Raw genomic sequence first — 72,089 nt, 5'->3', positions numbered from 1 at the left:
TAACTTTGTTGGTCATCTTGTCTAGTTAATGACTTTCGTATGGTACAGGTTTCTCCCGTGTAACCGGGAAGACACTCAAAGTTTCCAGTTTTTTTGTTGCACTGACCTTCATTCTCACAGGGTCCACAGGAGAACGGACGATCTGGTCCCCAGAGGCCGTTAGGGCAGGCTTATAAAATGAGAGAGAAAGAAAGGAGCTAAGACTTGTAATAAATCTCAAGGTGGTCCCAGATTTCTGCTGTTGCCTAAGTGAGTTGGAAAAGTGTGTGTGTGTGTGTGTGCGGGTGAGTGTGTATGAGTTGCAAAGAAAGAAACAGAGTAGCCTCTAAGGATTTATAGCACTTTCAAAACTATTCCCTGAAGAAATCAGCACGATGCCATATCTTGTCACTTTGGAAACACAGATACAGAGGTTGGCTTTTTGCTGAAAATGTGGTTTTGCAGATGTAACAATGGAAGCAATTTCGATACATATCTTTGGAGGCAGTTGCACACACAAAATCTGAAATGAGATGTAATTTGTAAAGGAAGCTTGGGAGGTGTGGTGCTTGGGAAGCTGTCCCCAAATGTTTACCTGAATCCTGTTCTCCCAGTCTTTGCTTATTTCATAAGCCAGAATAATCACCCAAGAGGTTTGTAATTTGTGTGTTTTATAAGAGCGGGCAATGTATAAGGTGGAGAAACAGGAACTGTGCTGCTTCACTGGATGCCCTTTGAACTAGAAAAGGATGGCTGATGCTACAGGGACCACTGAGGTTTCAGCCTCCATTGAAATCACTGGAATTAGAAACCTGGAGGAAAGCATGCTTTCAACACAGGGAAAACAGTGAAACTTTCCTAAACATGTGACAATTACAGAAAGTTACATCAAACCACATTGGGCTGTTAAGTATCTTCTTGTCCTAAGCAGAATCTTTGAATAACAGAATTATTAAATTTTCTGGGATGTTCATACAATTCCTGGCTACTGTCTGTTGATCACTTCCTCTGTGACAAGCACTTTACATAAATTAGCTCACATATCCATAAAAGTCACTATACGACATAAGCAACTTTATCTCCATTTATATAAGAAACTGAGGCTTGGAGGAGCTAAGTGACTTATTCTGGGTCACACAGCTAATAAGTAGCAAAGTCAGTATTCGAATCCAGATCCGACTTGTGAAACTGTTGCTCTCAGCCCCTACACCCAGCTTATGTTGCAGTACTAAGTACTCAGCACTTTTCAAGTCAATTAACCCACTCTTAGAGACCCACTGGTGTTCAAAATTTCAAGGCCATCAGTGTGGAACTACTGTAACAAAAATCTGTCCTTTTTATGGTGACACAAAGGTTGAACAAGCCTCCTTAGATGGACTCAAGAGGCTTGCTGGGCCAGAGTCCTCTACATTCAGGTCTGCCTGCCGCTGGGGTCCAAAATACCCCAGGCAACAAATTAATCAAAACAAGGCAAAGACACCTTTTTTTTTTTTTTTCTCTCTCTCTCTCTCTCCCTTTTTTGCTATTTCACAGATTAGTATAGAAACCAGCTCTTCTGCTCTTAAAAGTCATCCCCGATGGGCTAAACAAGGCCTGGTGCTGATTGTGGAGAGCACTGTTCATTAGTGCCATTGAAACAATTTGCAGTCTTTAATTAACTATTCATCTGCAATCTAGACACAGGTCTGGAGTCAAGATTTTTAAAGATACGTCTGGCTCTAGGAGCACTTGGGCTAGTTCACTCTTTTAAAAAACAGAAAGAAGAACAACAGGCCTGATTTTCATCATGCAACGACACTTAGAAAGCATTTTTAGCCTTGATTTCAGCTGCCAATCATGGCGATCCCGTTCACCCGCTCCAGTCTGAGTCATAATTTCATTTTGTGGTTACACAAAAATATCAGAATTGGACAAAGTTATCTGACTGAAAAATAATATGTTTTCCTGAGATGATGGTGACCTCTAGTTTGCTGATTTACATATACTTTCAACTCATTTTCCTTCACAGTGGGAATCTCAGAAGCATTTTCCAATATAGTATATTCAGCAGTTGCTTGGAGAAAATGTTATCAGAGTAAATTAAATTTACCCAGGTGTGTGTATATGGTATTGTCTCCCATGTGTTGACTTCTAGGGCACGACTTCTCTAGGGGGCGAATGAATAAGGGGCTGACTCTAGGTTTAAAAACCAGTTGAAGCACAAGGAGGCTTAGATATTGGAATGGGACCCACACTCATACCCTACTAAAGGCATTCGTGTAATGTCAGCCTTCTGTTTCCCCAACTTCTCTTCCCCATTGCCTAGAAAGTCACAATCCAGCTACATGTATAGCCCTAATCTCTACAAAATCTTGATGAACATTGCTGTTCACATACTCTAGTTCCATAGCCAGTTCCACAGCCACAGGCAATCTGGAAGACCCTTACTCCCTTTCAGTCAGCTTGAACAAGCCATGCAGACCCTTTGAAGATGACAATGCATGGAGGAACATGTAATACACGAGAGCCAAGGACAACCTCCCACCCCAGTCCCTGCCTTTGTAAGTGGACCCAACAGTATGACAGCTTCCTTACAACCCTATTATCTCCCCCTGATTTAATTTACCTATTTATTTATTGACATGTGGGATCTTAGTTCCCCAACTTGGGATTGAACCTGCACCCCCTGCAGTGGAAGCGTGGAGTCCTAACCACTATACTGCCAGGGAAGTCCCTCTCTCCTGATTTTAAACAAGATCGCTTTGGATCACTTCAAAGGCAAAAAGTTCACTTGCCATTGGTTATGATAATTGTATTTGTTATATGTTCAGTTCTGCTGTGTATTGAAGAGAAAAAAAAATGCTGTGATAATTTCCCCTAAATAATACAGTAACATGTACTCAATTCAGAATGTATGAGAAAAATGAATAAAGAATAAAAATTGACGATTCACATTTATATATTCATTTAATAAAATACTTATTGAGTAACTTCTATATGTCCTGATTGTTTTGGGAGTTTGGGGATACTTTGGTGAAAAAAATGAATAGCTATCCTCCCCTTGTTGGAGCTTAGCTTCTAGGAGGAAGGGCAGGCAATAAATATTAGGCATAATAATAATAATGAGAGTATATGGTAAGCACTTTGGAAAAATGCAAAAGTTCAAGGAGACTTGGCAAGTTGCAATTTTAAGTAGGTTTGTACTGACAAGATTCAGTGAAAAGGTAAAATACAAGTTTTTGAGAAAACGAGAGAGCCATGTAGATGCATTGGGAGAAGTATTCCGTGAGTCCGTGAACCAGAGAGAGCCATTACTAACATCTTGGAATACCTTTTTCCAAATTTTATATGCACCTACACACACATATATATCTATACATGTTACTTATCATTGGAATTATGCTGCACATAAACTTTTACAGATTTATAAAGAAATTGTTTAGAAATTTGAGAAAGGACCACACTGATAGCCATATTTAAATTTTCCAAAAATTTTCTGTGGTTTCTCTTGTATTTATTTGAATAGTCTATCTTTAGATATAAAGAAAATGATTCTTTAACTCTGGAAGCTAGCAGCCCTTACTTGATTAGCTAAGCTCAAAGAAGTGATTGGCCAGCTCTCATCTCCTTAGGATAAGATTCTCTGCAATGTGATCTTTCTTCCCTTGCTCAAGTCAGTAAGGGGACAGCTAACATCAGAGGCTAAGAAAACAAGGTTAAATGACTTTATTGCCCCATGTCTCAGTTTCCTCACCTGCAAATAGGGGATTAATAAAGTTTACTGCTCTCCTGAGGACTCTGGTGGATTAACGAATTAACGATCGTATGGTGCTAAACAAAAGCTGAGCATTGTTATTAGAGAAGAAAGAAAATTTATAGTCAGATAGTACCTTTCTGTCATCTGTTGCCTTGGTAACCAGATTTGCAGGTGCAACTGCCATTTTTGGCACTGCATTCCAGGGTGTTCTCCTCCACACACTGACATTCTGAAGAACAGCCAGCTCCACAGGCTCCCTTGGGACCGTCTGCAAGCAGATTGAGGCAACCCGGTCACCTGAAAACCATGCTTTGTTTCTTTCACATTGTTAGTACACAGTCATGTAGTTCTGTGGGGCCTGATTATGGGTAAAACAAGGGGATCATCCTGACTGCCAAAAAATTAGGGAAACAAATGTCTTTCAAATCAGGCAATTCATTTGCTTTTTGGCAACTGGATGTGAACAGTGAAGCCTGAACTACTTAAAAGGCTTTAGGGCTTCCGGGAGAGAAATTGCTTCTCAATGCGCTCCATTGGTGCCTGTATTTAATATTCTCCAAGGACTGCTAAGGCCTGCCAGGCCCTGTATTCATCCTGCCGCAGCACGGCGATGATGGACAAGCATTGATGGGAAAGCTTGCCATTGTTTTCATTCCCTTTCATTATACGGTAATCCGAAATAATTTTACATCGTGTAGATGACACGAAACTTTCATCCTGACGGCAGCATTATCTTGGCCACATCTTTGGCAAATGGTGCTCGCCTTTCCTTCACTATTTTCCCCATGACTTTGAGTTTTAGGGATGCTAGTCAGCACAGGAATTCTAATTTGAGAAAGTCTCACCTTTGCATTCAGGAAAACATACCGTATCTTAGTTCTCTCTTTGAGGAGTTATAGTAATTCAATTCCCTTTCCAAAACATAACTCTGACAATTTTTGCTCCCCCATTACAAGTGTCTACAGGACTCAAATAAAAGATCCTTCAAGTGCCCTCCAGGATCAAAATAATTATATTATATACCTATATAGGCTTTGGTGTGGACAGCTGCTTGGAGAGAACAAAAATAAACCACTTGACTCTCTGATGGATGGAAATTATTAGCATCTGCTAATATTTGCTATTATTAGCAGAGCTAATTTGAAGTGGTGGTTACCATGCCGCCATGGAGGGTGGTCTTTGTCTCAGTTGCCAGGGACAGAGTTACCCCTTAAAGCAGAACAGAATTATTAACAGGGCTCCTTTTCACTGTTAATAGTATCCTATTTGGATGATAAATTATATGATACCTCCATCATCCTTCCTGCATCTTCTTAGTGTTGAGACCTTTCCCAGACCCACCAAGCCCCCAGGGTCTCTCAGAGCTATTGTCTTCCTTGATGTGGACCTCGTGCTCATTCTAGAGCACTCACCTCCTTAGACTGGCTTCCATGCCCTTCTTACTCTTTCTGGTTCAGCTTGTAGAACAGTGGTTCAGGGGACAACTTGGACACCATGGAATACTTAAATGTGACAGTTGGGTACATTAAGAACATAGAACTGGAGAAATATACTTACAAAAAAAAGAAAAAGTGGAAGAAGTAACTTTTTTTAGCAATCCAGTGTCTTCTCAGGATTTGCTATGCATTGAAATGTATCCTCCAAAATGCATATGTCGAAGTACTTACCTCCAGTACCTCAGAATGTGACCTCATTTGGAAATCGTGTCTTTGCTGATGTAATCACTTAAGATGTGGTCATACTGAAGTGGGATGGGCTTATAATCCAATATGACTGGTATCCTTATAAATAGGAGAGGTTCGGACACAGAGGCACTCACACAGGGAGAATGCCATGAGAATGTTGGAGTTCTGCTGTCACAAGCCAAAGAACTATAGGAAGCTAGGGAAGAGGCTGGAACAGATCCTTCCCTAGCACCTGCAGAGGGAGCAGGATCTGCCAACACCTTGATCCCAGACTACCAGCCTCCATAACTGTGAGGCAATGCGTTTCTGTTGTTTAAGGCACTCAATTTGTGGTACTTCATTGCGACAGCTCTAGAAAACTAATATAGGGTTGCAAATTCAAGCTTCTTAGGGCCAGGCAAGTGGCATTAATAAATGAAGCCTCAAGTCTGAGCAATAAGAGTCCTGAAGAACTGGAATATGTATGATTTTCTAAAGAGGGTCACATTCCAAATGCTAACCGCCACTGCCACCACCACCATCTGCTTTTTAAATTTTTGAGCAGATAAATTATGACTTAAATGTTTTTGCCAAAACATCTGGTATTAGCTTACAAAATATTCAAAAGTTATTACTAAAAAATGGGGAGTGTCTTGTTACCCTAGAGGAACAATAACAGAAGTCATGCTATCTTTGTTTCTAGGTGAGTTTTCTTCCCTTGGCATGTTCCAGGAAGTATCTGATGCTCTGGAACATACCATTGGCATCTCCATTTTCTCATTTACCCATGTCTTCTCCCCTTCTCTTCCCTTTGCTTGTCCAAGCCTTTCCTCATGACTCAGGCTCAGTTTTCTGTGATGCCTTCACTGGCTCTGTTATTGGAGAATTCACAATTTACTCTCTGTTTTTAAGGAGCATGCCTTTTCTTAAGTAGGTAAGGTCCATGGACATTCAACTAAAAATACAATATGAGACTCTAGAAGGTCTCTTATTAAAAAAGGGTCATAGTATTACTGAGGTTCACTCAGGAAGGATTTTCAGAGGCAGGCATATGGAATAGGTGGGGGAGCGAGGTACAGACTGTTTGAGGCTCACTGGTACTTGCCCACAGCTTCAAGATGGGATGGTCGGTAGGTGTCCAGAGCTGTCCCATTGGGAGACAACTTAAAAGTTACCAGTGAGCTGAAACATTTATTAGTGATTGTGTTTTCTCACATCTTTGCAGAATGTGATTGCTGGCCAAAATGCAAAATGAATAATACGTTTTAGACATTTTAGGGAATGATATTGTTTTGCACTAGAACCCAGAAATAAAAGACACCTGTACTGGGCCTTCGATATTCAACTTTCACAAAGTGTGGAATGTCCAATATTAACAACCCTCTCTCAATAATCAAGGTAAACCTAACTAGGAAATAAAAAGGAAAGACTCCAGAAATATTTTTCTTTTATTCATCAAAATATAGATTCTATAATGTAAGGAGGCTAAATAAAGATTAGAGCATAAACTGTCATTTATATATATATATATATATATATATATATATATATATGATATGACCATATAAAATATGTTATATGTTTTACTCTTTTCTTTTGTCTAATATGAGCAAAGAAGAACAGAGATGTGCTGCTTACCACCCAGTTCTACAAGGGTTAAGTCCTAACCCACTGCACGAATAGTGTACCCTGAGGGGAATCCAGGATGAAAAACAGGATGAGGCACTCTGTGCTTTGGATAAACAGGCCCTTAGATGGTTAGGTGCATATTTCTGCAAAAATTTCAATGAACCCAGATTCTTTTACCAACATGTGTGTATATATATATATATATATATATATATATATATTAGTAGAAAGAGTGTTTATTTTTTTTAATTACCTTAAAATGTCATTTACAGAGATGCAGATTTACATAACTTGGCAAAAACATTTTAAAAATGTATGGGCTATTTCATATTACTGCACTTTCTCTTTAATAATATATAAGGCATTTTATTTTACGTAAGTAAAGGATAATGTATAATATCATATAACAGGTGTGGTGTCAGTTAAGTCAACCCTAAAATTAAATGAGATGTGTATGGGAGGATAGAAATATATATAAATAGACTGGCTTCTCCCCTACCTCTTTGGAGCAGTTTCCTCAGAGCAAACTGAGGTGCTGTCTCCTAGGCTCTAGTCTTCAGCAAGACTCTGAATAAAACTTAAGCTCACAGCTCTTATGTTGGGTGTCTTCCTTTAAGTTGACACTAAAGTATTTTCAGTATTTTTCTGAGCTTCCTTGCTTACACACAGAGAGGAAATTTCGTGCCTGTGACTTACTCAGGTGACAAAACCTCCCATAGCGCCCTGGCTCACACATACAGGCACCATACACCCTGTGGCAATGGCCATTGTTGGCACAGTTACATTTCCTTTTGCAACTCTTCCCAAAGAATCCTTTTGGGCATCCTAAAGGGTAGAAAGACAAAGGAAGTGAATATTAACCCACATGCAAACCTCACTAGAGCGGTTGTTACATAAGATAAGGAGCTTGCAAAAGGTAAGACATTTCCAATCTGATTGGACCAAGGCTAGAGAGCTCTTTTAAAAACCAACCCTGTGATTTTATATCCATGCCAAAAAATTCTGCAATGACTTGCCATTGCTGTTGGGTTAAAAACTCCAAACGTAACAAGACTGATGAGTCCCTGCACTGGCTGACCTCATGTTGCACTAATATCTCATTGACTTTTGCTCCACCAGCTGGCCTTCCTTAGGTGCCTCTAATGTACCTCACTCTTTCCCACTTCAGAGCTGGGCAACACATGGCTCACTCTCTCTTCCCCTGTCTCATGTCTCCTCCTTTTGTAGGCTTCTGCTTAAGGGTCACTTCTCTAGAAGTTGTTCCCTGGCTCACACAGTCTGTATGGTTCTCATGGTCTGACTTCCAAGCACACATTAATATTTAATTTGAAATACCTACTAACATTTGTAACCGATGTCTGCTTTGAACAGGACTGTAAGTTCCACGAAGAAGGACCAGGAGCTTTTTTATTTTTGTTTTGTTACCATATCATAAAACCTGGCACAGTGCCTTGCAAGCACTTAATATATATTTTTTGAATAAATGAATGAATATCGTTCGGGGGATAAACAACTAGAGGTGTCTTCCTGCACCACTTTGAGAGCAAACTAAACTTGGTTTCCATCTCCCCAGTTTCACGACCTGTGAGAACCTAATAAACTCCCCATGATTTCTGGCAATCCCTGAAGACTTATATCTTCATCGACTCTCTGCCTTCAACTCCTGGGACAGTACAAGCAGTTTCTTTTTTGTGTTTTATCCACCCATGTAGAAAATGTGGTCTCCTGACTGATTTCCATGAAAAATCCACAGGCAGCACTCATTGGATTGGTATTTTGTGAGTTTCTCAACCATCATTTATCCTCTCTTTTCCTCTTTCTCTCCTCTCCTTTTCTTCTCTGATTTTTATCTCACTTCCTCCATGATTTGCCCAAAGAGATTCATTTTCTTCATTCTTTTATTATGCAGAGCAAATCAATTCACTCAGGCCCTATGTGTAAACCTCTGCACACGAACTCCACATTTGCTCAGCAAATGAGAAAGGCTTTCTCTGTATCGGATTCATCCTGCTTAGATCACAGTTGGTGATTTAAGTATCAGTTATTTTTTTCTGTTACACATTCATCAGTCAAAGCAATTGTGCTCTTGTATATATAGACACAGCCCTTTACTTATTTAGAAAAACCACCTTGAAGAAGAACTACAATCCTGCAGCCTGTGGAACAAAAACTACATTCACAGAAAGATAGACAAGATGAAAAGGCAGAAGGCTATGTACCAGATGAAGGAACAAGATAAAACCCCAGAAAAACAACTAAATAAAGTGGAGATAGGCAACCTTCCAGAAAAAGAATTCAGAATAATGATAGTGAAGATGATCCAGGATCTCGGAAAAAGAATGGAGGCAAAGATCGAGAAAATGCAAGAAATGTTTACCAAAGACCTAGAAGAATTAAAGAACAAACACCTAGATGAATTAAAGAACAAACAAACAGAGATGAACAATACAATAACTGAAATGAAAAATACACTAGAAGGAATCAATAGCAGAATAACTGAGGCAGAAGAATGGATAAGTGACCTGGAAGACAGAATGGTGGAATTCACTGCTGCAGAACAGAATAAAGAAAAAAGAATGAAAAGAAATGAAGACAGCCTAAGAGACCTCTGGGACAACATTAAATGCAACAACATTTGTATTGTAGGGGTTCCAGAAGGAGAAGAGAGAGAGAAAGTACCCGAGAAAATATTTGAAGAACTTATAGTCAAAAACTTCCCTAACATGGGAAAGAAAATAGCCACCCAAGTCTAGGAAGCGTAGCGAGTCTCATACAGGATAAACCCAAGGAGAAACATGCCGAGACACATAGTAATCAAACTGGCAAAAATTAAAGACAAAGAAAAATTATGGAAAGCAGCAAGGGAAAAACAACAAATAACATTCAAGGGAACTCCCATAAGGTTAACAGCTGATTTCTCAGCAGAAACGCTACAAGCCAGAAGAGAGTGGCATGATATGCTTAAAGTGATGAAAGGAAAGAACCTGCAACCAAGATTACTCTATCCAGCAAGGATCTCATTCAGATTCAATGGAGAAATCAAAACTTTACAGACAAGCAAAAGCTAAGAGAATTCAGCACCACCAAACCAGCTCTACAACAAATGATAAAGGAACTTCTCTAGGTGGGAAACACAAGAGAAGAAAAGGACCTACAAAAACAAACCCCCGAAAATTAAGAAAATGGTTATAGGCACATACATATCGATAATTACCTTCAACGTGATGGATTAAATGCTCCAACCAAAAGACACAGGCTTGCTGAATGGATACAAAAACAAGACTCTTATATATGCTGTCTACAGGAGACCCACTTCAGACCTAGGGACACATACAGACTGAAAGTGAGGGGATGGAAAAAGATATTCCATGCAAATGGAAATCAAAAGAAAGCTGGAGTAGCAATACTCATATCCGATAAAATAGACTTTAAAATAAAGAATGTTACAAGAGACAAGGAAGGACACTACCTAATGACCAAGGGATTGATCCAAGAAGATATAACAATTATAAATATATATGCACCCAACATAGGAGCACCTCAATATATAAGGCAACTGTTAACAGCTATAAAAGAGGAAATCGACAGTGACACAATAATAGTGGGGGACTTTAACACCTCACTTACACCAATGGACAGATCATCCAGACAGAAAATTAATAAGGAAACACAAGCTTTAAATGACACAATAGACCAGGTAGATTTAATTGATATTTATAGGACATTACATCCAAAAACAGCAGATTACACTTTCTTCTCAAGTGCACACAGAACATTCTCCAGGATAGATCACATCTCGGGTCACAAATCAAGCCTCAGTAAATTTAAGAAAATTGAAATCATATCAAGTATCTTTTCCGACCACAACACTATGAGATTAAAAATCAATTACAGGGAAAAAAACATTAAAAACACAAACACATGGAGGCTAAACAATATGTTACTAAATAACCAAGAGATCACTGAAGAAATCAAAGAGGAAATCAAAAAATACCTAGAAACAAATGACAATGAAAACACGATGACCGAAAACGTATGGGATGCAGCAAAAGCAGTTCTAAGAGGGAAGTTTATAGCAATACAAGCCTACCTCAAGAGACAAGAAAAATCTCAAATAAACAATCTAACCTTACACCTAAAGGAACTAGAGAAAGAAGAACAAACAAAACCCAAAGTTAGCAGAAGGAAAGAAATCATAAAGATCAGAGGAGAAATAAATGAAATAGAAACAAAGAAAACAATAGCAAAGATCAATACAACTAAAAGCTGGTTCTTTGAGAGGATAAACAAAATTGATAACCCATTAGCCAGACTTATCAAGAAAAAGAGGGAGAGGACTCAAATCAATAAAATTAGAGATGTAAAAGGAGAAGTTACAACAGACACCGCAGAAATACAAAGCATCTTAAGAGACTACTACAAGCAACTCTATGCCAATAAAATGGACAACCTGGAAGAAATGGACAAATTTTTAGAAAGGTATAACCTTCCAAGACTGAAACAGGAAGAAATAGAAAATATGAACAGACCAATCACAAGTAACGAAATTGAAACTGTGATTAAAAGTCTTCCAACAAACGTCCAGGACCAGATGGCTTCACAGGTAAATTCTATCAAACATTTAGAGAAGAGATAACACCTACCCTTCTCAAACTCTTCCAAATAATTGCAGAGGAAGGAACACTCCCGAACTCATTCTATGAGGCCACCATCACCCTGATACCAAAACCAGACAAAGATACTCCAAAAAAGTAAATTACAGACCAATATCACTGATGAATATAGATGCAAAAATCCTCAACCAAATACTAGCAAACAGAATCCAACAACACATTAAAAGGATCATACACCATGATCAAGTGGGATTTATCCCAGGGATGCAAGGATTCTTCAATATACGCAAATCAATCAATGTGATACACCATATTAACAAATTGAAGAATAAAAACCATATTAAAAAAAAAAGAAAAGACCACCTTGAAAAGTAGAGATGCAGCTTTCATTTTGTTTATTTCCTATTAGAAACATCAAGAACTTAAAGAGCTGTCTCATATGACCAGCCATTCCTACCGTCTTCACAGGTTTTCCCATGAACCCATGAGGGGCACTCGCACTGCCAGCTCAGAGGATCACACGTGCCTACGTTCTGACAATCACAGATGCCGTCATACTCTTTCCCACTGGTCTCTGGGGAACGAGCTATGAAGAAAATGGAGAAGGTGGATATACAGTGTAATATACTCATTGTGATACAAATGGTTAGAGAATAAAAGCTTGTCTTTCTATTAGAATGTATTCTCAGTAATTAAAATCTCTGTAACTTGCAGACTCAGGAAGAGTCTCTGGCCTGTTCCTAGTTTGGATGGCATCATCATTGCTGGGGGAATTACTGATACAGCTAGTTAAAATGATGCTGACTGAAGAACTGCTAACAAGTTTTACATGCAAAATTTACCTTGTTCCTTAAACTCTAGCCTTCACATTTTCAGAACTACTTAAACATTTTTGCTCTATATATGTTACTAACCTTAGTGAGAAACAAACTGCATCTTCTATTTTGAAAAATGGGAAGAAAATGTAGGAAAAAAAGCCATGGATTTTTAACTGGAAATGAAGGCAACTAAGACTGTCTTGAGGGTTCCAAGGTATTCTGCACAAAGATTGACAAAGTCAAGAAAAGAACTGTTTTCTTTGGTTTGTTGTTTTGGGGGGAAGTGCTTAGTATTCCATTAAAAATAAATAAAGTGGGGGAAATGTCTATGACTTTAAGCTTAACTTGAGTAAATAGAGCTGTTGAGATAAGGTTAGTAACCATTTAAATTGACATTTTATCATAATTGGCTAAATATTGTAAAACTACATTTATATCACCTCTGCCATCTACCCACCCACACCTTTCCAGATGCTGCTAATATGGAAACTTGGCTTCTTTTCTTTGCTTTCAAGCTCGAGGTTACCATGGAAAGGAAAGACAAAAACAAAAGGAGTAAGAGAGAAAGAAACCGGCAACAAATACTGGTTGAGACCTGCATTGTTAATTTACACGTAGTAAGTCTGAATTCTTACAGCAACTATAGATGGCACATTTTAAAAAATATATAAATATATATTTTAAAATATATAAAATATATATATATAAATATACCTGGAAAATGAAGCTAGGCAAGTTTAAATAGCTTGCACAGTATCTGGGTTATAGCAAGGCATCAATATTGGCATACCAACACTATCATCTGGTAGTCCCCCACTAAAAGAATATGATATCACGGTGCACAGGGATTTGCTAAATACTTCATTAACATCAAACAGAGCAATTATCCTGGAGAAGAAAAGTTTAAAACAAACATGTGCTAAAACATAGCTGGATGATTTGGAAGAAGTCATGAATCTTCCCTTCCATATAATATATAGTCCATTCATTTATCATATGAAAATACTCCTATCTTCTCTTTCCATTGGATAGAGTCTCACAATAACAAATGAGACAGTCAATATGAAATCTCTTCAAAAGAAATGGAGTTCTAAAATGTGCTGTTAAGATTAATATGTGGTAATTTTTTAATTGTTTCATTGTAACTACTTGGAGAAATTCCTAAAACATCCAAGTAGATGTTTTCGTTATAGACCAATAAGGACATTGGGCTAGAAGATCTACTCCGTGGGAAAACCAACTTTCCAGATCCCTGCAGATTTTTTTTTTTAAATGTCTCTTGCTGCATTTGAAGAGCTGGTACTCTTAGAAATACTAGTGATGAATGATTGGTCACTTCCATTTATTACAGTTTATAGGGATTTTTTTTATAAATTTATTTATTTACTTATTTATTTTTGGCTGCTTTGGGTCTTTGTTGCTGTGCGCACGCTTTCTCTAGTTGCAGCCAGCTGGGGCTACTGTTCTTTGCAGTGCGCGGGCTTCTCATTGCAGTGGCTTCTCTTGTTGCGGAGCACGGGCTCTAGGTGCGCGGGCTTCAGTAGTTGTGGTGCCAGGCCTGCCAGGCCTGAGTAGTTGTGGCGCACGGGCTTAGTTGCTCCGTGGCATGTGGGATCTTCCCGGACCAGGGCTCGAACCCATGTCCCCTGCATTGGCAGGCAGATTCTTAACCACTGCGCCACCAGGGAAGCCCCTATAGGGATTTTTAAGAAAGTGTTCTTGCTCTCCCTTTTTGTTAAAGAATTACTGAGCACTTTTTTTTTTTCCAATTTGGATTGTTCTGTTTTAATTTTTGTAGAAGAAGAATGAAAGAAAGACAGGAAATGCAAAGAAGACATAAGCTTCTGTTTTCAGGGACAGACTGCCCTTTTCTGGACCATGTGAACACGTAGAGAATCTCAAGGTTTTCCAAAGCCAAAGAAGGGGTCATGTTATCTTCATTTTATCAGGAAGTTCATTTTCAACACTTCTATATTAATTTTGCATCAGACGTTTTACTCTGATGCATTTGCAATAGATTTTTAGTTTCATCTCTCATGCTGACATGTTAGGGATCAAGGGTTTGGAAGATGCATACTTACCAAAAAATTTTATAATATAGGGAAAACATTTATTTCCTAATAGTCATGCAATAAGATTTATTTGATCCCGGTTTTATACAGTTGACTATGTCAAGCAGCAGGTCCATATAGCTGGAAGTCTCAATACAAAGTTTTATCCATTCATGTACAGGTGCCTCCAATTTGGAGAAATGTGAATAGGACCTGGCCAATAAGCTTCCAGACTAGTAAGGAAATGGAACAGAAGCATAGCTAACTCTAATTCAATGGAGAGAGGGAGAGAGAGAGAGAGAGAGAAAAGTAGAGAGAGAGGCTTTAAATCCACAGAAAATATAAATAGCTGTGATTGGACTGGGACCATCAAATAAAGCTTCAGGCAATAAATGGCAATAGACAAAGATGTCAGTTTAGCAAAAGGCACAAAGCTGAAAAGTGCAAAGCATTAAGTAGTGACTGGTGTAGCTTGCTGGAAATGATAAGCTGGTCAAAGAGTTGTGGATAAAAAGAGAAAAGGATTTATGAGGGCCTGATATTAGATGGTTGCCGGTAACTAGATTAGAAGCATAAAGCTTTATGTATCAGGAAATGGGACACTCCTGAAGCTTTCTGAGCAGCAGGGAGACATGATCAGAGGGATGCTTCAGGAAGAGCCTCCACACTCTAACTAGTAATTCTGGGGGAACCACTTCACTATGTTATAATTCAAGTTTTGCATCCATCTCATAATAGAAACAATATTTGTGCTCTTTCTTCCCACATGCAGGGGCTTCAAAAGAAATTCTGCTCATATCATCTTCCAAGCCATTCACAAAGACCAAGAGAACTCTTTTATTAAAAAATTTATAAGGGAAATTTAAAGAGAGAAAAAGGAAATAAAAAGAGTCAATATATTCTGTTTTTATTACTTGTCAGTTTTAGTATCTGCAAATATACCTCCATTTAAAATATAAAGGAAAAAATTTATTAGAGGTATTATTTTTCAAATCATTGACATTTTCTCATGAGAGACATATAAAAAACTTACAAGTGTCATTGGCTGTACTTACATATTGTTTAAAAGAAAAAGAGAACACAAACAAAAAAGAGGCAGCGAACAGTCGAGCAGTTCCATTAACTGCACTTCGTAACGCAAATCCTTTCATTTTTCTTTCTTCCTTGGGAGTAGCTTGCCAGGGCCTAATGATTTATTTAAATGGAGGGATTTTTATAGGCCTAGAATATTAGGATCCTTTATAAACTTTTACGTTCCATGGATGAACAAGAGACAGCACATCAAGTTTCCCAGGGAACACAAAATCTCCCATTTTAATCACATGTTCAGTTTGAAACCTCAGTGCTTCACAGACATTCTTTGTGCACAACAAATAAATTGGTTTCTCACCCATATCAATTGTTAACCTTGTTAAAACATTTTGGGGAGAACATATGTAAAGAGCTCATGACCAACAGTTTACCAGCAGTAAAGGAAAATTCATCACTCTCTTACCAATGCTCCAAGGAATCACTTACTTTCATTACAAAGAATGTCTCCCCAGCCAGCTGGGAAGCAGCATCCACTCTTTCCTTCCTGGCACCAGCCTCCATTCATGCAGTCCTCACAGCTCAACGTGCAATCGTGTCCGAAGGTATGAATCTAAACAGACCGGAATGCAATGTCATCTTAGTGGACCCATACTGTCTACATCACTGAAAATAAAGATGAAACCCTTCATGTCCCAAAAAACAAATAAACATGATCCTTGAGCACATTTCCTAAAGAGTCCCAGTAAAAGACAATAGCAAAGAGATACCTTTTAAAATAGAGCTTGGAAGTAGTCCCTAAAGAATATTTAGGATATTGAAGAAAGTAAAAAATGAAAAGAAATTACCATTAATTTCTGAACACAAAAATAATCAATGATCCTGGCACTTCAGTGTTTTTCCTTCCATGCTGTTTTATGCAAAGTTTTTTTTTTTTTTTTTTTACCAAGTAAGCCTTCTTACTGAGATTTAATATACATGCAGAGAAGTGCACAGAACTCAAGTGTACACTTCATACTTTTTTTTCCCACAGTGTAAATAACCCCATGTAAATGCCTCCCAGATGAAGATATAGAATATTACCAGCACCCCAAAAACTGAAAGGTGACTTGATGATTCTTAATCATTAGCCTTACAAATTAAGCTCTATTCTGATTTATATCACCATGGATTATTTCCCCTTATTTTTGAACTTTATATAAATGGAATTGTAAAGTATGTACTCTTTGGTATCAAGCTTCCTTCATTCTATATAATGTTTATGAGACTCACACATATTGTGTGTTCACTAGTTTATTTTTTATGGCTATATAGTATTCTATTGTATAAATGTACCATAATGTGTTTATCTGTTCCATTCTTGAGGGAAATTACCTTAATCTGAATAAGGATGGATAGACTTTATCTCAGTTGTTTTTTTAAGGCTCATTCCATTTTAAGATTTGCCCCTGTTTCTAGATGGGGTCTTTCAGATGTCCCAGTTGAAAGCCTGTCATGTTTAGCAAGGCTTCTCCACCTTGGCAGATCCTCAACTCCAACTTCTACCTCTCTGGCACCATGCATGATACTGCTGATAACTGTGCTTAGCTCCTTACTCTCTTTGCAGCTGTCGGTAGACTTCCTGGCTTCTCTGTCTGCATAGCCCATACATTAGCAAATGGCTCAAAGAGAAAAGGAGCACAGATTGTCCATCTCACTTGTGTGAGCTTCTCTTCTCTCTAGATCTTGGCCACTCAAGTTCTGACGGTCTTGGTAGTCCTGAACTATTCCTATTCTGACTTTGAGTAGCCAGAGTATCAGGAGTCTAATGCAGTAACATTAAAGCATTTCTATCATTATGCAGATGCATTTATTGATATTATTATCATTGACCATAGCATATAAACAAATCTGCTACTTTACTGAATGTCTTCTAAAGAAATCATTAAGCTTTGATGCTCTTAAAATACAAGGAATAGAGGGAGAACAAAAAGAGCAGCTCTGTCTTACAAAGAAAAGAAAAAGAAGCAGCAGACTGGCTGCAAACTGTTACTTCTGAAAGAGGTTATGCTAATTTATTCTGATCAGAAGCGATTTGATGCTTGAGTTCCGTTGCATGGATATATAAGAAAAACTGCTCACATTTGTAAAGATATTTTTTCTTGGTCCACTTGAGCATATTGAACCATTGGTTCTCTGCATTTTAAAATTTAGAAAGGGTCTAGATTTTAAGGCTATTTAAGGTAAATTTGAACTATACCAAAATGACTTCTAGTAGAGTTTAAACTGTTAGAACTAAAAGGTCCCAATCCTTCTCTCCATTATGCTAATTCAAAGCTATTTTTCAGCTCCATTTCACTGTATCACATTTTCAATAGCGCCCACCCCCCTGCACCCCTTGGTCCACACATACCTACATAGCAACCTCTTTTTGTGCTAAAGGGAAGAAAGACAAAAGATGATGAATTTCATAGGGAGCTTTGAAGAAGTAATTTTGGTCCCATTTTTCTTGCTAATATCATGTTAAAACGCTTGATGGCATTAAACATTGATAATGAAATTGTCTATGAAAGATTTATGTGAACTATCTAAAAATGGAGAAGAGAGGTGACTTTAATGAGATACATGCTTTTATGCACCAACTCTGTGCAAAGCAGTCAGTTCTCCTCGAATATCTTTCCCCTCTTGCAGCTCATCTTCTTCACCTTCGTGGGTGAGAGGCAGAGAGGTGGCCACATAATGAAGCAGTTGAGGTGGGCTCTTGAATAGAAGACGTGGAAACTTCACAATATCTAATTCCTCTTCTTCTTCCTTTAGCTCATCATCATCTAAAGCTCAGACCGCACAGGGAAAGACCTGGATTCCACATGCTGGTTAAAAGAAGGAAAAACTGAGCAAGGGTTGATGGGAAAAATGAGAGAGTCTGAACTAGACAGTCAAGGCAGGGGGCAGCTGAAAGGTAAAACTCTTTGAGAAAGCCATTTCAAACCGCCTATTGTAAATGAAGGTGAGAAGCAGCAAGCACAGAGTTGAAACTGCCGCAGAGAGAACAAAAGGGAAAGAAAGATCTCAGTCTGTGAAGAGAGAAAGGGGAGGACAGGTTGAGTTAAAGAATATATGGTCTCCGTGCTCCCAAAGAACAAGACAAGGGTTGAAGTCGGTTAGAAGAGATTTGATAAAACTCTCCACAGCAACTTAGAGATGCCCGTTTTTCCATCACTTCCAATTCTGCAGCCTTCCTCACAAGTATACTCATAGTTTTCCACAGAGTTGATACGTAGTTGGTCACAGATGATACTGAGATCCAGACATTCACCCACATCTGGGAAAATTTAAAGTGTTTGCTCTTAGGTGTTGAGAGATAAAATAGACCGTATGAACTCATGGGCATATCTGTCACCTTTATTAACCAATAACAATGTATTGCTATATAGAAAGCATAGCCCCAATTCTTCCTCAAATATATCCTGCCAATTACTTTTCCTTCACTCATTTCCAAGTTTACCATAGTTTACCTACATAGACAAGGTCTTTCTGAGAGCTTGTTCATGAGATTTGAGGAAGAATTTAAAACTTACATGGTCTTAGGCTGTGTACCATTTTGCAGAACGTTCATTCACTCTTGAATTATTCAATATCTATGGTGAAGCCTTTATTCCACGCATAATTCTGTGCACAGTTTGTGGAGAATTTTAGAGACGGATGAAGGCTAGGCCTTAATCTCATATGACTTACTGGTGTTATGTCCACATCTGAGCCCAGACTTTGATCAATGTGTTCAATATACTAAAAGTTCATTTATGAAGCTGAGTTTCCAGGTCTGGCCTCAGATTGTGGATACCTTTTCCATTTGGATGTGTGTACCCAAGTATGTATATTCACAATCATCTCTTGGCTCACTTTGCTTAAGAACAGATGGTACATGAAATTCAATTTTTTTTGGCCCTGTTAATTGGATGGGAGGTGTAAGTGGTAATATGCTCTACTGTGTTTAGAATATATAGATATCATAGTTGTATGTTCTTTGCTGTTATCTATACTGCAAGGCTGGGGAGCTTGGCACCTATATGAAGAAACACAACTATCATCCTCAACAGAATACAAGAATTTATTTCTTTAATCCAAGAAACACTATTTTCTCTGAGGCATTAAAGTCTTCTTATATAATCTGACTATTATTGAAATAGATAACAATCTTCGAACTTTGATTTCAAGAAGAAAAGTAAGGTTCAAAATAATGGTAATAATAATCACAAATGAAAATTTAAAGATTATATATTTAAGGTAAACTCGTTAAAGTAATTTACAGCGATGACTTACATGAGCCCTTCTTAATGGTATAAAAAAGTGAATTAACTCTACTCACTGAATTCAAACTCTCCCATCTTATAAAAATACACCTATCAGCTAGAAGTCATCTAAAAGGTAAGTGAATCAATTTCAACAAATAAGTTAGAAAATTATAAAATGACTCACCTTAAAACTTGCATTATCTAGATTGATATCAGATATATAAAGGATTCTGATACAGATTTGGACTGTGGCTTGTGAACCGGCAATCCTTCTGCTATTGCCCTTAAAGTAGAAGGACACTCAGTAATCACCTCCGACTCCAGTCAAGCTTGCCAAGAGCAATTCCTGTGGCAGTGTGCTATGGCTTGCTGGAATCTCTCACTTGCCTATATATATATTAAATTAGGTAAAAGGGATTATGGGCCGATGACTATTATTATAATAATAATAGCTACTTTTAGTTGAGTGATTTCTCGATGTCAATCACAGTAGCAGGCACTTTACATATATTACTTTTCTTAATTTCCCCAGTAATCCCATTATTGTCTTCACTTTACTGATGAGGATCTGAGGCTCAGAGCACCCAAGTTCATATAATAGAACATGGTGAAGCCACAGAGAGATCCAAGTCTCTTTAGTGTCAAAGCCTTCCCTTTCCCACCCTAACCCTCTGCCTCAGATATTCCCCCTCCATTGATGGCCCCATCACATCAGGGATTTCACGTTAGAGCTCAGGAATTCACCATCACATCCACAAGCGACAGAACTGATCCGAAAGCCTTCCTGACAACTGCATTCAGAGCCTCCTAAGTAGTTGATGCAGAGCTGGGCCCAGCAGGCTTCTCCACTCTCACATTCATCAAGGTCTAAAGGGGGAAAGGACATTTCTGTTACTTAAGGGCAGGAATTTAACTGACCTTTGAAGGTGCTGATAAGCCTCACTTCGAAATTAAAACTGATTTACTAACCATTTTCTATTTCTCAGGTTACTGAGCACAGACATTGAAGAGACTATAACACAAAACAAATGAGGCCGCATTTGGGTGTACGTTTCTGACATGCTTCTATGCCTGGTATTTATTTGAAAAGGCTGTAAGTAATCTCCAAATGCATTTATAAGCACAGGGTAAGAGATCTCTGCTATTTTTCCAGTTTAAACAGCAATCTAACTGAACAAACAGAGAACTTGAAGAACGACAACAAAAAAACAGCTTGAGAAGAAGAGCCAAAAAATTCCACTTAATGGACATTTAATAGCTGCAAAGAGGAGGCAGTCTTAGGCCCCCATGTGTTTGTTCTTCTGGAACTTCAGATGAAAGAACGTTCCCAAGCAAAAAGAAGTCACGTGACTGGGAAGAGAAGTGGATAAAGGCAATTTAGAGAGAGGGCAGACAATCATTTTAAATATTATGTGTTAAATTACAGAATATTTCAGGGCATTTGCTTGAACTTTTCGATGATGCTTTGACTGGGATGAGTTTTTATTATAATTGGTGACACTATTACCCTGGAGTGTCCTAGCAGATAAACAGCTTTCTAAATGATGATCTTTAAGTCTCCTTCAGCACTGTTATTCTAGGATTCTACAATCTGGCATGTGTCTTCCTTTATTTGCCCTGCAGAAAATAAAAATGCACCAGAAGATGTCAAATTGAAACCTTTCAGCCAAAGGCTAATCGATTTATCCTGAGTTTTGAGGGGATCATTTATAATATAATTGGCTAAAGGGTAGCAACAGACTCTTTACCCACTGCTTTCACCAGGCTAGACACCTGGGAATTGTGTGGTCAGGGTTTTTGACTATAGGTCCTTAGTTCAATTCTACCCCCTTTGTTGAATTATTAAGTTGGGTGGCCTGTCAGTGCTGAGTTTACAAAATCCCATTGCTCCATAACTACATGAGCGGCCCCAGATATAAAAGGTCAGTGTCTCAATTAACCTTGGAAAGGGTACCAATGTAAGAAAATGCAGACAAGAGAAAGGAAGGAAAGAAAATGCAATCAATCAGCTAAGGTTAGGGGTCACCATAAAATATCCAAATGAAGGTCATTTGGACACAAAACATTCTTTCTCCTGCAAAATGTCACAAGCAGTGCTACTCACAAAACTCTAGATGATATTTTTTTCCTTTCTTATATTAAAACTTCATTTATCCTTTGTATTATGTAGCATGAATATAGAGGACAAAAAAAACCTTAAAAAAATTCAGTTTCATTTTATCTAAAACATTATCTTTTATGTTTTTTGGATTTTCTTATTTCAAGATTTTTTTAAAAGTCTTCTCAGATATCACCAGAGCCTCTAAACATATACGTCTCATGATTCCCTGTTCTCAACCAGTAAGGAGCACAATTGCATCACATAACTGGAAAAATGAATTCCTCGATCTATCATTTTATGACGCATTTTGGATTCTTCTTCTATTATCATTCCTCTGGGGTTATTTCTGTCTCATGTACAGAACTCATCTGAAACCCCATTCTTCCTTTCTTAAAATGCCCTGTCCCTTCAACCCTTATATCACCTGTTTTCCTAAATGTCTTGATTCCTTTCCAGATCTTATTTGGTAATATCTTTGCTTGCTTATTTTTAATTTTTCTTCCTCTCTGATGATAATATTTTTCCTATTTACATTGGCCAATACACCAAATATTGCAGCATCACAGAGAAATTCACCTGTACTTAAAAATTTAGCCCTAATCAAAACTACAGCATTAATTGCAGTCAGGTGAAACAATTAAACATTTCAACTATGACTTCAGAAAAGCATCCAACGTAAACCTTGAAAAAACTTGACTTCTGTATCTACCCCCCACACATAGTCACTGAATAAAGCTCCAAAGATTAGAATAAAATTTTTTTCTGATAACTACCAATTGTTAAATTTAGTGAACTTACTGCTGGTCAGACACTTATATTTTGTATAGTTGTCTTTCAAATTGCGTTAACACATCTCTAGGTTTTAGCCCTAATACATTTTTGCATTTGGGCAAGACTGACCATTTGCAGACTAGAACACATTTATTTGTAAAAGGAAAGTTGTGTAAAATGAAAGTTATATAAAAGGAAAGTGGATCCTAAAATACACTAAAAAGAAAATTGTTTAATTTCCCTCATGCATGAATGTTTTACAAAGCATCCGTGGCCTTAATCTGTTCTCAGGCAAATAAGCCGAGTATGTATATGCACACTCCAAAAAATCATTGCCTTTACTCTAGTGAATATTTGGTCTTTAGGAATGAGTGTTATTTATTGTTGGAAAATGAAATAAACTTGAGCCGTAAACAAAACAATGTTGTCATGTTGACTGCTGAAATGTCACAAATATGCAATTTTCTACATTTTGACCCTGGAAGATGCTATTTTTTCTGGCTGTAAATAAGAAATTTACTGAACTGTACTTTTCAAAGAATAAGGAAAGATATCAAACTATAAGTTGCAAACAAAAGGTTTAGCAAAATTCCAGTTTCCCTTACCCAACAGTCAATAAAAGAAGGTAGGAAGGAAAGAAGGAAGGGAGGGAGGGAGCGAGGAAGCAAAGAAGAAAGGAAGCCCTTTATTTTTTCCAGAGATACAAATGTTAGCAAGGTAGAAAATTATAAGCATAATTTTCATTACAAAAAAGAAGCACGGCAATCAACTGGTTTCATTAAGTTAATCACCATAGACACTGAGAAAAATGCAGAAGGTGATGTTCGATCAAGAAATAACAAGTAATGACATTGTTTTGGTTAAATAATTTATGAAACCAGAATACTTCAAAATCCCTTGAAGTTCACTCTGTCACATTAGTGCCAAACTAAAAAATCTCAATGGCTGAGGCTTTTGAAATTCACCTCTTCTCTTTTGGTACTTCAGTTTGCCTCAAATCATACTGTAGCATGAAATGGTCAAAGATTTTTTTTAGTACTCACATCATAATTTTTAAGAAAGGTGATATAAAGTATCACAAAAGAAAACAAGAAAATATGGTGTCATAATTCTCGAATGATGGCAAATTGTTTTAGGGGCTTGTAGGTGCTCTCAGACCCAGAGCACATAGTAATTTAGTTTGATGCTCACTCTTCCTATTTTAGTAGATATTCCTTTTTCTCAGAAGTTCTAGATTAAACATTTCATTATGAAGCAAGGCTGGGATGGAATTTATTCTTCTCATTGTCTCAAACGATATAAGTTCTGATAATATGTAGAAAAAGTTATCCATTAAAAATAGTTTTGAGCTGGGATTTCCAAAGAATAACATCTTTTAAAGTTTTCTTTTGGAACGTAGCTACCTGCCATGTCAAAGGTGACATCCAAATTATCACCAAGTTGAAAACCAAAGAACATGATTGCTTCTGCTTGTGGTGGAGAGAATTAGCGTGCATGGTGGCATTTTTGTTTGAATTACAAATTACATTAAATGGTTAGATAGGCCTTAGAATATTTTCCAGAAATAAAACTGTTAAGTCCATATATATTGCTAATAAGTTTTAAATCTCCTTTAACTTCAAAGTAAATATCTAAACACAATGATGTCTTCTGTCAATTAGTATTTCTTTTACATTTATCCAGTAGCCAAAGACACTGTTTACTTCACTTCTTGCAGTTTGAGAGATGTGGCTACATTAGAGCACTAAGTATTAGAGAAGAAAGGGCTAAATGAATCCAGGGCAACCTCTGAAGGAAGATGGCATTTACCATGCATTACCTATGCATGTTTTCTCATCTGAATCAAGCCGGTGTCCATGGTTACAGGAGCAACAGGGCCCACCAACTGCATGTTCACAGTGACAGGAACAACCACCATTATTCTTTTCACAGCTATTGACAATTTCCAATTCAATCCCTTTCCAAAACAAGCAAAAGAGAATTATTAGCATAATAACAGAGAAATCTGAATATATGGCAACAATGGGTACACTCTCTCTGTTGGGAGATGACTAACTTTATTGGAAATCTGTCAACACTCTAAGCATATAAAAGTAAACGTCTGAGGACTATTAAGCATTGTAAATATCTAGACCATATCAAAACTTATAAACCTATAAATAATGTCAAACTGACAGAGTGTGGCAGAAAGGTAATGGAGTCCACCAATGGTTATTAAACGTATCTTAAAGGACACTTACGTCTGGGAATTTTCAGTATTTTCAGAATGTAAAAAATATGTGTATTGAATCAATGATCAGAAAGCAAATACAGCTGACATATCTGTTCTCAAACTAATGGTATGTTAATATCTGCCCTTTTTTTAGGCTGTGAGTACATGAAAATACTGTTAAAAATGGCTTTGGAAAAAAAAAATGGCTTTGGAACAAAACTATGAACAAAAAACCAATGAATTAGCTGATTATATGTAACTGGTATCATGTTCATATGCTAATCAGCTTTGATGTATACAAAAGTCACTTATTACATAAACATTCTCTTACTTTGAGCACGAATTTGCTGATCATGGTACATGCCACTACTTTGGGGCAGTTTGGGGGGCATCCAGCTCAGTATATAGATGTCAATTTTCCTGAGCACACAGGTATTATAATCAATCATTTTCAAAGTGAGAAAATGAAAAATAAAAGAATGCTTTGCATCATTGTTAAAAGTATGGAATTAGATACTCTGCTATTTTCACCATTGGCCTCTACTGTTCTTCATTTGTGTTGCTTGGACACACCTCTAAATGAGAGCGACTACATTGGTTCATTTCCTTCCATTCTTAACTCCTGAATCCTTTGAAAGAAGAAAGATGGGAAAGAACAGGACAAGGGCACTTAGGATTGTGGTATTCCTTGAGAGCCTGTATCACCATTCAAACTGCCAAGGTATCTGCTATGTTGCTGTATAGTTACATGTACAGAAATCATGCTCCCTGGTCCCAGCTTCCAGTCTACACTAGGCAGCAGCCATGTGTCCAGGGCGCCCAGGGCACATCCCTGTCATTGTGCTCATTCCTCTGTACCTTCATCATCTTGTATTACCCAGCTCGTAACAGATGTTCAAAAATTGGTTTTGAGAGTAGAGAATGGACTTGAGGACACGGGGCGGGGGGGAAGGGTAAACTGGGATGAAGTGAGAGAGTGGCATGGACATATATACACTACCAAATGTAAAATAGATAGCTAGTGGGAAGCAGCCACATAGCACAGGGAGATCAGCTCAGTGCTTTGTGACCACCTAGAGGGATGGGATAGGGAGGGTAGGAGGGAGACCCGAGAAGGAGGGGATATGTGGATATATGTATATGTATAGCCGATTCACTTTGTTATACAGCAGAAACTAACACACCATTGTAAAGCAATTATACTCCAATAAAGATGTTAAAAAAAAGTGCTAAAATTAAAAAACAAATAGGTTTTGAATGACTGAATAAACAAAAAAAGATTATGCTAATGAATTTATTGTTGAAAATAAGAATGCCTTTGGGTTTAGAAACAGCTAGTTTAGGACACAGCAAAATAAGAGAGCTAAAGGAAAGGCTGAAATAATTAAGGGAACTGATAGTTTTCACAGTATGTTAGCATATACTCTGTAGGGAGACATATTTCAAAGTTTGGCTCCTATTCTCGTTTCCCTGTGATCAATGCAGCTGTAAGACTGCCGGAGGTACTATACATATAAATGACATTACTGTAACCTCATAAAGAGCTAAACTATACGGGACTCAGACATGCGCATACTCATCTAGAACTGGCCACTAGAAGTAAGCTGAGAGTCTGCGTTCTTGATACAGATGACACTGTTTAACTATCATACCTAAAAATATGCTTTAAAAAAACTTTAAAATCTGATCCCCGTGGTTTCTCATAGATAGCAAATAATCATTATTTACTCAATATATTAAATATGCATTAAATACATATGGAACTTAGGTTCACTATATACTGCTTGGTAGTTTGGGGACAGTTTTATTTAACCATGCTAGATCCAGAATTTTCTAATTTCTAATCACAAGATAGTGATAGTTTATTCATAGCACACTTTGAAGATTCGATGTTTATGCTATACAGTATTTTGAGAGCCTCTGAGAAGAAATCATATAAATACAAAATATTGTTGTCCTAGGAAAAAGTTAAAACAATATTTGCCTAAAATATACTGTTACATGAAGAACACGTAATTCATTGTTTTTTTCTTTTTTTTAAATTTATTTATTTATTTATTTTGGGCTGTGTTGGGTCTTCTTTGCTTTGCGCGGGCTTTCTCTAGTTGCAGCGAGCTGGGGCTGCTCTTTGTTGCGGTGCAAGGGCCTTCTCAATGCGGTGACTCCTCTTGTTGCGGAGCATGGGCTCCAGGCATGTGGGCTTCAGTAGTTGTGGCACGCGGGCTCACTAGTTCTGGCACACAGGCTCACTATTTGTGGCTCGTGGGCTCTAGAGTGCAGGCTTAGCAGTTGTGGCACACTGGCTCAGTTTCTCTGCAGCATGTGGGATCTTCCCGGACCAGGGCTCAAACCCATGTCCCCTGCATTGGCAGGCAGATTCCTAACCACTGAGCCACCAGGGAAGTTCCTCACTGCTAAATATTACCATGTTCTGAAAACATTTACCCCACCTACAAGTTTTAAAGCACTCAAAATACCAGTTTTCACCAAGAAAGTTTTGTATGTCAGTTAGTAAATATTGAGGTCTGGTGAGAGCTACACAAAGAACTTAGCCAAATATTCACATGAGGGAAATAAATGTAAAAATACACTTCTACCAAATGTACTCAACTCTAGGGCAAATTGCTTTCCCAAGTAACTTTCACAGAAAGCCTATACCTCATGACTCATTAGCAATAATGACCCCCTCTTTCATGATAACTGAGAACTCACCAGTCAGATTGCAAGGGATTTTATTTCAGGCATCTGTAAAATGTACTCACCTCCTAAACCTCTGGCCACATTAAAAAGCCAAGATATTAATAAGAAAGAAAAACCCATCCACATTTCTCTCTGCCTGAAAGGACTCCTCAGGGCATTGAGAGAAAGATTCACTTCGAAAGAAGTTATATCCTAATTAGTAGTTAATTCTTCTCTCCCATGTTATTTAGTTTGCTCTTTAAAAGACAAATACCACTGCAGCAAAACTGCCCTGTCTTTAAGCAGTAGAAATATACCAACAGACCTTAAGGCTACACCGGCAACCCAGGCATTAAAGAATTAGAGTTTTATGCACTGGAAGAGAATGAAAAACTTAGTGCCCTTAAGAATGTCTCTTCATGAGAGAGCTTAGGTAAAAACATTACATAATTTATTCTGTTTATCATTAGCCTTATTATTCTTCCTTAATTAAAACTGATCAAGAGGGCTTCCCTGGTGGCGCAGTGGTTGAGAGTCCGCCTGCCGATGCAGGGGACACGGGTTCGTGCCCCGGTCTGGGAAGATCCCACATGCCGCGGAGCGGCTGGGCCCGTGAGCCATGGCCGCTGAGCCTGCGCGTCCGGAGCCTGTGCTCCGCAACGGGAGAGGCCACAACAGTGAGAGGCCCGCGTAATGCAAAAAAAAAAAAAAAAACTGATCAAGAGACATATGATGTATACAAACACATAACAAAGTTAAAAGGATAGTATATTTGGAGCCTAAAGACACTAGTTCAAGTCCCAGTTCTGTCACTTACTCATTTGCATAACTGAATTTTTGACTTCCGCCCGGAATGGATGGTTTACTAAGATGTGGAGAACTGGAAAGGGCATCTTTGGAACTGAGATGGAAAATGAGACATGCTATTACAATCTAGAGCCGCCCTTTGTACTGCTGGTTCCTTCACTCCTGCTAGTTCCTTTTCCCTGAGTTTTACACTGGAATTATTAGTGTTCAATAAATATTGCACAGCAGAGGTGGTGAAGGAAGACAGACTCTTCACAAAGGAGAGCCATGGGTCCAAGACAGCCCCGAGTCAGAAGACCTGAGACTTAGTCCTTGTGGTCTACACTGTGGATCATGATACCGACCATTTTCTGTTGACTCTGGGCCCCTGTTTTGTCAAATTAAAATGAGGGGGTTGGTCTTCGAAGCTCCCACACCCAGTCTACCCCAGGGGAAAACATTCTCAGGAGCTTCCACTTCGGCAAGACATTCAGTGTAGTTCTTTTGTTTGTTACTCTTGTTTAATACTTGTAAAATGCCACACATTTCCTGGGCTGCGATTATTGCCACTTACTTGAACACTGTTTTCCATCAGCTCCCAGCTCAAAACCAGGGTGGCAGGCACAAGTGAAAGATTCCACTGTGTTCACACAGCGATGGCAGCAGGAAGCAAGCCCTTCAGCACACTCGTTTACATCTGCAGAAAGAGATACACAGGAGCTGTGTCTTCAGAGCTGGAATTAAGGTTTATTTGTAAACTATAAAAATGCACTAAAGCATCCCCTGCCTCTCAACCCCCAACATCAAACGTAACAGTAAAATACCACATAGGTTCCATATTTGCAAATAAACCAACTGCGAATGACATGAACTCTACTGTAGGTCTTATGTTCTCAAACACTTCTTTCTACCTATTAGGACCTACTAGTATCTATTAATTTGAAGAAAGAGAAGACAAACAAAAAAATAGACCTTTTCTATCCTCTAATAATATAGGCAGAAGTCATTGTAATTTGTCTTCATGAATATATATCAAATTCTTAACCAAAAATGGTATCTCTCTGATTTAAGACAGTACAAGTGGCCATATACAAGGCAGATTTGGAGTCTTCATATGTAGCAATCCATGGTGTATATTGTACATATGATTGTTACAGGGCAATGCCATTTAAACAATGGTGCCCTCTCTCTCTCCTGACACTGATGGCCAAGTCTATTCAGTATAACATCATTTTGTGGTCCACGTAGTTTCTGCAGGCCCCCCCTTTAAATGGATAGGTCTCACCATTATTTTCCCAAATAGAACCTCCTCCTTGTACGGTCCTGCATGCCACCCCCCACCAGGACTCTTAAGAGAAATACTCATTTTTCTAAGGTATTTATAAAACCCTACATAGGCAGTAACTTTGGGGACAGACTTTTTAGGAATAATGTACCAGATATTATTAAAATAAAAATTTGAAAAAGATATTATATAGATAAGTATGGATATATGTATATATCTATATATGTATACATTTGTCAATTTTCCACAAATTTTAATAAGATCCTATTCTGTGTCAGAAACTCAGCAAGGTAGGTGCTATGCAAACAGAGGACCAAAGCAGAAATGTTCTCTGTCAGAAAAGTATGTTAACATAATCCACAGAAAACTTTATCTTGGTTTTGGCTTAAAGAAAAAAAAAACTAACTTCACACTAATTTTTATGTCTAATTCTTTTTCAATTTCTTAAAGTGTTTATCAGTCCCATAAGTCAGGAAACATTTTGTATTTTCTTAATTAATGCAAATAAACTGTTTCTCATTTCATAGAAATGCTGTGATAAAAATGAAGGATTCTGTGATTTCTCAGAAGTTATTAAAACAAAGACAGTCCCACAGGAATGACTTCATTTATCAGTGCTGGTCACGAAGTAATTTATCACTTTCATCTTTGAATTGAAGTGTGTCTGTTTTGCTATTTCTAGGAAACAGAAATAAGTAACCTTGTAGTTATAGAGTTTCTTTCTTTTTGGTTTTAATTATTCCTAACTTCTGAGAGCACTCATTTGCACATAGTTGCTTTTCAAAGGTTATCCCCACCTTCTGTAGCCTATAATAAAAAACTCCCTGTGAGGTTATGGAAGGTTTTGAAATATTAATTCTGGAATTCACTTCAGAACGAAAAACAGAAAACAAAAAGAATTAATTCTGAAACTACACCAGATCATTTTTTGTAACTAAAAATTTCACTGAGTTTTTACAGTTTCATAAAAATACCTTTCAGAATGATCAAATAAGAATATAAATGTTCTTTTTTAAGCATAAATGAAAACACCTTTCTCCTAGCTGTTCTGACTAATCAAAACTGAATTACCACAGAATTTCAAACAATTACCCAATTAATCTATCAGTTTCAACTTCCAACCTGCACAGGCCTTTTTGTATTCAGACAGCTGGTACCCTGGGTGACAGGCACTCCTGGCCACGCCATGCTGACTCTGACAGATGTGAGCACATCCATTTCCACCCATGCAGGGGTCCATCGCTAAAAGCAATTAAGCAGTGATAGTTTTCAATTCATTAACTTCAGAAAGATGCACAAAGCAGAAGTGTGGAGAAAGGTAAAAGAGAACTGGGACAGGAGGATTTCTTACATAAAGATGGTAAGGCCTCTGGAAAGTCTTTCCCACTTTCAGATGACGCTAATCCAACAAAATGTTTCCCATTTTGTGATCTGAGCTCCAAAATCTGAACAAATTCAAACATGGATCGAGGTCAAAGAACTGGCTAATTTTACTCTTCTCAAAAGTCCATCTGCTGCCCTCTTGTACCCAAAGTTAAATAGAATCAGCAGGAACTCCTCCACACACCTTTTCATTTTTTCTCCTTCTGTCCCCACCTTTTCTACTCCTTTGAGCAGCAATTATCCTCAGATAAACCTTTCACCTCCTCTAGATCTCCTCTGCCTTTGGATAAGCAACCACGGTGCCAAGAAAAGGCCAACTGGAGCAACATCGGAGAGTCTTAGCTACCGCTGCCATGGAGATGAAATAAAGAAGTTCAGATCCCACTGGAATTAGTGAGTGACCTCCTTCTGATCTCCTTTTCCCCTCACTTGCTCTCATCTTAGTCTTAGTCATATTCTCTGGAAGTCCAAAGTAATGTGAAGCCACACGTCCTATAAGGAGTACCTCCACACAGAGCTTATTTGTTGAATTGATGAGCTAAGTGATCCTGGTCTGACTCTGTACATCAGCCTTGGCTACATTACAAGCTGCTGGGGTGGGAATTCCTACTCCTGTATGTTCCCCATTTCCTTTTTTAAAATAATGCACAGAATATAAAAAGCAGAACAATGAATAAAGCTACCTTGCTCCCACATTCACCCAGTTTCAATGTAACAACTACCACAAAATGCAAGCTGGCAGTACATTAATGCTTGCATGTTTTTGTTAATTTCTTGTAAATCCTTCCAGACTTTATGAAAATATAAGTGATACAAATATCTATCACAGATACAATATACATTGTTCTACTTCTTGCTTTTATGTAGGGAGAGATTGAATTGAATTTGTGGATCAATTTGGGGGAGTATTGCCATTTGAACAACATTAAGTTATCTGATCCATGAACGCGAGATGTCTTTCCATTTATTTTAGTATCTAACTTATTTCAACAATGTTTTGCAGTTTTCATTATATAATTTTGGCACTTCTTTTGTTAAATTTGTTCCTATGTATTTTATTCGATGTTATAATAGCTAGAATCGTTTCTTAACTTTACTTCCAGATTTTTCATTGCTAGTGTATAGAAATCCAATTGATTTTTATAGTTTGATCTTTAATCCCACAACTTAGTTGGATTTCCTTGTTAATTCTAATAGTTTTTTTAGGTGGATTCCTTAAAATTTTCTGTTACAAGGTCCTGTCATCTGTGAACAGAGATACCTTATTTCTTCCTTTCTAGTCTGGATGTCTTCTATTTTCTTGCCTTTTTGCTCTGGCTAGAACTTGCAGTACCATGTTGAATGGAAGTGGCATGAATAGATATCCTTGCCTCATTCCTGATTATAGGGGGGAAGCTTTTAGCACTTCACTATTTAGTGTAAAGTTACTGTGTGTTTCTCATAGGTTCCATTTATTAGGTTGAGGAAGTTCTCTTCTATTTCTAGTTTGTTACGTTCTTTTATCATGGAAGGGAGTTGGATTTTGTCAAGATTTTTTTCTTGCATCTATTGAGATGATCAGGTGGGTTTTGATATGGTATATCACATTAATTGATTTTCAGATGTTGAACCCATCTTGATTTCCTGAGAGACATCCTACTTGATCATAGTGTATAATCAGTTTTATAAATTGTTGGATTTGGTTTACCAATATTTTGCTGAGGATTTTTACATCTACATGCATAAGAGATATTGGTCTGTAGTTTTCTTTTTTGTGAAATCCTTGTCTGATTTTAGTATCAGGGTAATACTGGCCCCATGGAATGATCTGGGAATTGTTCTCTCCTCTTCTATATTTTGGGATAATTTGTGAATAATCTGTATTAATTTTTCTTTAAATGTTTGGTATTATTTACCACTGAAACCATCTCAGTTTAAACTTTTCTTTTGGGAAGGTTTTTTTTTTTTTTTTTTTTTTTGGCAGTACGTGGGCCTCTCACTGTTGTGTCCTCTCCCGTAGCGGAGCACAGGGTCCGGAGGCGCAGGCTCAGTGGCCATGGCTCACGGGCCAAGCCGTTCCGCGGCATGTGGGATCTTCCCAGATCGCGGCACGAACCCGTGTACCCTGAATCGGCATGCGGACTCTCAACCACTGTGCCACCAGGGAAGCCCTGGGAAGTTTTTAAATTACTAATTCTATCCCTCTCTCTCTCTCTTTTTTTTGTTTTCCCCAGGAGGATGTGTGTAGGTCACACACAAATACTACACTATTTTATTTACTTTTTTTTTTTAACCTTTTTTTACAATTTAAATATAGTTAAGGAACAGTATTATGTCAGTTTCAGGTGTATACCATAGTGATTCAACATTTAAATACAGTATGAAATGATCACCATGATAAGTCTAGCTTTACTTATTAAATGTCTAACCAGATTTTCTATTTCTTTAGAAGTCAGTTTCAGTAGTTGCTGTCATTCTAGGAATGTGTTCATCTAAGTTATCTAATCTGTTGTGACACAGTTGTTCGTAGTATATCCTATTTTCTTTTTAAATTTCCTTAGGGTCAGTAGTGATGTCCCTCTTTCATTAATGATTTTAGTTATTTGAGTCATCTTTCCTTTTTCAGTCTAGCTAAATGTTTGTCGATTTTATCGACATTTTCAAAGAACCAACTTTTGGTTTTAATTAATTTTCTCTCCTGTTTTTCTATTCTCTATTTCATCAGTTTCTATACAAATCTTTATTATTGCCTTCCTTCTTTTCTTACCTTTTCTCATCCTTTTTCTCCTTGTGTTGCTCCTGCCCAGTATCAACTCTCTAAAAACTCTTACATTTGAGTCTGTAGATTCAATCTGCCCCACAATTTCACAAAAGTAAAATTTGCTGGACCTTTTCGGTTTTGCTTGTTTTCTTCATTTTTTTTCTGTATGCTTTGTCACAGGTTAAGAAAAAGATGTTGACCTACACAGCCATGTTTATACCAGAAACTTGCTTTCTTTACTCCATAACCCCTACCACCAGCTTTTAAGACCAGCAGTCCCCAACCTTTTTGGCACCAGGGGCTGGTATCGTGGAAGACAATTTTTCCATGGAAGTTGGGGGAGATGGTTCAGGCGGTAAGGCGAGTGATGGGGAGCGATGGGAGGCAGCAGATGAAGCTTCACTCACTCGCCTGCCACTCACCTCCTGCTGTGTGGCCCGGTTCCTAACGGGCTGCGGACCAGTACCAGTCTGCAGCCTGGGGGTTGGGGACCCCTGCTTAAGACAATGGGAGAGGTAACTTTTCTTAACTCTGAAAAGTGAGAAGTCAATTCCACCAGATGTAAGATTATAAAGCATATTGCAGTTATCTTTGATATGTTCTTCTCATTGACAACTACCTCTGGGAACTTCTCTAAATTTACTTTAATCTCTTATTGCCCTTAATGCCTTCTTTATGCCCAAGGTCTCCAACTATGAGGGTTACTGGTCCAGAAATGGCTGCATATAACCTCCCTACAGCAAGCCATTGTACTGTCAAAACTCCCTTCTGTTTTTGAGACTGATTTTAACTGTGAACTTGAGGATTGGGCTCTAGAAAAAAACATATGGATTGGACTCTAGAAAAACCATAAAATAAATCTCCTACAGTGAAGTATTTGATTGTAAATTTGCAGCTTTTATTCTCAGCTGCAGAACATAGGAGGGCATTTGAAAGTAGAATGTGGGCCACAAGTATTATTTACAGTCAAGAAAGACTGAAAAGACATTGGAATGTTTATCTTGTGTTTAGAGATAAAGGACAGTGCCCTTTACGTAGTAGCACTTAAATAGGGCTTGTGATCCTCCAAGAGTAACTGTAACTGGGCTTACCTTCTACAATAAACAATGGATATTGGTCAACAGACAGCACAGGAGGTGCAACACTGAGCAAAGAGAAACAAAAAGCTCAATTATTGCTGAGTTCTGCTGGAGGCAACTTCTGGATTACAGCACATGAAAGAGAAACCAAAGGAGAGCTCAATGATCTTCCTCAACTGGAGAGACAGATCCCACATCATGATTGTTAAGGCAAGTAGAATTTGTGGAGTGCTGGAAAGGGGATGGGAGAGTGTTATGTGGAGAAAAAAAACCTCCAAAATCTATATAATGATCTTTTGAACCTTAGACTAAATATAATTCAATATATACATAGGGTACATCTCCATGAAGTCAGACAAAGAACAACACACTGGAAAGAAGAATAAGGGTAACTGTTAGCCAAACAATTCCCAGAGCACACACAGAGCCAGGAATCAGTTCTCAGCAGCCAAGGTGGAGAAATGTTGTTGACTACACAGGGCATTCAGTAGAGATTCCAGAAGGGCCATGGCTAAGTAGTATGGCTAATTGAACCCCAGAGTAAAGTTTACTCTAGATTCGCCCTAACAAATCTTAAAAACAGTGCTTGACAGGATTAAACTAATCTGTACATGAATTAATTTGGCATCCAGAAAAAAATGTATGATATTTTTTAAAGGAGTACAACAAAAGCTAGCACTCAACTATGTAAAATTCATAATGTCCCATACCACATGAAAAATTAATAAACATCTGTAAAGAGTAAAAAAATGTGACCCATAATCAAGAAAATACTCACTCAGTAAAAACAGACTTAGAAATATTAGTGATGATTAAATCAGCAGATAAGGACATTAAAGTAGCACTATAAATAAACCAAATATGCCTAAAGAATTAAAGAAAAAAACGCATTTAATAAGGAGGAAAATAGAAGATATTAAAAAACTACAAAAGGGAACTTTTGGAGAAGAAGAATACCAGATCTGAAATAAAAATTTCACTAAATGGGACTAACAGCAGATTAGATAATTAGAAAATTATGGAACTTGAAAAAACTTAGAAATATAAATTATCCAAAATGAAGCAAGGAAAGAAAAAAAAACAGCCTACACAATTTAAATAAGAAAGTATGGGTGACCAGTGGGGCAATATTAAGCAGACAATATCAAGTAATTTGAATTTTAGAAGGAGATTCTCTAGTCAAAATACCAGGAAAGAGGCAGCCTAGCAAGACAGCAAATTTCTACAAAATAACCACCCTGCTATAGCCAAACATGACACCAGAGGTTGAGTGGCAAGGCTAGACTATCCCCCTCACCAGGCTGTAATGAGGTGTTTCTCCCCCTCCCTTGGGGTGGTATCAGAGGAAGGTTTTGGAGAGTCAAAACTTTCACTACCACTCTGATAATGAGTCCACCATGGTATCCATGAAAGCCATATGGGAACAGTAAATAGGCACATCTACACTTCCTAGCCAAGTGGCATCAGTGGTGGCCCAGTGCAGAGCTAGAATTCCCATCCCTGCACAGAAGTAATGAGTCATACTCTCCTCAGGAGTTCACAGAAGCCAGATAGGAAAGTTGGACTTCTACCTCGATCAGGCAATAACAGGTGGCATTCTCCCCTTATCTTTCCTAGAGTTGTGTCAAAGAAAACCAACTAAGATAGAAGATTTAAATGAGATATAAAGTCTCATAACATAATACACAAAATGTCCAGGTTTCAATAGAAAATCACTAATAATATCAAGAATCAGGAAAATCTCAAAATGATTTAAAAAGTCAACCAATAAATGCCAATATCAAAATGTTAGAAATGTTAGAATTATCTGACAAAGATTTTAAGCCACTATTATAAAAATGCTTCAATAAGCAATGACAAACATGCTTTAAACAAATGAAATAGAGTCTCAGCAAAGAAATAGAAGATATGAAGAACCAAATGGAAATTTTAGAACTGAAGAACACAATAACTGAAATAAAATATCAATGGATGTGCTAAAAAGCAGAATGGAGGGGACAGAGGGAAGAATCAGCAGATGGAAGATAGAACAATAGAAATTACCCAACTGAACAACAGAGAGAAAACAGACTGAAAAAGAAAAGAAAAAAAAAAAAAAAGGAGCCTCAGAAGCCTATGGAACTATGATAAACTACAGCATTGTGTCAATTAAGTCTTAGGGGATAGAAGAGAGAAAGTGGGGCTGAAAATATATTCAAAGAAATGAGGCAAAAAATGTATCAAATTTGATAGGACATAAATCTACAGATCCAAAAACCTGAGTGAAGCCCAAGCAAATTAACCCCACCAAAACTGATCCTAAGGTACACCATAGTCAAACTTCCAACAATTAAAGTCAAAGGAAAAATCCTTAAAGCAACAAGAAAGAAATGATACCTTATCTATCAGAGAAAAATGTGAAATAACAAAAGATTTCTCATCAGGAATCATGGAAACCAGAAGGAAGTGACAACATTTTTCAACTGATGAAAAAAAACACAACCCAGGATTCTATATCCAGCAAAATTACCCTGCAGGAATGAAGGAGAAACCAAGACCTTCCCACATGATGGAAAGCTAAGAGAATTTATCTCCAGCAGACTACTCTGAAATAATGTCATTTTTCTAAATAGAAGGGAAATTATTTTTTTTAAAAAAAAGGGAATAGTGCAACATCAGGAAGAAAGAAAGAACAAGAGCAACAGAAAGAAAGAAAGAGCAACAATAAGAAATATTCTCATTTATAATTCCTTTTCTTAATTTTATTATTCTTATTAATATTTATATATATATTATTTATATATAAATACAAAAAACTTTTTCTCCCCTCTTGAATCTTCTAAATCATACTTAATAACTGAGCAAACCCTATAACATTGTCTGATGTGGTTATAAATGTACATAGAGGAAATAGTTAAATAATTATATATGAATGGAGAAGAGTAAAGAGAAAGTAGTTAAGGCCTCTACACTTCACTTGAATTGGTAAAATGATTCTACCAGTAGATAAGTCAGTTATACACAATATAATACCTGAAACAACCAGTAAAAAGCTAGGTAAAGAGACACACTCAAAACTGTTATGGGGCTTCCCTGGTGGCACAGTGGTTGAGAGTCCGCCTGCCAATGCAGGGGACACGGGTTCGTGCCCCGGTCCGGGAAGATCCCACATGACACAGAGTGGCTAGGCCCGTGAGCCATGGCCGCTGAGCCTGCTCGTCCGGAGCCTGTGCTCCGCAGCGGGAGAGGCCACAGCGGTGAGAGGCCCGTGTACCGCAAAACAAAAAAACAAAGAAAAAAAAAAAAACCAGAAAAAATAGATAATATTATTGAAGCAAAGAGCTGTTTTTTTTTAAAACATCTTTATTGGAGTATAATTGCTTTACAATGGTGTGTTAGTTTCTGCTTTATAACAAAGTGAATCAGCTATACATATACCTACATCCCCATATCTCCTCCCTCTTGCATCTCCCTCCCACCGTCCCTATCCCACCCCTCTAGGTGGTCACAAAGCACTGAGCTGATCTCCCTGTGCTATGCGGCTGCTTCCCACTAGCTATCTATTTTACATTTGGTAGTGTATATATGTCCATGCCACTCTCTCACTTCGTCCCAGTTTACCCTTCCCCCTCCCCGTGTCCTCAAGTCCATTCTCTATGTCTAAGAACTGGTTCTTAGATCAATAAAATTGGCAATAGTGACTGACAAAGAAAATAAAAGAAAAGATACAAATGACCAATATCAGGCATGAAACAGGATATCACTATAGACCCTGATGACATCACAAGTATAATAAGGCACTACTGTAAACAACTCTGCCAAATTTGGCAACTTGGATGAAATGGGTTAATTCCTTAAAGTAAATACAAACAACCACAACTCGTTCATATGAAATAGAGAATGTGTATAGACCTATAACTCTGAAAAAATTAATTCATCATTTAAACACTCCCCAAAGAGAAATCACCAGGCCCAGATAGTTTCACTGAAAAATTATACCAAATGTTTAAAGAAGAATTAACATCAATTCTACAATTTCTTCCAGAAAATAGAAAAGGAAATACTTTACAATTTATTTATTTTATGAAGCTTGTATTATTCTAATACCAAAGCCAAGCAAAGACAGTACCTAAAAAAGAAAAAAAAAGAAGAACGAGAATACTATAGACCAGTATCACTCATCAATAAAATTGCAAAAATCCTTCCCAAAATTTTAGCAAGTAGAATCCAGCAATATATACACAAATTATGCAACATGACCAAGTAGGTTTATTGCAGCATGCAAGGCTGGTTCAATATTCAAAATCAATCAATGTACTCTTCATATTTACAGAACAAAGAAGAAAATTCACATGATAGTATCAATCAATGTCAAAAAACATTTGACATAATTCAACGTATTCACGATAAAAAGAAAATGGGAGCACTGAGAACTTCCTCAACTTGATAAAGAGCATATATAAGAAACCTACAACTAACATTATACTTAAAGGTAAAAGGCCAAATTATTTCCCCCTAGGGTTAGGAAGAGCACAAGAATGTTCATTCTCATGGCTCTATGCAACATAGTGCTAAAAATTCTAGCTGGTGCAATCAGGCAAGAAGAGGAAATAAAAGGATCATTGATCAGATAGGAAGAAATAAAACTATTCCTATTTGCATATGACATGATTGTCTGAAAATCCTAAGGAATCTACAAACTCCTAGAACTAAAATGTGAGTTCAGCAAGTCAGCAGGATACAAGATAAACATATAAAAATAAATTGCATTTATACATACTATTAATGAACACATGGACAGTGAAATTAAAAAGACAAAACATCTGCAATTACTCATTTACAGGACACATTTTATATATTTGAATAGATTACATACAATTCTTTGAAGGCAGGGACCTGACTCATATAACTTGATATCCTCATATGACTAGAATCTATATAGAAGGTGCTTTATAAACTGTGGTTTGTTGGAAAGAGGATGCAGCTATCAGAAATTTGGTTTCAGGTATTGGTCTGTTAGAAGCTGGAAAATTGAATGACACAATAGATACACAGTGGTAGACTCTAGATGCATATGAGGGAATAGGACCATGTCCTTGCCCTACTGAACCATTCATTCTGCTGGGTGAGGTAGACAGTATATGAGTAAATCAATAAGAAAAATCATCACAGATTATTCTGAGTGCTGTGAAGGAAATAAACAGGATGATGTGAGAGACGGTAGCTGAAGAGGAGAGCCTGACGGGAAAAGAGAATTTGGGGTAGAGGTCTTAAGACATCGAGGTAGAAAAGGCATAGCATACTCAAGAACAAAAGGAAACCTCTGGATGCACATGTAAGACACTGTGGTCCACAGTAAAGATTTTGGAATTAATTTCAGTTCAGTAGTAAGCCATTGATGATTTTAAATGGAGAAGTGGTAAGGTCAAAAGTAAAATTCCCATGTCTCCCAAATCTTAGTTCAATAATCCTTTATTTTTATTAAAGATGGTTAAAATACGTGTATTTTTTAAGAAAATGCTTCATTACAAAATGGTAGCCCTGAAGCCACATAGGATAAAATCTTTCACTGACTTTGCAATCTTAAAAATCTCTCTGTATCTTGCATTCTTATGCACAGTTAAGGCATTTCAAATTCAAAAGAAATTGCTGTTTCTTTTTTACTTCTGTGTAACTTGAAGAACACAAATAAAAAGGTAATTTGGATGTATGAGTTTGCATGAATTTCACTAAATATGTTAGCTTAAGAGCAGTTTAAAATAATACATTGCAATTTATCTTGAACAGCTCAAACTCTGGCTGAAAATCATTTTAAGAACTTGATTATTAGTCACAATTATCGAAAATGCTTCAGTAAAAAAAAAATTATTTTATATATTATTTTATTATTTTATATATTCCCAGTACAACTTAAAACCTTATTTAGGTTTTTAACAAATATGAGATAAAAATATGATTTAAAAATTGGTTATGACTATAATATTTATTTCAAATGAGTGTTTGTCATATACTTCTACTTTCCAAAGAATGTATTGGATAAACAGCCAGAGAGATATTCTTGACTTATTTGTAAAATTAAACACATACAGCCATCTTGCAAACTGAGCCAATTTACACCTCTGAATTTTAAAGAAAAACTTCTTATAGAATCTGTACAAACGTACACTGAGGCAGCTAAATGTTATTTAATTATAATCAGTGACACAAATTTCAAGCTAAACACCAGAATTTTTTCTCCCTTTATGATGCTCTATTACACTTCCTCAAGTTTTCCAGTCACCAGTCTTCTGACAGTTAAAGATGGAAGAATTAAAGATGCCATGGAAAAGATCTGACTACTTCTGTTCTTAGTATTAAGACCTCCCAAGACTCTCAGGTAACACTTTCTCAAAATGACTTTCTCAAAAGCACATGTTGGTAACCTCCATGTATATCCCCATAGGCCCCAGAGCATTTGCTAAAGGTATTCACTAGTCAGAGTCCCTTGATTTCCTCTCTCTAGAGTCTCACTTTTTGAGTTTCAAAGATGCCTGAAAGCCAGTGACTCTATTTGTAAAGTTAAGATATCCAAGTTTAACAAAATACCCATGTGGCTAAACAATGCACCTCTTCATATATGAGGGTTTATTGGCATTTTACCAGGGAATGTGTTCTGGTCCAAGAAATATATTCCTAATGAAAATTACTTGGCTATATGGCAATAAAATATCCCCTCTAAAATCCCAACAGCTTCCTTAATTGTTGATATTTTAAATATATGGGGTCTCTATATGTGCAGCAATTCTAGGTAGAGGACTTCTGTGACCTTGGCATTGTTCTCTGGACCAATTCTTACTCTTCTTTCAAAGCTTAACTTAGATATCATCTCTTAAAAGCTTTTTCTGAAGCCCTTTAGGCTGGTTTACATGACATGTACTGGGGTTCCTATAATATATTATGTACAACTTTACTACTGTGTACTCTTCATGCATTTGTCTCCCCCACCAGACCATGAGCTTCTTGAGGGCAGGGACCTTTGATTTTTGTATCAAAGAACTCTTCACTTCCAACTTCAGTGCCTGGTATATAATAGGAAGTTGGAAATGTCCCTTGCAGAAAGGAAATGAATGACAAAGCAACATGTGAGAGAATGGTGAAGAAGATAAGCAGATTTTCTATCTGGTGAAATACCAAATGACTATCCCAAGCCTGAAGGAAAGAAATCCTCAAAGCAAAAATGAGATAAAACAATCATTCATTCCATGCTCTTGAAAAAGAGGCAGAAAACCCCCCAAACCTTTAGATTTCCTTTTTAAGTTTTGCTCATTACTAATATTATTCATTTCCTACACTCACTAGAACTGTTAAAGTCCCTCAGAGAGTCAAGATTTATTTCTAGCACAGCATTATGGATCCTTTTCATCTAGTCCTAGATAAAATGCAAGAAATCTATTTAGTTCATGGAGAGAAGTGCGGCTGCCGTTGGAGCTTCTACATGCTTAATGAACTGCACGTTCACTTGAAAGGCTAATCCCATCCAACTAGAGTTAGGGCCATTATGAGGCTTACAAGGGTGCTCAGACATGAAATGCTGGCTAAGAATCTAACTGAGATTCATAATAGACAGCATCCTGGTTTATAGGACAGGGAGGTTGTATTCATCAAAGTACAGTATAAGACTTTGTATTGATTGAATGGAGAAACTAGCCACATCTTCCTATGCTGCTATAGTTTAGTCTAGCTGTCAATTTGGCAGTTCCTGGGTTGCAAATTGTGGACACTATTGCTTAACATTCATGTCTGCTTCACATCCCGGCAGTGTCAGTTCACCATCGATGATCATGTTTCCTAACTGCAGTCCAGCCCAGCTGAAGAGCCAGTTTCTAACACAATTGCAGCCAGCTCCGACAAGAGGTCTGGTGGTCAAATGCCACCTTCTCTGAGGCACTCTGGAGACTATCTGCTTTATACAGCATTGATAGATGCAATGAGAAAACCAATGGACAGAAAACAAACACTTTTTAAAGTTAAGTATTTTATATTATTAAAAATTCTATTCTTCCTCAGAATTGCTATAATAATTATTGTCTAGCATATTCACATTGATATTTAACAGGTTAACCTTTCAAAATGGCATAGAGGAAAGATAAAAAAGACATGAATTTGTAACCTGACTGCCAAGGTCACTAGCTCTGTGACCTTGGGACAGTCTTTTGACTTCTAGGAGCTTTTAGCCCCTTAACTGTAAAACAAGCATAATAACAACTATTTCATGGTATTGTTGTAAATATCAAGTGAAATAATGTATGTAAATCAACTAATACAGTATCTGGAATATTGTTCAAATGTTAGGCATTATAAGTGTAAATATAAAAGAGAGGAATTGAAATGGACAAAAGACTAATAAGCTAACATCAGAAAGAGAGTTTTGGAATTTAATACATTTAAAGTAAAACAACTGTGAGTGATATGAAATCCAGAGTGTATTCGGGTTTGTGAATAGCTAAACCTGACTGAAGTTGAGGAAATAAAAAATCCTTATGTAGGGAGTTAAAAGAATCAAGACAAATACTAAAATCAGCAAAGATGTACTGAATTCTTACTAAGTGTCAGATCCTAGGAGAGAAAGATAAATAAGAACTGACACTATGCAGGGAGATGAACAAATATGTACAAATGGGAAAAGATGTAGAAAGAGAAGATCAAGTATTAGAAAAAGAACAAGACCAGGTAAGAATAGGGTCTCAAAATCTAAGGGAAGAGACTTTCAAGATGGAAGTCAAGTGCAAGCTGAGGGCTGAGCTTCAAAAGTGCAAGCTGAGGGCTGAGCTTCAAAAGCTTCAAAACTGCTGAGGGCTGAGAGTCAAAAGAAAGTGCTAGCATGTTATGAGTGTTTTCCTGGGGCTAAGTACAGTTTCAGGCACTTCTCACATATTTGTTCAATACGTCATTCAAGTAACATAAGGAAAAGTATTTATTGAATGGTAGTAGGGAACAAGGAGATGAACTGAAGAGGTAATAGCTCTGAGCTACATTTGGAAATCTTTAACAAATAATAATACTTATTATAATTACAGACTAATAATTATTAAAATTATGGATAATATATGCTTAATATGTTCCAGGAACTCTTGTAAGTGCTTTAAGTGCATTCATTCATTTAATCTTCATAAGAACTCAATGAAGCAGGTACAATTTAAATATCCATTTTATAGATAAAGAAACTGAGGCAGAAACTGTATTCAAGATCCCAAAGCTAAAGAGTGACAGAACTGGGATTTGTGGAAAAAGGAGGGCTTCAAACTCAGGAGGCTGGATTCAGAAACTTGTTTAACTTCTACACTATACTAGAGGAGAAGAGGTCTGGGCTCTCTCCTGATAGCTATAGAGATGGGATGCTTACAAAGATTGGTTATAAAGGGTGGTGTACCCAAAAGATAAGTGATGAGAAGACAATTAAAGTTGGACAACAATGATAAATACAGAAGACAGAACAGCCAGTGGGGGAATGGGGCTTTTGATCCTGGGAGATGGGAGAAATGGCATTAAAGAAAAATTTGAGAGTGTGCAGAAATTGATTCCTAAAACTCAGTAATCAAGGATTGGGAACGAGCAAAGTGAGGCTCCTGGAAGGTTGCACTGGATAAAGTATATGTGGTATGAGAACAAGATTTGGTGTCATCAATAACTGAATTCCAGTCCTGACTCTATCAAGAAACAGCTATGTAACCCTATAGCTGAAAATGTACTCCTCTCTGCTTTAGGGTTCTAACAATAATTTTTGTAAGGAAACTTACTAAGCTCTTTACATGCATTACTTATTTAACCTTCATTCACAATCTTATGACATATGTATGATTATTATGCCCAAATCACAGATGAGGAAATACTAATGAGTTTAAATTAACAGCACATCTTCACAGTGAATGAGGGAGCTGGGATTCCATTCCAGATCCATCTGATCCCATAGTCCTTTATACCACTAGGTCATACTGCTTCTTTAATAACCAGATGTTACCAATGAGAAAAAAATAGGTTTGAGAAACTTGAATCTAATCCACAATGCATAAGTATAGGAATGCAGGAAGTTGAGAGCAATGGCAGCAGTGGCAATTGGGAATCAGTTATTTGAAACTGAGTATGTGTGTAGCACCAACCCCAAGGACCGAGTTGGAGTGCTGGCTAGGGAAAACATCCCCAGAGTTGTGAGCAAGTTTTTTAAGGGGGGCACTTGTTGGGTGGGTGATTGAGATAAGACATGTGCAGGAGTGATTGAAGAGAATTCAATAACATAAGATCATTTCAAAAGTGATAAGAACAATGAAAATGGATCTTCATTGCTTAGCTTTTCCTAAAGCTGGAAATTATTTCACAAGAGTTTTCCTCTTAATGATGCAGGAGGAATGTTGGAATACTGATTTACAAATTGGGATACTACCTTTTTCAAGGAAAGTCAAATGTTCAAGTATATTTACAGATACCAGACCTTTCATTTTAATTTTTGGTTCGGAAAATGTTAAAATACAAAAATTTCAAATCATTTCCAAAGTGTTACTATAGCTTAATAACAGTCATCAATAATTTCCATGTATAAAGGCATTTCTAGACATACCAATATTGAAAACAGACACACTTGGAACTTCTATGAAAGCAATGGTAGATATAATTCCTTGATGTATTTGCAAAAGGTACAATAGGTCAATGAAAACCATTTAACCTCAATGCTCCAATAATCATTTATTCAGCTTCTAGATGATCTCCGTAATTCAAAGGATTCAGGCAAACATTTCCTTAGGTCAAATACCACTAAAATAGGAAACACAGGACACTTTGCAGATCTGGACTAATCAGTCATTAACCTTTACTGAAAGCCTATTATATATGCAAGGCACCTGAGTCTTAAAGATTTTGTCAAATGTGAATTTATACAAATCATCTTTTAGACTTCCAAAATATTTCATAAGGTCAGAACAGAATTATTAGGCTTGTTTCCCGCAAGATACACAGTGGTGATGTGATTTTCTAGAAATCAAAACAGGATTTGAATTTAGTGTTCTGTTGCTTCCGGTTTTCAGTCTATGTGTGTAGGGCTGAGGTGCCCTAAGATTTAAGTTTGCATAAAAATTTGATGTCATGAATTGTGCAAATAACCTCTGAACCCTAACAATTTTAACCACTGGAATTTATCTTAAGGAAATTATCATATTGGGAGCAAAGATTTATCTGTAAGAATATTTACTGCAATTTTCTTTAAAATAATTAAAATGTGCAAATCTAATTATCCTACATCAGGATATTGGGCTGCAGTTATAAAAACAATGGTATGCTATGCATAGTACAGTCAGCTGGAAAAATCTTGGGTTCCAGAGTTCCAGTTCCTGGGTTCAAATCCTGCTTCTGTCACTTTCACGCTATGAAATCTTGGGCCAATTACCCAACTTCTACTGTGCTTTATTTCCTCTTTTGTACAGTGGGGATGGTAACAGTGCCTACTTCATACAGTTGCTGTGAATTTAAATGAGACAATGAATATAAATGTACTTTTCAGTGGTGTCTGACCCAAAGGTAATCTAAGTAAATATAAGCTATTATTATAGTGCAGTCATTAAACATCATATGGAAAAATTAAATTTTAGTTAAATTTTTGTAATTAAATTTATTACACTAAATAATGTTTTAAAATATTTTAATAAGGCAAATTGTATAATGGAAGGTACAGTATAATCTTATGTCATTTACTTATACAAATAAAATACTTGAGAATATATACACCAATACATAAAAATTGTTACTTCTCTATCATGGAATGGGCAGTTTCTACTATTTTTCTTTTGTGTTATTTTATTATCCATTTTTTTTAGATTTCCTTCAATGAACTTGTATTGCTTTTATAATAGAAAGTGTAAAGCAATAAAAATAAAATAAATTGCATGGCATATATTGACCCATGACAAAGTTAAGAGGACCTCAGTAGAAGCTGCTGGTTTTAGTATGTCGGTAATTCCTGAGGCAAGAGATGCTAATGACACCAAAAAGACCACAGGGAGAGGAGAGGTGTGGAGGGGGACTCAGTGTATTCAGTATAAAGTAATAGAATTTGAGGTTGATGACAGTAGGACCAAAAAGTCAATGTCTGCTGAAAACACAAAAGGTGCAATTTCAACATCAAGATCGCTACCACTGAAGTAGAAAATAATTGTTTATAATGATCTGGAAATAGAGTGATTTTACCTTGACTTAAATATGTAAAGCCCTGATTAAATTCAATCCCTCTTTATGCTTTCTTTGGGATTATTTTTATTTTCAGTTCAGTTTTAGGTGTCATTTCAAGGTCTGAGCAAATCCACCCCCATGGTAAATGGCAGTGGGATACAAGGGTGGAAGGATCTTCAATCATTCCAAATGGTGGCTATATACCTTTAGTGTTGGTTTTCCTTATGTACTTCTAACTTTGATTTTTTTCAGTACTCCTTTTATGATGCCAAGTTATTTGGTAAAAATCACTGCTGGTATCTAAGATGTCATAACATATATATGTGTGTATATATATATATATACACACACACACACATATATACACACATACACACATATATATATATATATATATACACATATATGTACGTATATACATGTCACATTCCTGTTGCTTTCTCTTTACTGCCTTGGACAGTGACACGTTGTCAGCAAAATCACAGCCCTGTGTCTGTGAGCACTGCAAATGTCCTTCCAACTGCCACACGATTATCTGTGGGTTCTGGATAAAAATATAGGTGAACCATGAATCATCCCATAGGTCTTTACATTTTCTAAAGTCAACTCCTTTGGCACAGTTGCATGATTTCGAGCTTTTATTAAAAATGGTACAAATCAACGTGATTAAATCAATGAAATTCCAACCACGTGACTTCATAACTGGAAACATAAGTGAATATGATTTAAATAATCCCAATAGCTTTTGATAGAAAAAAATATGTGTGACAGCAAAGTCCCAAACATTAACTTGAATAAAGTAACTAAACTATGTTGAGACAGTCTAAGTCAGTGGTTGGAAAAGGGCCCCACTTCCCTGTCCTGTGTTATTCAGTATTCCATGAGCTACCTCCAGGAAAAGAGGTGTTACTACCAAACTTCAGTTTACAGCTGAACTAGCCTTTCAATCAAATTTATAATCACCTTCCTAGGGGCGGAAAAATCACTCTCATGCAAACTGCCAAACAAAAAGGAAGTGATCCATAAATGTTTGTTGAACAAATAAAGTCTTCCCATCTTTCGTTGGATTAGGATTAGATGACTGTAGGCAGAGAATCTGCTTATGTCAACAAAGAACTTAATTACGCAGAGTATTTGCTAATGTCAGTAGTTGCTGGAAGGCAGATTTTTGGGGGACGACTGGAATTTCCTCCTAAGTGTACCAGGATACTAGAAGAAAATGCCTCTGTATCCTGATTTTATCCCAAGTATAACAAAACCACGGTCTTGGGAAGTTTGTCTACACTATATAATATATCAAGTTTTAGTTCACCCACATAATTCTAAAGGCAAGAAACCTTAATATATTCATTTTCTTCTTCCCACTTCTATCCAAAATTGCCAGTTGTTACTTATTTATTGCCGGCAAACTGTTGATTTTATAGGTGTTGGAACATTAGCCACCATAAGACTATGAACTTGCACTTGTAAATTCACACCCACCTCTGTTGATGCCCAGCAAAATGGCCTCTGTTGCTTTCCTTTGGTTACACAGAATAACTTCAGCAGAATAATTCACAACTCAAAATGTATATAGTTGCTCAGATAAAATATGCATAATTTCAATTACAAAGATCATTTTTTGTCAGTAGTGTTAGGTAGGGTATTTTTTCTTTCAGTGTATAATGAGGGTCTCTGCCTTACCCTACCCGCTGTGCAGCGTTGTAAACTTGATCCCAATTGCCCTCTAGTCTTTTGCTTAGGAAAGTAAATTCTAGGGTTCATGAAAAGCTGTCATTCTTTTGCATAACTTCCAGTGATTTGAGAAAGATCTCTAATTAAGGAACCCCTAGGATATGTAGACTGAAGGGAGCTCATATCTCTGACAGTGAGAAGGCTTGGGGACAGAGGAGCAGTGATACAGCACTAAATCCCAAGGGAGGTTAGTAAGAAGAGCTTGGTGGCCAGGTTGGAGATAATGTTGACTAGGAGACTAGAAGGGGAGAAAACAAGAAAAAACCCCAAAGACCTAATTTGGAAAAAAAAAAAGTTGGAACCATCTAGGGAATAAGAAATGATTCCAGAATTTTGATACCGAAAGATCTTGGGGAAAAGAAAAACACCCTGTTTGGAAGAGAATGCAGTCTTGAGGCTTCATTTTCATAAAAGCAAGCACACCGTTTATACTTAGAATTTATGCTAGAGATTAATAAAAATATCCAAAAAATTAAAGGATGGTTTATTTACATTTTATGTAGGACTGAGAAAAATATATTGCCCATATTAAAAAATACTTATCATTTTGGGGTACAACTGGGAAATGGATAAAAATTATGGGAGGAAGGCTAAAGCCTCCCCTTAACACCCCTACTGAATGAGTTGAAGTTAGCATGTGGAGACTTTTCAGAGAATTTTAATTAATTAAATAAAAATAAAAGAGAGAAGACTTGCTTTTTATCAAAAACATTACTGTGAATACACATAGCTTTCTCTCTTGGGTCTGCAGACCATTTCTTCTTGATGTACTAGTAACAAAATACACAGTGGAGAATAAAAACCCTCACTCATCCTTCTTAGTCTGTGCATTTCCACATTTTCCAGAAATCTTTGTTTGCGATTCTTATAAACTCAATGGGATACTTAACATCACCTTAAATTCTTGAATCGTCACATTTCATCACCGTGAATCATATTGCTATAGCTGGCTGCCCTGCCTTAAAACTCAGTGACTGTGAACCTAAGGCCACAAATGGTTCCAGAAAGAATTAAGGCAACAGCTGTTTATGGAAAGCAACGTGTGAAGTAGATTGCAGGGGAAAAAATGATTGTTTCAAACACACAGCCTTGCAAAATGGCACATAAGGCTGGAAGAAGTTTTATTGCTCTCAACACGCTGTTCCTTTGCAGTAGGTAATATGCGTTCACTATGACTTCCTCTCACAGTGTCTGCCGTCTCGTTTTAGCTGGTGGTGTGAAAGGCTCCAAGGCCGGTAGTGTTCATCAGTGATCTGAATACACTATGGCTCATAGCCCCCATTGCTAACAGAGCAAGAGCTGACAGCTTGAATGCTGGAAGAGGCAAGAAACAAAGTAAAACAGATGTCAAAAAATCCTGTGCTTGTTTGGGCATAAATAGCATGCTGAGGAATCAATTGCTGAAGAAAATCTATTTCTGTCTATTTCCTACCTACTCCTGAGGTTCTTTGGCTAGTATAGTTGGATATCACCCCCCTCCTCTGAAGAAAATCATCATATATATATTAGTGCCAAACTCAAGAGAAACCACACAATCATTATCTACAACATTCTCATTCTAATAAGATGTATTTCTTCCTTAGTGACAGAACTTCTCACATTTGGAGGACAATATCCTTTCAGGGAGTCAGAGTAATGAGAAGAAAATTTCCAGCTGCTGCTACAATTCATAGTACATATATACCCACTGTAGATATGAAAAAAACCCTCTGCAAAGGGCCTTTATACTGCTTTATTGGGAGTGAAATTCTTAATGATAAAAATAAGTTTCTAATTTTATTTTATCTTCACCTAGCTCACAGTAGGGTGTCTTGCACACAGTGGTCATTTAACAAATTCTGCAAAATTATATCCAAGGACCTGGCAGTCGAAAAACTATGTTGGGGATTGGGAATGAGTGTAAAGTAGTCAATTTTCTAAAACCAATTCTGAATTAGAGAAGATACTAGAGAACTACTCAAAGAAATAAATTAACACTCTTCTGTTTTCATCTACACTGAATCTGAGTTCCACAAAGGCAGTAACCGTGTCAGTTTCCTCCCCACTATAATCCCACTGCTTAGAACAATATGTGGGTTATATTCAGTCATGGGCCATCTTTGTGGGTGTTAAGCCTATGTTGCTTCAAAAGGGCCCCATACTTCACCCTTGCCATCACCATCTTGAAATTCTTAATACTTTCTGAACAAGGTACCCCACCTTCTGAGTTCTGTACTCATCCCTGCATATTATGTAGCCAGTCCTTCACTCAGTACATGTGTGGAATGAATAAAAACAAATGAAAAAAAACAATCACCATCTAGCTTTTCCATCCTATGAATTCCAAAATTTTCAGTCGTGTTTGGAGGCCTTCAAATTTAGTCTCTATAACTTCCCTGAAACCAAACCTAGCTTAAATATTCAAAGTTTCATGAATGACACCTTTTTTTTTTTTTTTGCGGTACGTGGGCCTCTCACTGTTGTGGCCTCTCCCGCTGCGGAGCACACGCTCCGGACGCGCAGGCTCAGCGGCCATGGCTCACGGGCCCAGCCGCTCCGCAGCATGTGGGATCTTCCCGGACCGGGGCACGAACCCGTGTCCCCTGCATCGGCAGGCGGACTCTCAACCACTGTGCCACCAGGGAAGCCCTGAATGACATCTTTTTAGAAAACAAAAACAAAGGACAGAAATGTACATATCTATATGTTATTTCAGTGTATTTCAACATAACATTTTTTTAATATTTTCCTCGCACATTGTTAAAGTATTCTACACATGATCTGTAGTATAGAGAAATCAAGAGCCAAGCTGACGCAGAAAGTGAATGATGATCTTATTCATTTAACACTTGATAAATATTTATTTTGTATCATATGCTCAGGCCTGAAACAGAAAATGCAGGAAATTTAAAAAGAAACATGCAACTAACTAATAGTTTTCAAAAATTGACTGTAAGGGAAAAGAAGAGGGGAAAAAAGAGAAGAAAAGAGTGTGACATTTTCAAAATGCATTTAAATGTTTGTCAAATGGAAAAATGCATAGACCAATGGTCAGAAGTGAGGAAATATAGATGTGTCCATATAAGCATAAAAATGTAAAAATTTCAGTATCTAAGATGACCATAATCATCTACTCTTGTGTCAATAACTTGTTCCCTCTGGTGGGTTAGCTCAACTGAGTCATTAGCCATAGTATAAAACTATAATAATTTAGGCAATATGTTTCTGACATTAGTATAAACAGGTTGATTGATATGATGCTAAATAATATCTGATAGACAAAACTTGGTTTATAAAGGAACTTAATATACTTAATATATTACCAAGAAAGCCGAAAATCATTGAACATGAGAAGTATCACTCATAAATGGTGCTGGAATAATTGTTGAACTATCTGGAAAACACACATAATTTAAGTCCTTGCCCTACACCATATACCACAATAAATTCTAAATGGATTAAACATTTAAATCTAGCAAAATGAAACTATGAAATTACTAGATAAAATTATCTGTATTTATTTATAAGCTGGATAAAAGGCTCTTAAAACTCAAATGAAAGAAAGAAACACAAAAGGAAAACATATAAATATATTGTGCTAAATAAAATTTAAACATGAATATACTGAAAAACAATAATTGAAAAATTGAAAAACAAAATATTTGTAACATATGTGACCAAAAACCCCAAATCAATTGATATATTACCTACATAGAAAAATGGAAGAAATAAGCAAGCAATTCAAAAAAAATGTATGTGTTAATACATATCAAATAATACAAATGACATTAATAATGAGATGCCATTTTAAACTACTATAACGGATACCATAGTGTGTTGCCCAGATTCCATTTTGGGACTGAAATGCTCATTACTTCAGCTGCTAGGGGTGTTGGCAACTGACAGATTTCAGCTGAGTCCCTCTCCAGAAGTGTCATTAGCTGAAGAGAGACACCTTGGCCAAGGTCACATGCTGTGCTCTAGCAGCCTTCATCTAATGACTGGCCCAATTCTAGAGTACAAAGTCCTGCCGCCTTGTGCCAAGATGGGGCCAATCTGAAAAGCTATTCTAGCTCTGACATTTCTACAGGATTGCCTGAGGCTGGTTGCACTGCATCTCCATTCATTCATCCACCTAACTCAGTTCTGCTTCCCTCACCTCTCACATGTGTTGTCCCCATGAGCTCTCTTCAATAAGTGTCCTATGTGCACATCTTAGAGTCTGTTTCCCAGAGAGCTCTACCTACGATACTTGGTAATAGAAGGAGGGTGAGAAAAATCTAGAACTGTAATGAGAAAAAGGATGTTGAGCATCAGTTTCAGCTTCAAGACCAGCTACAGCGGCAGGGATTGTAGTTCATTTCACTAACCTTACTGTTGCAAATTTTCCCGGAAAAGAAGGCAAACTGGAGGAGCTGTTCCCCCTAATTAGCAAGCAAGCAATTACAAAAGCAAGTAGATCTGAGTGGCACAAGGCATGGTCTGCAGTAGCAGCTCTGGCAACACTACCCAGCTGAACCACACTGATTCCTCAACTGCTGGACCTGTTGGCAGCACGCAGCTCACAGCCAAGTCTTTCTCCAGAAGAGTTGCCCTCAGCTGAAGAGAAACTCCTCATTCAAGGTCATGCTCCTCCCAGGGCAGCCTGCAGGTTGTTACAAGGGTATCAAATCCCAATCCCCTTGCCTCAAGCCTGCACAATTTTGAAGGGACACCCCAGCTCTCAAATTCTCTGTAAAGGTCGGCAGAACCCTTGTTGAAATTGCATTGCACTTCAATTTCACTCTCTGTCTTATCCTGCTTCCCTAACCTCTCACTTGTGTTGTTCCCAGTAAATCTTTTGCACAAAAATCTTGAAGTCTATTTTTTAGGGAACACAGTCAACGACACCTATCCTGTTGGGAAACGTGATAAAATAAAAGATATTCTATATGTCTTATTTGGGCATAATAAAAAAGGGCAGGTTTTCCTAAAATACTGCTGATAGAAATTTAAATTGTTATTTTCTGGAGGATGAGTTGAAAATAAACATCATTTCTGAGGTAGTCATTCTATGTAGCTTGATTCATTCTAAGGAAATAATTCTGGAGATAGTCCAAGATTTGGCTATAAGTGTGCTCATCAGTGACTGTGTTCACTACAGCAGCAGAGAGAGAGAACACAAAAAAGTCCACAAACAGGTAAATCATTAAAGAAATTCTTTAGCATAAAAAAGGAATAGCAGTCATTAAATGATTTTGTCAAATATATAATAGCATAGAAGAGGGTATATATTACATTTTAAAAAGAGCTGCTGAAAGTTATATAAAGAATGATTTCATTTCTGTTGGGAAGGAAAAAGAAGTGTATGTTAACTCCCATTCAATACTGTTCCACTTTGTCATTTTTCTGCCTTGTGGGAAATAGCTGAAATTAGCAGACTGAGGACACTGCCTCCTCAAGGCTTACATACCTCTCTTAAGAAACTACTTTCCAAATCTACAGTTAAAGATAGGGAATTCTGCATCATCTTAATGGTCCCTTTTGAAGACTAATAATCATGCTTGTCTAATTGTTCTCTTCAAAATTTCCTCTTTAAGATCAATGCTTTTAGGCTGTTAAAATTATGCATTTTTACATAATATCATGGAAATGAATATCCACTAATGTCCCAAACTTTAAATATATATTGAATTAATGTGGTCACAGGCCCTAATTTGTTGTCTTGAATAAAACCATGTTAAAGGTCAGAAGTTTTTCTCTGAAGAGTTGCTTGGTTGTCCCTGCCAGAAAACCTGTGTTTAGCAGCCCCTCTGCAAAGAATTTCTTCTGCACTAGCTCCGGGGCCCTGAGAAGAATCCCACTGTCATGTAGCAGCTATGTTAGGGCCGATGAAGGGTGGTATTGTTAGAATTAGGGAATACAGACAGTTGGAACCCTTTGATGAGTCTTTCCCTTGGAGTCCTGACTTTCATTATGTTACAATTCAAAGAATTAAGACACAATCTCATCTTCTGAGAAAGGAGGACAGACAGTCCTAGTTCAAAAGCTCTTAAAACCACTTAGATGATTGATAATAGATAACTAGATAGATGATAGATATAGACAATAGATATATACATATATAGATAGATAGATACATAGATAGACAGACAGCAAAAGTGCTGGAAGTACAAGGAACCTCTTTTAGATTTGTCTCTAGCTCTGTCCCAATTATCTTTCCAGGCCTCAGTACCCAAATTTCCACCAGTTTAACAAAAATATTGACAATGTTTAATTCTGAGTGATGGTGTTGATTTTTTACTCTTTTCCATTTTTTTCATATATATATTCTAAATTGTGATACACACATATTGCTTTTATGCTCAGAAAAGTTATGATAACATATTTGTAACAAGTATGACAGACGATTATACTTGCTTTATAAAGCAATATATATGTGTGTGTACATATATCTATATCTACATCTATATCTGTATTTCTGAAGTACAAAATTCACAATTAAAATTTAGAAAACGTACCTCAGCAGCAAACTCATAAAAGGAAATACAAATGACACATATACTTTTAGAATCTGAAAAGAAGTAAAAGGATGTGAGTGGTTTCACTTATCAAATTAGTAAACACTGAAAGGGAGAATAAAATTTGATGCCAGTAAAAATAAGACAGGAACTATCATATAATGGTAATGGATCAATAAATCATATGAAAATTTGAAAACATTTTGATAATAGGTTTTAAAAATTTTTTAAAATATGCTTTCTTTTAACTTCTTTAATCCTCCTGCTTGAAATATTGCCTAGAAAACAATAAAAATATCTAGACAATATATGCAAATAAATATTAATGTCCGCATTCTTAAGAAGAGATAAAAGATCCCATAATATGTGTGTTTATATAAATATCAAAAGGTATTTGCCACAATAAGTCAGCTTTACAAATAGTTTTAGCTTACTGTCTACTGAAGGTGTGTATGTGTGTGTGTGGGAGTGTGTGTTAATATGTATGTTGTTATATGAATAGATAACAAAAGGTAACATGGTCTAAATTATGAAGAGAAAAAACTGAAATGAAAGAAGTCCAAATAACAACAGCTGTTTTCGAGTGGTGGGGTTGTGATTCCTTCATTCTCTCCCTTTTTATACTTGTTTGTACTTCCAAAAATGTTTTACCCTAAGGATGTAATCCTTAGGAAATCAGAAAAAAAAGGAGCAAAAGAACAAACTACAATAAAAAAAAAAAAGTCTGAGCTTCCCACAGAACCTTTCATTAAATGTGCATTATTAAACTAAGGATGGTATAATATGGTATTTAGCTCAATAGAATATTATTCAAATTATCTGGATTTTAATCCTTGCTCTGACCATTTCTAGCAGTGTGACTTTAGTCATGCCTATTTACTGATTGTTTGATAATAGGAGATTTAGTTAATTCCTCCAAGCTTCAGTTTTCACATCTTTAAAATGATTATAATGAGTATTTCACAGGATCGTAGGGGGGATTAAATAACTTTAAAAGGGAAAGCATCAAGCAATGTGCCTGACACCCCCTAGGCGTTCCATCAATGTTTGTTGAAGGTAAAACAGTTGGGTGGTTCCACCATTGAAAATCGTGTTTTTTTAAGTGTAGAAACAGCCTTACTTCACAGTTCTGGGTCACAATCTCCCACTCAGACAAAAGAATATCCTAAAAATATCTAAGCCTCTGGATACTAACCAACTCAACAGAGCAATGGCAGTGTGAATATTAGTTCTGGCTTCAAATCCTTTTTTTCCTTTTTATTTACTCTTATTCTTTATTTTCTTTTAACATTTTTGTTGTTTGCTTGCTTGATTTGGGGAATTATTCAGCCTGAATTATCATCCGAGGATTTGTCCCATTCTTTATCTATTAATTAATGGTGAATTTTCATTCATTCCACATTTAAAGCAATATCATTCCATGCATTCAATTCATATGAGAACTTTTTTTCCCTCAAAAAGGAGGAACAAGGAAATAAAAAAGGAGGGACATCTGTATTCATTTTGGACATTTCAGACATGGTAGTTCCAAAGGACTGCGAAGCAGAAATTAATCCCACTGCCTGTGGAGTTCTGAGGATGAGCAGGGCAGCAGATCTCATTTAGAATCCTCCTTTGCCATCTATTAAGAAGTGAGCCTGGCAGAGCTGGCCATGGGGAGGCTTTTTGATTCTCAATTCCTCTGAACATTGTCAGTGTTTAATCAATAGCTATTCCAGGCATCATTAAACATGTGCTCTCAGTTCAAGGTCCTCTGATCGGGATGGTTGAGGGAATTGCTCAGTTTTGCTGTAAAGTGCAAAAAAGGGTGCCTATATTCAGGTTAGCCTACTTGAAAGAGATACAATTTTAAGCCGTACTGCATTAAATGAGACCTGTTTTAATGGGTCACGTGGAATATCAATTATTCTTGATCTCAAAATTTTTGCTTCCAGTGTAGGATATAGCCTACTGAATTTGAGATTCTGCACTTATTAATTTATGCATTCTACAAGGAGAAGGGTTAGCAAATATGTCAGTCATTGGAATGAAGGAAGGCTATTCTTCCACATCTTACATTTTCTATTTCGATGATTCTATACAAGTTTAAATTCCTCATACCATGGGTTTAATCAACTGTGTGACAAAGCAGGACAGTCTGTTTCGACATTCAGAGTGGGGCTGCAGAGACTAACACACAATTTTTTCTTTCTAGTTTTAATCCATTGTTCTGATGTGTATGTGATATGGCACTTAGCGAAACCATCACTAGTCTCGTGGAAATACTAAGAGATGAAACAGTATAGTTCTTATACCACAGGTTCGCATAAAAGTTATAATGAGAAATACAGAAGATTGTTAAATCACTTTCTTTTGGAAATAAGGCCAGGTTGAAATTAGACTGTTTTCAAACTTAAAGAATTTTTACAATGTGAGTTGTAGGAATCAGAGCATTCTCCCTAGACAAAAGAATACTAATTAATTGGTTTGATATAATAATAAATTTGCATCCTTTTCCTTTGAATTCAGAAGAAATGTTGAAATCATAAAATTTTTACCAACATATGAAAGAGAAAATGTTAGAGGCAGAAAATCAATCCAACCATTCTACTGCAATTACTAAAAGTTTGAGCCATATACTATATTCACTTCTAAAATAAATGAATGTGGGCACTGAGATTATGGAAAAGTAGAACAGGCAAAGGCACTCTTCTTGCTATTGGTTTATAATCTATGAATCTCATTTGGTAGGGATGGTGGTAGGATGATGAAGGCTTCTAGTAAATATGAAACCATACAATATAAAGCCTTCAAATCAAAATTTAAACAATGTTAGACAAGAATAAGTCTTGGAACACCTTTCTTTTTACTTTGTTACAAACCATTAGGTTGTTATTGAATAATACAGCAAAATTTTAGGTCTGAAGCACACCCTATGTTCTTAGAACGTATATAATACAAATGATTGCACTGATTTTGATAAAACTAATTTTAAAACTGTGAAAACTCAAACTACAAAATTGTATATGGTCTCTATGATACTATTTTTTTATAAAATAAAATTCATATGGCTAATACTCTAATAACCTACATTATTAGGGAAAAGAATCTGAAAAAGAATAGCTATATGTATATGTATAACTAAATCCCTTTGCTGTACACCTGAAACTAATGCAACACTGTAAATCAACTATACTTCAATACAAAATAAAAATTTAAAAGAGTCTAAAAAAAAGAGTCAGCAGAATAATTTGTTTTTTGTCTTGATAGATTTTTTTAAAAATTCATATGGTTGAATATACATAGGAAAAAAACCCTGCAGCTTCCTGGTATCTTAACTCTGACCATCCCAAGTGCTAGATCTCTCACCAGCCTAACCAGAAGGCAATAATCCCTACTGGTTCTCCTTGATTTACACATGGCTAACGCATTTTCCACACTGCACTGCACTGTGAGCCCTTTAAATTTTAACTGGTGTCTTTTCCTTCCTTAAAATGCTTTAACAATAGAGTCCAAACATCCAAACACCTTTTTTGAACAGATGTGCTTGTTTGTTTTAACGTAACTGGATTCAATTGATCAGCTATGCCCAAAAGGCACATTCCATATCTACCACTTACATGCTGAGTGTTTTTCCTCAAGTTGCTTAAACTTTCTAAGTCTCATTCTTCACATTGCTGAAAGAGTGATAACAAGAGCACCTACCTCTCAGGGTTTTATGAAGTGTAAATGAAACAGTGAATATAAGATTAACACTGTGCCCCAATAGATAGCACACACTCCATAAATATTAGCCATTGTTATCATTTAACAACAGGTCCACATTCACACAGCTAGTGGGTGCAAAGCTGGGATTCTAACTTAGAGCTTTTTGGCACCAAGCTTTGTGATCTTTCTGCTATGCACTCTGTATATCAGACGTCTTCAGGGAAATTTGGATGAATACTGGCTCCCATTCAGTTCACAGTCAAATCCTCTCACACAAGCCTGTAGCGCAGAATCTCTACACTGTCGATTGAAGTGAGAGCCATAAGATTTAGACACCAGACACTGGGGAGACAAGGTTGACATTCTGTTGTGAAAGCCTAAGTGTCTGACTGGTATTCTTGCCCAGACAGAAGGCCAGCCCACCGCAGCCCAGACCAACCAGTGCGGGAGTCTACAGAAGGAGCCAACTTTTACTTCCAAGGGGGAACACAGGGAATCTACTTAAATTCCCAAGCATGGGATGAAATAAGACTAAATTACCATACCGTACAGCCTGGAAGAGAGAAGCTTAGCAAAGGTTACGTGGCAGACGTACTCAACTCCTTTCTCCCCTTCAAAAAGTATAAAGCACATTTCAGCACACTTCCCCATGGTGCTTATTGATTTCAGACCAGTCATCTACAGGGCTGTAAACCCAAGCCTGTGATTCCAAAGCTGTCCTATTAACCTCTGTGAACCCTGGTTTCATTATCTTTAAAATGAGAGTAATAATATCTCCCTCTTAAGGTTGTTGTGAGGATTAGAGATGAGATTTTTTAAATCATTGTCATTATTATTACTAATGGACATAGCCAGAATTACTTCCAAATTATAATTACTTAGGTTCTAGAATTTGATCTCTGGATGAATTAATGTGTCTGAAGGGAGAGTACATAGACTATGCTTGCTGAGTTTGTGGACGACATGTCAACCCAGAGGACCGAGCCTCGAGGAGACTTGCCTTTCCCTGGGGATGCCCCATATATCCCAGTAGCCTTAATCCACCCAAACCAGCAAGTGCGCAGGGGCAGGAGTCATGTGGTCTTGGTTGTTAGGTTGATGGTTATGTTCTTGTCTTATGACTACTGAAGAGACGGTCTCTGAAATGCTTTCAGTGTCAGAGTTCAAAGCCCTTTCCCGCCTGTCTCCTTCTTTGGCTCAAACTTTAACCCTGCTTTGGGCCTGTGCTTATACGTAGCACCTCCACCCGCCTTCAGAACTCATATGCTCAGAATATGTATTTATCTACTGAGGACTCAGTATGCAGCCTGACTTCTGAATAGTGACCCCAGACCTTTCCCTTAGGTTTTGTGTCTTACTCCTTGTCCTGTGACAAGAAAATGATTGGAAATGACAGCCTGCATTCTTATCACAGCTTTGCCCTTGACTCCCATTAATAATCATACATATATCCTGTCTTTATGAACTGGTTGCTCAGTATCAGGCTCTAGGCTCTACAAAGCCCTAGGTAGTCTTCCCACCCTTATGGTGTGGAGGCCAGTCTTTGTTCTCCTGACATGCTCTGGCATTGACAACGATACCCGGGATTTCTGAGAACAAATAGGCAAACCATTCCACTGAATGACAGGTTCATATCTTTTCTAAATCTGGGGTTTAAAGTACTGTCTATGATGCTTTAAAAGAGCCAAGTGATAAATCTAGGATTGAATTTGGTTAGTTTTATTCCATTTATATTCCATCTACTTCCAAAGATGATTTGAGGCTGTGTACGATCTAAAACATATCTATAATAGAACCACTAAAGCTATGGTTTAAAAAGAGGGGGAAAGGTACAAAAAATAACCACTGCAGCAAAACAAGAACCATGTTATGAAGTGGGGTGGAGAAAACTAAATTAGGAATATAGGTTAAAAAGAGTCTATGCAATTAAGCCTTCAACGTACTGCTGGGTTTCCTAAGAGCCAAAGCCATGCATTATATAATTCTTCTTGTCTAATAAAGAGAAACAGATCATAAGAAGGGGAACATGCCCTTACTTTTAAACAAAGCATACTTTATTATAAGGATCTTTATATTTTAAACCCTAAACAAATACAGGGTCATTTAATTAAAAGTAAACACTTTATTTCAGTCACATGCTAGGTCCTGAGGATACAAAAGAGATTAAAGCCTAGTGGGGGAGATAGACAAGAAGAGAAACTTTATAATCCATTGTGAGAGGCTCTATTAGAGACATGCCCTTGGCTCTATGTGGTGTATGACGTAATATTCCACAAGTGCTGTTTTGACTCGGTTTTGAAGCCATGGCTCAGAACCCTCAGTTCCCCTACACAGAATAAGCTCCCACCCCAACTATTGAATACTTCCCTTATCAGACATTCTAGAGTTAAGATACACACAGACCCAACTGCCAGAGGTTCCCAGGTACCTAACATCCAGGGATGCCCCCTTCTCCCTTGGGGTTGTGGAATTATTCAGAGTACCTAATGCCCAGGAAGACTGAGTTTAGCCTAACCCCACCCCACTTGCCATATATAAGCCACCTCCTATCAGCTTGCTTGTTACCCTGTCCTGGGTGTAACCCAATGTGTAGCCCTGAGTGGTACCCTTCTCTCACTTGGAGCTGTAAGTAACAAAGGTTTTTCCTTTCATCTATCTGAGTGTCTTTATGTTGTGTCCCACCATTGAAAGAAGCTCTAAATCTATAAACGATCTACAAATCTTATAAAACAGGTGACAAATTTGGATTATAAGTATGGGAGTAGATCTGGAAAGTCTCCTCAGAGGAGGTGATTCTAACCTTTGCTTTCAAAGAGAGGAGAAGTCAGGTGAGGAGAGGCGGGGAGGAAAGCATAGGAGGAGAGAGGGGAAAATGTTGACTTGGACTCAAATCCAGGAACAAGCCTGTGCAGAAGCAGGGACTGTCTGACAGATGGAACAGTAAGACAAAGGTGTAGGAGTGTGGAAACCTCTGGTACACGTAAGGAACTGCAGCTTTTCAGTGTGTCTGAGCCTGGAGCATGAAGTACAGAGTAGAAACACAGCAGGTAAGCAGAAGTAACCAAAAGTCAGACCCTGAAGCATCTTGTAAGCCCTAGTAAGAATTTTGAGTTAATTCTAAAAGCTATATAGAGACAATAAAAGGTTTTAAGGATGGTAAAATAATTTTTTTTTGTTTTGATTTCTTGTTTTTGTTTTTTGCGGTATGCGGGCCTCTCACTGTTGTGGCCTCTCCCGTTGCGGAGCCTCCCGTTGTGGCCTCTCCCTGGTGGCGCAGTGGTTGAGAGTCCGCCTGCCGATGCAGGGGACATGGGTTCGTGCCCCGGTCTGGGAAGATCCCACGTGCCGCGGAGTGGCTGGGCCCGTGAGCCATGGCCACTGAGCCTGCGCGTCCGGAGCCTGTGCTCCGTAATGGGAGAGGCCACAACAGTGAGAGGCCCGCGTACCGCAAAAAAAAAAAAAAAAAAAAAAAAAAAAAAAAAAAAAAAAAATGTCTCTATGATTATTGTTGTTAGAAAATGCAAACGTGATTTAAACCATGTGGCTCTTGTCAGCTGCTAGAAAACTATACTGGGATATTAGATTTGGATTTAAGTGTTATGCTCATATCTGGTATTTGCAAGCACTTAATCCTTCTGCTGCTTCTAGATGGAGGTAGTACTATTTTATGTTTCACGTCTTTTTGCACTTTGGACCCCGTGAAAATGCATAAGCTGCCTAAAGCTTGCTGCCTCCAGTGCTTTTGGAAACAGGGAGATATAAATCTTCAACCTAGTGATAAATGAGAATGAGAATATTTTACCATTCAGTGAAAATATTGTTGTGAATATTGCTTTAAAGCTCCAAAAATGCAAAGAAAAAGGAAGTGCAACAGGGAGTTGTTAAAAGAATCAATGAACGTATGTTTGCTAAAAAACTAGCAACAAAGCTGCCCAGTGGAAGCCATCTGATCACCAAAGTAAGTTTATAACTATAGTGTCTGACCCTCCGTAATTTTATTTAGTCCTGTGCCTATAGCCAGCTGCAAGTATAGAACTAATATTAATATTATGAGCTAATTTTTATTGATTGCTCGCTCTGTGTCAGGCACTGCACTAAGGATTTCACTGTAACTTTTCCTTACTACCCGCTACATATGGAGAAATGGAGTTTTGAACAGCTAAGTGACAGCTCAAGGTCACACACCTTTTATACAGGGTAGCTATGTGGTAAAGTTAATATTGTTACCCTGAAAAATTGGCACTTTTTTTTCCCAAGACATGCTGTTTTCAGATTATCAATATTTTTCTCACAATCCTAAATCCCATTCTCTATTTTCATAAACAAATAATTTAAAGAGAAGTTCCTGTATTTTTAGTTGCACACAATTCAGAATCTCCTATTCTCAGTATCTTTGTGCATTGAATAGGTACTCTGATTGTGGGAAAATAATAAAGGTAGATACATAATAATTATAAATTACTGATTCAAGCCACCATTTACTGAACTTCGATTATGTGCCAGGTATTATTTTAATCTCTCATATTTTTGTTCATCCCATACAGGGGGTATTCTGTAATGCACTATGAAATTATTTGGGAAACGTAAGACAGCAAAATTATTTAGTGCTTAAAAGTAGGGTTTTATTATTTATTTGATATATGTTATGAAAATCTTACATTTAAAAATATTTTACAAATATAGCTAGAAAAAATTCCTAGATAAAAAAAAAAAGAAAACAAAAAAAAATTAAAAATTCCTAGAGATTATTCTGAAGGAAGACCTGTGAATTTACTTTCCATATAGAGAGAAAGAAGAAAAGAAAAGGCAACTGGCAAGGATGAAGACCACTGGGCTAACATTTCATCACTTTGTTTTGTTTTAACGTTGGATACAGAAGGTAAAGTTTATCGCACTGCTCAGTTCAAGAAAAATTCTTATCACTCCCCAGTCCTTGGAAGGACCACTCTTGTTTCATTTGTTCACTTTTAGCCCAGAATACACTCTCAGTCTCCCCCATTCCCCATTCTAGTGTGTTAAATACATCCCTCTTTATAAGGTTTGTGTCCTTGTGCAATGTATAATATTGATTTTTGTGAATTATTATCCTGGTTATATTAGGTATAGATACAGTTAGAGAGACAGAGAAAGAGATAAAAGTGATATGAACTCTGAAGATCAGAGATTAAGAAACTGGACCAAGATCACACAACTCTTATTCGATGCAGTAGAATTCAGACCTTAGTCTGACTCTATCGAAAACTGTCAGTCTTACCTTCCCAAGTCTGAAGACTGTAGAAAAACTGTAGAAAAAAAAAAGATTTCTGAATGCATTCCTAAAATCCATTGGATTTGGAAATAGGTTTTGAATTGGGTTAATTATCAACAAAACGGATAAAAACTTGGGAAGTTCATGATTTTTTTTCAAGCCCACATATAGGGAACGAGGACGGCAGAGGAGAAGTGTTCCTTAGATTCAACTTTGAGGAATTAAATATATCACCTACCACACAAAAGTGATTAATATTGCGAGGGCGATGAATTTGATAATGACTGAGAGATGCCATCAACCTGACAAACTAAACAATTTTTTTAACCTGACATAGCCCTATTCAAGACATCAGCTGTCATCTGAAATGAATTCTGCTTCTAATTTGTCTTCATAAATAATGCAATTAATTGAAAGGTAGTTACAATGAAAGTCTTTAACTTCCTTCGTCTCCAATTTGAGGGCAATCTCTTTGCATTCCCTAGAAAGAATCTTCCACTCCTTTTATCAAATAAAACTTAGACATCACTGATCAGAACACTGAGATCAAAAACAAAAGAATCCATTGTGTGAAGACCACCACATCTAATAGTTTTCTCAATCCTTTTTTTCCAAGTTTAGCATTATCTTAAAATGTGAAACATAAAGATCTGATGTAAGAAAATTTATTCAAGCTCAAAATTTTACTAAGAATATCTATTTAATCAAGCTTCCAGGCTGTACATCTACCCTCTTCTTGCCACCTAACTTCTGTTTATTTAGAATTAAAAAATGACCTCTGATTCTATTATGTTGCACACTTCATCACACAGAAAAATCTTTGGTTTACAGCTTCCAGGTAACCTTTCTTCTTCCTTCCCCCCAACCTCATTTAGTGAGAATAAAAAGGAACCATTGAACAAAAGCAGTTCCTGACCACTTCCAGCAAGTGGAAATAAAGAATTCTTGTGTTAAAGATGAAAATAATTAAAATGCTTTTTATCTGAGGTTTCCCTGTGCAGACACCAGTGACTCCATTTGTTTATTTGTGAGTACAGATGTTAATAAACCTATGTGCTGAAGGCATGAAAGAGAGGTAAGAGAACTATGCAAGCATTAAAACTTTCAATCATTTAATTACTTTTTCCCTCTGGGAAGGCGAATTTCAACAAATATAGCAGAGGAAGGACATGATTATGAACGGAGATTTGAGCTGAGCATGTTTCACAAGGTTGTTATAAAAAAGAAAAAAATGGAAAGACAAAGATTTTGTGAGGTATACCAAATTATAGCTAAAACCTTACAAGTTACTTAAAACGCAAATTACACAGCTAAATACAGAAAATTTGGGTAATATAATTATTTTGGTATCTAGCCCCTGGCTGTTACAAAATAGCCACTGGCAAAAGAAGAAGTTTAGTCTACATTATCATTACTTATATTTAGTCATATCTACTAAAGTCTGCCTCTCAACAATGAGAAAATCTTCAATTCAAAGCTCTCAGAAGATAATTTTGTATTTTGTTCGAAGTCCAAAAGCTAGAAATACTGCAAGTTTGAGTTTTTCCCCAACGAGCAAGTCCATCTGGGTAAAGTCCTTACATCTTTTTACATTCTAATAATAGCTAACATTTAACTAATACTTGCCAGATATTTTATAGGTATTGACTTCTGTCTAAAAGTAGAAGAGTAAAATGGAGATAGACTAGAGAAGGGGGAATAAAGGAGAAGAGATGAGTGTATTAGTCCGCTTGGGCTGCTGTAACAAAATACCCTGGTCTGGGTGGCCTTATCAGTTTATTTTCTCACAGTTCTGGAGGCTGGAAAGTCTAAGGTCAAGGTTCTAGTAGGGTTTGGTTTCTGGTGAGAGCTCTCTTCCTGGCTTCAGATGGCCACCTTTCAGCTAGATCCTGGTATGGTGGAGACAGCAAGCTCTCTGCTCTCTCTTCTTATACAGGCACTGAACCCGTCATGAGGGTCTTCCACCCTCATGAGCTCATCAAAACCTAATTATCTCCCAAAGACTCCACCTCCAAATACCATCACATTGGAACTTGGGGCTTCAACATGCACATTTGGGGGACACAATTCAGTCCATAGCAAGGAGAGAGGAAGATGATTGAAAGTCAGAACCGGGTAACAAGAATGTAAGTACAGAGAGGCAGCAGTCAAAGGTGAAAATTGTGCTGTCAGGAAGTCAAGAGGAAGATTTAGAAAAATGAGTGGTTAATAGTGTCAGAGGCCATTGAGAAAGGCATGGAAAAGACTCCTCTGAAAGCTGATAATTAGAAGGTCATTAGTGTCTTTCATTTGGTCTGAAGCCCAATTGCACACATATAAAACTATATGTTACAATGTATCATTAAGGCAACACTAAATCATATGGTATTAGAAGAAAAAGAAGGAATGCTTTTGGCTGGGGTCACCAGAGAAGGTTTAACAGGCCAACGGACATTGAACATGGAACATGGTAAGTAGACTTTTGACAGGTGGAGTCTTGGTGAGAGAGAAGTCTAGGTTGAGTAAGGTAAGGTGTGGAAGTGGAAAAGGGCATAGCTGACTTGGAGAACTGAGAGTAGCCAGGTTTGTTGGAGAATATGATAGAAATGTAAGAGAGAAGTGATAAATTTGCACTTATAGGGTGATAATATAAGGTGGATTTCTTTCATCAATAGCTATTATGAAAATACATTATTTTAACCCTCAGCTCTATTTATTAAAATAGAATATAAGAATTTCATTTCACAGTACCTTTATGATTTTTCTTAGTCTTTTAAAATATTTATCAGAAATTATTTTAAAGCATTTGGTTAGAAGTGAAATTAGCCAGATTCTCCTGAAAACTTCTTTTGTTCAGAGTGAAAGTTACTTGATTTCTTTGGATCTCAGACTTCTTATCTCTAAAGTAGATTAGGCTGAATTAGTCCCTGGATTCCTCCAAAATATGATTCTATGATACAGAAAACAGTATTTTCAAAAAAGCACCAAAGTGTAGTTATTGCTTTCATTAAAAACATTGAAGTCATGAACTCATTTTTATTAAACTGGATATAAAATTCTCACTCACTGTTTTTATGTGGGACTTTCTAAAGTCTAAGTTCTTTATATAATTTTCAAATAAAATCTGAGCTCTACAGAATAATTATTCCACAGAATCCAATTGCGTTTTAAAAAATACAGGTTAGCAGATGATATGTAACAAATTAGTAATTTGGGGAACTCCATAATATTATAACACTTTAGAGATGCAGTAACTTTAAGGTCATTTTGTCCAGTTTCACATGAGGAAACTAGACTGTAGAGACTGTAGAGAGATTAAGTGATTTGCTGAAGGCCACGCACCAACTTGGATTCCACCGTGCCACTGTTCCTGGTCCATGGACGAGAGTCAATGGTGGACCAGTATGAACATTTCTGTCTTTCTGATGATGGCTAAACTCTAGTTTCCATTTTTTTTAAAGCCGTTGGTTTCCAAGTAAAGGGAAATTTAAAAGTATATGTATTACTTGGTAATATCTGTGTTAATGGAGACCACTGAGAGCAAAGCAAATCTGGTCAAAATTTCATTTTTGACTGCTTTCCTATGCTATGTCTGGACCCTTCACCAACCAGGTGTAACCGTGCTGCTCAAGGACAAGGACCCAGACCTCTGGTCCAGAATCCCATTATAAAGGAAGGTGTAGGGAGAAGCAGTCATTGACCAGCTTAGCCTCGGACTATGTGACAGTGTCATGAGACTGTATCATGATATAACAGTATCATGAAATCCTCCCACATATACACCTTTTAAAGAAGCACCATCATAAGGACAAAATTATATGGGGGATATTTTGAAGTGTCATAGATACCTTTAAAAATCTCAAGAAAGTAATAGGCCCTTGCCACCAGTAAAGTGACATGCATTCCAAAAATTTGCAGACAAATTCAGGGGCTCAAACTGAGGGTCACTGAGGCCAAGATCCCCAGGGATCACATTTTATCAGCAGTCCAGGCAGTACTTTACGGGGAACCAAGTGGTCTGCACACTATAGCTGGATATTATGAACCCCCTCTCTTAACACCACTTTGTGTAACTTTATCATTCAGGTGGAGGCTGACTAGTAACTGTTGGCCATATGTCCCCACAAGTGCACAGCTCTTAGAGAGGAGATCCTTTCTTGAAATGAAGTCATCTTAAACTCTGTAAGGATTTGGGGTACAAGAAGTTTACTGCTGCTGTGATTAAGAGAAAGTGCAAAAAGTACCAGCGGCTCTAACTCAAAAAGTCACACTAGCTTAGGACTATGACTGATGGGCAGAATGGGGCAAAGGAAGGGAAAGAAGGTCGAGAGGAAGGAAGAAATGGAGGCAGTTAATTTCAAGGACTCTAAAGTAGCGGAATCATAAAATTCCATAACTCCATCTTCTCTTCTGTGACTGGTCATGAAGAATTTCTGTCTACTACAGTTTCCTGGTAAGATCAACCACCATTCTCAGTTTCCTGCCAGGTAACAAACACCAAAGGGAAAGTGGACTAATTGAATTGTCCTGCTTTTAAAAATATCTGACCCTTGCTACAATATTACTCAAAATACAAACCAATGTGAGACTCAGTTCTCTACGGTACACCCTTTCTTTCAAAGCAAACAAACAGTTCTTATCCTCAAGCTCACGTCATTATTAGTATTTAAATACAAAATACTTATATTCTTCTTGAGTTCATTTTAACAAGACTGCTGTAATTGTGTCAACTGAGGTTCTTAGGACCATTCTTTGAAACCAGAACCAGTAGATTCATGTGAGAGAGGCATGAACATTTCCACAAAGGTCAATTGCTGGACTCTTGAGTCCAGTATTTCTGTGGAATGACATCCAAGGGGTTAAAGGCTTTAAAATGACTGCAATCATGAAATCCATATTTCTCTTTAGCTTAATTTTTAATTTGTACACTATGTTGAAATTCTGTACGAGGAGAGGATCAGCCTACGCAGCTGCAAATATGCTATTCCCATAGTGTCCATGTGTCTGTACAGGATGGATTTTAAGGAATGGAAATAGAAATGATAAACCATAATATTCTTATCCAAGTCCACCTTTGACCTGAGGTCATTGAAACAAAAGTTGGAAAATTCCAGAGCAATGGTGGTGAGGAACAAGGAAAGAGCTTAATGATTTTACTAAGAAATAGTTAATAACTTCCAGAGTTTAGAAAATTAATTACACCTGAAGATATAATTTTAGTTGATCACTAGAGTGTTTATTTTGCCTCATCGCAAAGACCAGATACCATAGATGTATAAAATTCATTACTTTGCAAAATATTTTTATATCAGACACAAAAATTCACCAGCTCAACCTTTACCACTAAATACCATATCTGCATGTATAGGTAATCCTGCCCCTAAATATTTTGTGACTGAGAGAAGTTAGAGTGGTAGTTTAAGGATATTACCAGCTGAAGTCTTTACAGGTTGGGGATGGAGATGAGGATGGGAAAGGGATTCCTGTCGCAACAAGCAGTAATTTTGCAAAAAGAAGGGGATATTTGGGAGATTACAAAAATATGCATGTGCTGCTGTCCCACCACTGGTGCCTGCTGTAGATACTGAGTTCCCTGATACTACGATATGGCTTCTATCTGCATCTTCACTCAACTTTGGAAAAGTCCTTTCTTTGCTCTCAAAACCTCCATTTTCTTCTATCAAAATCAGATCTATGGGCTTCCCTGGTGGCGCAGTGGTTGAGAGTCCGCCTGCCGATGCAGGGGACACGGGTTCGTGCCCCGGTCCAGGAAGATCCCACATGCCGCGGAGCGGCTGGGCCCGTGAGCCATGGCCGCTGAGCCTGCGCGTCCGGAGCCTGTGCTCCACGACGGGAGAGGCCGCAACAGTGAGAGGCCCGCGTACCGCAAAAAAAAAAAAAAAAAAAAAAAAAAATCAGATCTATGACTAGGACATCTTTACCTGTTTCACCTGGCTTTCTCTCATTTCCTATGTTAGGAAAAAGAGACAGTATATGTTATGAAGTTAAGCAAAACTGGCTGATTTCTATCCCAAATTTCATAATTATAGAATACTCATAAAATGCTAATAATTTTGAGTAGATGGACCAGTTAACAAACCCTGTATAAATTAAACCAGCAATTAAATTGTGTTGTATAAGGTGCTATTCTTTCAGTATAAGATATTTTTCAAAGGGACCTGGAGGTGAAATCAGAATGTGCTGGATGCCATCTGAGGAGCATCATTCAATAAAAAAAAAAATTTTATGTAAATTACTTCAGTTAAAAAAGAACATTTCAGGGAGATCAGCTCAGTGCTTTGCGACCACCTAGAGGGGTGGGATAAGGAGGGTGGGAGGGAGACGCAAGAGGGAGGGGATATGGGGATATACGTATGCATATAGCTGATTCACTTTGTTATACAGCAGAAACTAACACAACACTGTAAAGCAATTATACTCCAATAAAGATGTTAAAAAAATAAATTTAAAAAAGAACATTAATAAATCATACAGGAAACACAGTATTTTTAAAGTTTTTCTGTTTTTTTCCTGCGTACATACTCATTTTAGGAAATTCATAAAATTCAGAAACCTACAAAGACAACAATAATAATCTTACCACCCAAAACTGATATCTAAGAACATTTTGATACACAATAAGTGTATAGGAACCTCAGATTTAATGTGTGTAGTTTTAACTGTTCTTGAGAAACCCTAAACTCATTATATAATCTGTCATAATTTTTGCTGTTATAATCACGAGTCCACTTCTGAGTCTGGTTTGAAATGAGTGAACATTGTAGCTAGTGATTGTAACAGCCCAGCCTCCTCTCTTTATTGTGAGTCTGTGCTGAACTTGTTGTATATAAGCAGTAATTAACAAATTTATACTTTACTGCGTGTGGCAGAAATGATACCTAAGGAACAGTCACACATTTGGGGGGATCCAAGTTTTGCTTGTGAATGTTAATTTCTATATTTACTTCCCCATCTTTTTTGTCTTTCAGTCTTTTAATAGCAAAATATCTTTTTTTAAATTCTAAGAGATAGAATTGTACTTGAAAATTGTCAGCTTCTATAGATGTTTTTACAATAGAAAAACGTTTTCTTCCTGCCCCTACGTGGGCAGGTCGATTTTCACTGAAAACAACTTCAAGCTGGTTCTAATGTTTACTCACTTATGCAGGTGCGTTCATCAGCATGGAGACTGTACTCCGTATCACATGCACAATGGAAGGTGCCCAGGGTGTTAATACAGCGCTGTTGGCAGCCTCCACTCACTACCGTACATTCATCAACATCTAGAGGAGGAAGACAGATGGTCAGGATTACAATGTCATTCCAATGTCAGCTTCAGAGAAGTGGCACAATATTTCTTTGATACACAGTATATGTTTTATTGCACAAAGGCACCATCTCTGTTGCCACAGTTCTTTGCCTGTTTGATCCATTTTACTCCACAGTATAAACAAAAAAATGTAGATAGAAACTTTATTGAGCTTTTGAAAGCCCAGCAACGATGAGCATAGTGATTGTCTCACAATTTTCTATTCTTCACATCCTGATTAATTAGACAGATCTGAGATATAGATATTTCCTTAGGGAAGGGAACCTGGAGGGGAGAATTACAATGAGCTACCCTATCTGGAGCAGCACACACGAGTAGATAAACACCTTTACTGGTCTGACGCTGCTGAATAAGGTCAGTAATAGAGTTAATACCTTGACTCTCCTTCTCATGGGATATAGTGGACATCAGGGCAGAGACAGATCAATTCAAATAAAGCCATGGTTTGGAGTTCTTAAAAACACATGGATACATTTGCTCCGTTAACTCAGATTCTTCCTTATCTTTCAGGGCTCCACTTTCTGAAATACTTAGCATGTTTATGTTTGAAGTTACATTAATTTAGACTAAATGAAAAGAGGTCAAGACTCATGGTCACCTATGTCTGACGATCAGTCAAGTTTATGATAAATGAA

At 37.2% G+C, this 72,089-nt stretch overlaps 1 protein-coding gene across 1 annotated transcript; it reads right to left on the bottom strand.

Annotated features, from left to right (window-relative positions):
- Nucleotides 1–15,934: 15,934 nt before the first annotated feature.
- LOC101332404 (EGF-like and EMI domain-containing protein 1) lies at nucleotides 15,935–71,862 on the bottom strand. Its single transcript, XM_033855202.2, has 9 exons — nucleotides 71,787–71,862; nucleotides 71,285–71,407; nucleotides 30,747–30,866; nucleotides 28,914–29,036; nucleotides 24,482–24,619; nucleotides 20,535–20,657; nucleotides 18,138–18,332; nucleotides 17,759–17,766; nucleotides 15,935–16,132 (listed from the first exon to the last, which is right to left on the bottom strand). The coding sequence occupies exons 1-9, from the start codon at nucleotides 71,860–71,862 to the stop codon at nucleotides 16,001–16,003; spliced, it is 1,038 nt and encodes a 345-aa protein (XP_033711093.2). The 3' UTR covers nucleotides 15,935–16,000.
- Nucleotides 71,863–72,089: the final 227 nt, after the last annotated feature.

Source organism: Tursiops truncatus, chromosome 4, assembly GCF_011762595.2.
Source record: "Tursiops truncatus isolate mTurTru1 chromosome 4, mTurTru1.mat.Y, whole genome shotgun sequence".
In the NCBI taxonomy this organism is placed as follows: Eukaryota; Metazoa; Chordata; class Mammalia; order Artiodactyla; family Delphinidae; genus Tursiops; species Tursiops truncatus.
Note: the sequence above shows the minus strand (reverse complement) of the source record. Positions and strands in the feature narration are given on the sequence as shown.

What these genes read in the sequence shown, in the direction of transcription:
- LOC101332404 (XM_033855202.2), bottom strand. Translation starts at nt 71,862, where the DNA reads ATGTCCACTATATCCCATGAGAAGGAGAGTCAAGGTATTAACTCTATT. An exon ending in TATTCAGCAGCGTCAGACCA is followed by an intron (nt 71,408 to 71,786) that starts GTAAAGGTGTTT and finishes TTCCTCCTCTAG; the next exon opens with ATGTTGATGAATGTACGGTA. An exon ending in TGTCGCTTGTGGATGTGATG is followed by an intron (nt 18,333 to 20,534) that starts GTGAATTCCTGA and finishes GTGCGGTCTGAG; the next exon opens with CTTTAGATGATGATGAGCTA.